This window comes from Canis aureus, chromosome 26 (genome assembly GCF_053574225.1).
Source record: "Canis aureus isolate CA01 chromosome 26, VMU_Caureus_v.1.0, whole genome shotgun sequence".
In the NCBI taxonomy this organism is placed as follows: Eukaryota; Metazoa; Chordata; class Mammalia; order Carnivora; family Canidae; genus Canis; species Canis aureus.
The window spans coordinates 2,179,420-2,251,312 of NC_135636.1; positions in this window are offsets into that span (position 1 = coordinate 2,179,420).

Genomic DNA, 71,893 nt, shown 5'->3' on the forward strand with positions numbered 1-71,893 from the left:
AGGAATGCAGCTAGTTGACAGCTGGCTTCAAGACATGCTTCCCTGTGAGAGCTGAGGACAGGGCAGAACCCTCACGCATGCTGCCTGACTGTAGGAGTAGCTGCTAACATCCTTATGTTAGTGGCTGGGAGAGGTTGCGGGAAAAGCATGTGTGAGCACTGGGCCTGAACTCCCGTGTACCTGAGTTGAATACAGCGATTTCCAACGGCTTTCCTCAACCAGAGTGTAGCTAGGTTCCAAATCCCATATACGAGCGGGTAGCAGACATCTGCGTCCCATGCATACACATTTCTGAGAGTTGAGCTTATGGCCTGTACCTCCACAGCCACCTGCTGGTACCCTTGGCTTCTAAAAAGCCTAGGCTCGCTGTTTGGCGGAAGTGCTGAGAGAGGTAATTGGAATCACCCGGCACACAAGACTAGTGCCTCCAAGCTCAGTTCAGCGATTTCCTAGTAATTCCTGTGGTAGACTGGTGCTACATACTAAGTTACATACGTGAGAGGGTAGCTGAACGCCTTGTCCAAAACCATCTTACTTCTGAGAGTTGAGCTCAGCCTCAGTCCCTCACAGTTCCACACTGCCTGCAGAGTGAGTTTCGCAGGTCTTCAGCAGAGACGTTTGCCAGAGGCTTCTGAGACGCAGGGTAACAATGCAGACCTGGAGGGTATCCGCAGGTGCAGTCGACTGGTAATCTTGGAACCTCCTGTCTCAGAATACTGCTACCTTCTCACTGCCATAGGAATGCAGCTAGTTGACAGCTGGCTTCAAGACATGCTTCCCTGTGAGAGCTGAGGACAGGGCAGAACCCTCCCGCATGCTGCCTGACTGTAGGAGAAGCTGCTAACATCCTTATGTTAGAGGCTGGGAGAGGTTGCGGGAAAAGCATGTGTGAGCACTGAGCCTGAACTCCCGTGTATCTGAGTTGAATACAGCGATTTCCAACGGCTTTCCTCAACCAGAGTGTAGCTAGGTTCCAAATCCCATGTACGAGCGGGTAGCAGACATCTGCCTCCCATGCATACACACTTCTGAGAGTTGAGCTTATGGCCTGTACCTCCACAGCCAGCCTGCTGGTACCCTTGGCTTCTAAAAGGCCTAGGCTCGCTGTTTGACGGAAGTGCTGGGAGAGGTAATTGGAATCTCCCGGCACACAAGACGAGTGCCTCCAAGCTCAATTCACGATTTCCCAGTAATTCTTGTGGTAGACAGGTGCTACATACTAAGTTCCATATGTGAGAAGGTAGCTGAACGCCTTGTCCAAAAGCATCTTACTTCTGAGAGTTGAGCACACCCTCTGTCCCTCACACTTCCACACTGCCTGCAGAGTGAGTTTCACCCGTCTTCAACAGGACGATTGCCAGAGGCTTCTGAGTACAAGTTAACAATGCAGACCTGGAGGGTATCTCCAGGGGCAGTAGAGTGGTAATCTTGGAACCTCCTGACTCAGAGTACTGCTACCTTCTCACTGCCATAGGAATGCAGCTAGTTGACAGCTGGCTTCAATACATGCTTCCCTGTGAGAGCTGAGGACAGGGCAGAACCCTCCCGCATGCTGCCTGACTGTAGGAGTAGCTGCTAACATCCTTATGTTAGTGGCTGGGAGAGGTTGCGGGAAAAGCATGTGTGAGCACTGGGCCTGAACTCCCGTGTATCTGAGTTGAATACAGCGATTTCCAATGGCCTTCTTCAATCACAGTGTAGCTAGGTTCCAAATCCCATGTACGAGCGGGTAGCAGACATCTGCCTCCCATGCATACACACTTCTGAGAGTTGAGGTTATGGCCTGTACCTCCACAGCCAGCCTGCTGGTACCCTTGGCTTCTAAAAGGCCTCGGCTCGCTGTTTGACGGAAGTGCTGGGAGAGGTAATTGGAATCACCCGGCACACAAGACTAGTGCCTCTAAGCTCAGTTCAGCGATTTCTTGTAATTCCGGTGGTAGACTGGTGCTACATACTAAGTTCCATACGTGAGAGGGTAGCTGAACGCCTTGTCCAAAACCATCTTACTTCTGAGAGTTGAGCTCAGCCTCAGTCCCTCACAGTTCCACACTGCCTGCAGAGTGAGTTTCGCGGGTCTTCAGCAGAGACGTTTGCCAGAGGCTTCTGAGACGCAGGGTAACAATGCAGACCTGGAGGGTATCCCCAGGTGCAGTCGACTGGTAATCTTGGAACCTCCTGACTCAGAATACTGCTACCTTCTCACTGCCATAGGAATGCAGCTAGTTGACAGCTGGCTTCAAGACATGCTTCCCTGTGAGAGCTGAGGACAGAGCAGAACCCTCCCGCATGCTGCCAGACTGTAGGAGTAGCTGCTAACATCCTTATGTTAGTGGCTGGGAGAGGTTGCGCGAAAAGCATGTGTGAGCACTGGGCCTGAACTCCCGTGTATCTGAGTTGAATACAGCGATTTCCAACGGCTTTCCTCAACCAGAGTGTAGCTAGGTTCCAAATCCCATGTACGAGCGGGTAGGAGACATTTGCCTCCCATGCATACACACTTCTGAGAGTTGAGCTTATGGCCTCTACCTCCACATCCAGCCTGCTGGTACCCTTGGCTTCTAAAAGGCCTAGGCTCGCTGTTTGACGGAAGTGCTGGGAGAGGTAATTGGAAAATCCCGGCACACAAGACTAGTGCCTCCAAGCTCAGTTCAGCGATTTCCTAGTAATTCCTGTGGTAGACTGGTGCTACATACTAAGTTCCATACGTGAGAGGGTAGCTGAACGCCTTGTCCAAAACCATCTTACTTCTGAGAGTTGAGCTCAGCCTCAGTCCCTCACAGTTCCACACTGCCTGCAGAGTGAGTTTCGCAGGTCTTCAGCAGAGACGTTTGCCAGAGGCTTCTGAGACGCAGGGTAACAATGCAGACATGGAGGGTATCCCCAGGTGCAGTCGACTGGTAATCTTGGAACCTCTTGACTCAGAATACTGCTACCTTCTCACTGCCATAGGAATGCAGCTAGTTGACAGCTGGCTTCAAGACATGCTTCCCTGTGAGAGCTGAGGACAGGGCAGAACACTCCCGCATGCTGCCTGACTGTAGGAGTAGCTGCTAACGTCCTTATGTTAGTGGCTGGGAGAGGTTGCGGAAAAAGCATGTGTGAGCACTGGGCCTGAACTCCCGTGTATCTGAGTTGAATACAGCGATTTCCAACGGCTTTCCTCAACCAGAGTGTAGCTAGGTTCCAAATCCCATGTACGAGCGGGTAGCAGACATCTGCCTCCCATGCATACACACTTCTGAGAGTTGAGCTTATGGCCTGTACCTCCACAGCCAGCCTGCTGGTACCCTTGGCTTCTAAAAGGCCTAGGCTCGCTGTTTGACGGAAGTGCTGGGAGAGGTAATTGGAATCTCTCGCCACACAAGACGAGTGCCTCCAAGCTCAATTCACGATTTCCCAGTAATTCTTGTGGTAGACAGGTGCTACATACTAAGTTCCATATGTGAGAAGGTAGGTGAACGCCTTGTCCAAAAGCATCTTACTTCTGAGAGTTGAGCACACCCTCAGTCCCTCACAGTTCCACACTGCCTGCAGAGTGAGTTTCACACGTCTTCACCAGAGACGATTGCCAGAGGCTTCTGAGTACAAGTTAACAATGCAGACCTGGAGGGTATCTCCAGGTGCAGTAGAGTGGTAATCTTGGAACATCCTGACTCAGAGTACTGCTAACTTCTCACTGCCATAGGAATGCAGCTAGTTGACAGCTGGCTTCAAAACATGCTTCCCTGTGAGAGCTGAGGACAGGGCAGAACCCTCCCGCATCCTGCCTGACTGTAGGAGTAGCTGCTAACATCCTTATGTTAGTGGATGGGAGAGGTTGCGGGAAAAGCATGTGTGAGCACTGGGCCTGAACTCCCGTGTATCTGAGTTGAATACAGCGATTTCCAATGGCCTTCTTCAATCACAGTGTAGCTAGGTTCCAACTCCCTTGTCCGAGTGCGTAGCAGACATCTGCCTCCCATGCATACACACTTCTGAGAGTTGAGCTTATGGCCTGTACCTCCACAGCCAGCCTGCTGGTACCCTTGGCTTCTAAAAGGCCTAGGCTTGCTGTTTGACGGAAGTGCTGGGAGAGGTAATTGGAATCACCCGGCACACAAGACTAGTGCCTCCAAGCTCAGTTCAGCGATTTCCTAGTAATTCCTGTGGTAGACTGGTGCTACATACTAAGTTCCATACGTGAGAGGGTAGCTGAACGCCTTGTCCAAAACCATCTTACTTCTGAGAGTTGAGCTCAGCCTCAGTCCCTCACAGTTCCACACTGCCTGCAGAGTGAGTTTCGCAGGTCTTCAGCAGAGACGTTTGCCAGAGGCTTCTGAGACGCAGGGTAACAATGCAGACCTGGAGGGTATCTCCAGGTGCAGTCGACTGGTAATCTTGGATCCTCCTGACTCAGAATACTGCTACCTTCTCACTGCCATAGGAATGCAGCTAGTTGACAGCTGGCTTGAAGACATGCTTCCCTGTGAGAGCTGAGGACAGGGCAGTACCCTCCCGCATGCTGCCTGACTGTAGGAGTAGCTGCTAACATCCTTATGTTAGTGGCTGGGAGAGGTTGCGCGAAAAGCATGTGTGAGCACTGGGCCTGAACTCCCGTGTATCTGAGTTGAATACAGCGATTTCCAACGGCTTTCCTCAACCAGAGTGTAGCTAGGTTCCAAATCCCATGTACGAGCGGGTAGCAGACATCTGCCTCCCATGCATACACACTTCTGAGAGTTGAGCTTATGGTCTGTACCTCCACAGCCAGCCTGCTGGTACCCTTGGCTTCTAAAAGGCCTAGGCTCGCTGTTTGACGGAAGTCCTGGGAGAGGTAATTGGAATCTCCCGGCACACAAGACGAGTGCCTCCAAGCTCAATTCACGATTTCCCAGTAATTCTTGTGGTAGACAGGTGCTACATACTAAGTCTCATATGTGAGAAGGTAGCTGAACGCCTTGTCCAAAAGCATCTTACTTCTGAGAGTTGAGCACACCCTCAGTCCCTCACACTTCCACACTGCCTGCAGAGTGAGTTTCACACGTCTTCACCAGAGACGATTGCCAGAGGCTTCTGAGTACAAGTTAACAATGCAGACCTGGAGATTATCTCCAGGTGCAGTAGAGTGGTTGTCTTGGAACCTCCTGACTAAGAATATTGCTACCTTCTCACTGCCATAGGAATGCAGCTAGTTGACAGCTAGCTGGCTTCAAGACATGCTTCCCTGTGAGAGCTGAGGACAGGGCAGAACCCTCCCGCATGCTGCCTGACTGTAGGAGTAGCTGCTAACATCCTTATGTTAGTGGCTGGGAGAGGTTGCGGGAAAAGCATGTGTGAGCACTGGGCCTGAACTCCCGTGTATCTGAGTTGAATACAGCGATTTCCAACGGCTTTCCTCAACCAGAGTGTAGCTAGGTTCCAAATCCCATGTACGAGCGGGTAGCAGACATCTGCCTCCCATGCATACACACTTCTGAGAGTTGAGCTTATGGCCTGTACCTCCACAGCCAGCCTGCTGGTACCCTTGGCTCTAAAAGGCCTAGGGTCGCTGTTTGACGGAAGTGCTGGGAGAGGTAATTGGAATCTCCCGGCACACAAGACGAGTGCCTCCAAGCTCAATTCACGATTTCCCAGTAATTCTTGTGGTAGACAGGTGCTACATACTAAGTTCCATATGTGAGATGGTAGCTGAACGCCTTGTCCAAAAGCATCTTACTTCTGAGAGTTGAGCCCTCCCTCAGTGCCTCACAGTTCCACACTGCCTGCAGATTGAGTTTCACACGTCTTCACCAAAGACGATTGCCAGAGGCTTCTGAGTACAAGTTAACAATGCAGACCTGGAGGGTATCTCCAGGTGCAGTAGAGTGGTAATCTTGGAACCTCCTGACTCAGAGTACTGCTACCTTCTCACTGCCATAGGAATGCAGCTAGTTGACAGCTGGCTTCAAGACATGCTTCCCTGTGAGAGCTGAGGACAGGGCAGAACCCTCCCGCATCCTGCCTGACTGTAGGAGTAGCTGCTAACATCCTTATGTTAGTGGCTGGGAGAGGTTGCGGGAAAAGCATGTGTGAGCACTGGGCCTGAACTCCCGTGTATCTGAGTTGAACACAGCGATTTCCAATGGCCTTCTTCAATCACAGTGTAGCTAGGTTCCAACTCCCATGTCCGAGTGGGTAGCAGACATCTGCCTCCCATGCATACACACTTCTGAGAGTTGAGCTTATGGCCTGTACCTCCACATCCAGCCTGCTGGTACCCTTGGCTTCTAAAAGGCCTAGGCTCGCTCTTTGACGGAAGTGCTGGGAGAGGTAATTGGAATCACCCGGCACACAAGACTAGTGCCTCCAAGCTCAGTTCAGCGATTTCCTAGTAATTCCTGTGGTAGACTGGTGCTACATACTAAGTTCCATACGTGAGAGGGTAGCTGAACGCCTTGTCCAAAACCATCTTACTTCTGAGAGTTGAGCTCAGCCTCAGTCCCTCACAGTTCCACACTGCCTGCAGAGTGAGTTTCGCAGGTCTTCAGCAGAGACGTTTGCCAGAGGCTTCTGAGACGCAGGGTAACAATGCAGACCTGGAGGGTATCCCCAGGTGCAGTCGACTGGTAATCTTGGAACCTCCTGACTCAGAATACTGCTACCTTCTCACTGCCATAGGAATGCAGCTAGTTGACAGCTGGCTTCAAGACATGCTTCCCTGTGAGAGCTGAGGACAGGGCAGAACCCTCCCGCATGCTGCCTGACTGTAGGAAGAGCTGCTAACATCCTTATGTTAGTGGCTGGGAGAGGTTGCGGGAAAAGCATGTGTGAGCACTGGGCCTGAACTCCCGTGTATCTGAGTTGAATACAGCGATTTCCAACGGCTTTCCTCAACCAGAGTGTAGCTAGGTTCCAAATCCCATGTACGAGCGGGTAGGAGACATTTGCCTCCCATGCATACACACTTCTGAGAGTTGAGCTTATGGCCTCTACCTCCACATCCAGCCTGCTGGTACCCTTGGCTCTAAAAGGCCTAGGCTCGCTGTTTGACGGAAGTGCTGGGAGAGGTAATTGGAAAATCCCGGCACACAAGACTAGTGCCTCCAAGCTCAGTTCAGCGATTTCCTAGTAATTCCTGTGGTAGACTGGTGCTACATACTAAGTTCCATACGTGAGAGGGTAGCTGAACGCCTTGTCCAAAACCATCTTACTTCTGAGAGTTGAGCTCAGCCTCAGTCCCTCACAGTTCCACACTGCCTGCAGAGTGAGTTTCGCAGGTCTTCAGCAGAGACGTTTGCCAGAGGCTTCTGAGACGCAGGGTAACAATGCAGACCTGGAGGGTATCCCCAGGTGCAGTCGACTGGTAATCTTGGAACCTCCTGACTCAGAATACTGCTACCTTCTCACTGCCATAGGAATGCAGCTAGTTGACAGCTGGCTTCAAGACATGCTTCCCTGTGAGAGCTGAGGACAGGGCAGAACACTCCCGCATGCTGCCTGACTGTAGGAGTAGCTGCTAACGTCCTTATGTTAGTGGCTGGGAGAGGTTGCGGAAAAAGCATGTGTGAGCACTGGGCCTGAACTCCCGTGTATCTGAGTTGAATACAGCGATTTCCAACGGCTTTCCTCAACCAGAGTGTAGCTAGGTTCCAAATCCCATGTACGAGCGGGTAGCAGACATCTGCCTCCCATGCATACACACTTCTGAGAGTTGAGCTTATGGCCTGTACCTCCACATCCAGCCTGCTGGTACCCTTGGCTTCTAAAAGGCCTAGGCTCGCTGTTTGACGGAAGTGCTGGGAGAGGTAATTGGAATCTCTCGGCACACAAGACGAGTGCCTCCAAGCTCAATTCACGATTTCCCAGTAATTCTTGTGGTAGACAGGTGCTACATACTAAGTTCCATATGTGAGAAGGTAGGTGAACGCCTTGTCCAAAAGCATCTTACTTCTGAGAGTTGAGCACACCCTCAGTCCCTCACAGTTCCACACTGCCTGCAGAGTGAGTTTCACACGTCTTCACCAGAGACGATTGCCAGAGGCTTCTGAGTACAAGTTAACAATGCAGACCTGGAGGGTATCTCCAGGTGCAGTAGAGTGGTAATCTTGGAACATCCTGACTCAGAGTACTGCTAACTTCTCACTGCCATAGGAATGCAGCTAGTTGACAGCTGGCTTCAAAACATGCTTCCCTGTGAGGGCTGAGGACAGGGCAGAAAGCTCCCGCATCCTGCCTGACTGTAGGAGTAGCTGCTAACATCCTTATGTTAGTGGCTGGGAGAGGTTGCGGGAAAAGCATGTGTGAGCACTGGGCCTGAACTCCCGTGTATCTGAGTTGAATACAGCGATTTCCAATGGCCTTCTTCAATCACAGTGTAGCTAGGTTCCAACTCCCTTGTCCGAGTGCGTAGCAGACATCTGCCTCCCATGCATACACACTTCTGAGAGTTGAGCTTATGGCCTGTACCTCCACAGCCAGCCTGCTGGTACCCTTGGCTTCTAAAAGGCCTAGGCTTGCTGTTTGACGGAAGTGCTGGGAGAGGTAATTGGAATCACCCGGCACACAAGACTAGTGCCTCCAAGCTCAGTTCAGCGATTTCCTAGTAATTCCTGTGGTAGACTGGTGCTACATACTAAGTTCCATACGTGAGAGGGTAGCTGAACGCCTTGTCCAAAACCATCTTACTTCTGAGAGTTGAGCTCAGCCTCAGTTCCTCACAGTTCCAAACTGCCTGCAGAGTGAGTTTCGCAGGTCTTCAGCAGAGACGTTTGCCAGAGGCTTCTGAGACGCAGGGTAACAATGCAGACCTGGAGGGTATCCCCAGGTGCAGTCGACTGGTAATCTTGGAACCTGCTGACTCAGAATACTGCTACCTTCTCACTACCATAGGAATGCAGCTAGTTGACAGCTGGCTTCAAGACATGCTTCCCTGTGAGAGCTGAGGACAGGGCAGAACCCTCCCGCATGCTGCCTGCCTGTAGGAGTAGCTGCTAACATCCTTATGTAAGTGGCTGGGAGAGGTTGCGGGAAAAGCATGTGTGAGCACTGGGCCTGAACTCCCGTGTACCTGAGTTGAATACAGCGATTTCCAACGGCTTTCCTCAACCAGAGTGTAGCTAGGTTCCAAATCCCTTGTACGAGCGGGTAGCAGACATCTGCCTCCCATGCATACACACTTCTGAGAGTTGAGCTTATGGCCTGTACCTCCACAGCCAGCCTGCTGGTACCCTTGGCTTCTAAAAGGCCTAGGCTCGCTGTTTGACGGAAGTGCTGGGAGAGGTAATTGGAATCTCCCGGCACACAAGACGAGTGCCTCCAAGCTCAATTCACGATTTGCCAGTAATTCTTGTGGTAGACAGGTGCTACATACTAAGACCCATATATGAGATGGTAGCTGAACGCCTTGTCCAAAAGCATCTTACTTCTGAGAGTTGAGCCCACCCTCAGTCCCTCACAGTTCCACACTGCCTGCAGAGTGAGTTTCACACGTCTTCACCAGAGACGATTGCCAGAGGCTTCTGAGTACAAGTTAACAATGCAGACCTGGAGGGTATCTCCAGGTGCAGTAGAGTGGTAATCTTGGAACCTCCTGACTCAGAGTACTGCTACCTTCTCACTGCCATAGGAATGCAGCTAGTTGACAGCTGGCTTCAAGACATGCTTCCCTGTGAGAGCTGAGGACAGGGCAGAACCTTCCCGTAATCTGCCTGACTGTAGGAGTAGCTGCTAACATCCTTATGTTAGTGGCTGGGAGAGGTTGCGGGAAAAGCATGTGTGAGCACTGGGCCTGAACTCCCGTGTATTTGAGTTGAATACAGCGATTTCCAATGGCCTTCTTCAATCACAGTGTAGCTAGGTTCCAACTCCCATGTCCGAGTGTTAGCAGACATCTGCCTCCCATGCATACACACTTCTGAGAGTTGAGCTTATGGCCTGTACCTCCACATCCAGCCTGGTGGTACCTTGGCTTCTAAAAGGCCTAGGCTCGCTGTTTGACGGAAGTGCTGGGAGAGGTAATTGGAATCACACGGCACACAAGACTAGTGCCTTCAAGCTCAGTTCAGCGATTTCCTAGTAATTCCTGTGGTAGACTGGTGCTACATACTAAGTTCCATACGTGAGAGGGTAGCTGAACGCCTTGTCCAAAACCATCTTACTTCTGAGAGTTGAGCTCAGCCTCAGTCCCTCACAGTTCCACACTGCCTGCAGAGTGAGTTTCGCAGGTCTTCAGCAGAGACGTTTGCCAGAGGCTTCTGAGACGCAGGGTAACAATGCAGACCTGGAGGGTATCCCCAGGTGCAGTCGACTGGTAATCTTGGAACCTCCTGACTCAGAATACTGCTACCTTCTCACTGCCATAGGAATGCAGCTAGTTGACAGCTGGCTTCAAGACATGCTTCCCTGTGAGAGCTGAGGACAGGGCAGAACCCTCCCACATGCTGCCTGACTGTAGGAGTAGCTGCTAACATCCTTATGTTAGTGGCTGGGAGAGGTTGCGGGAAAAGCATGTGTGAGCACTGGGCCTGAACTCCCGTGTATCTGAGTTGAATACAGCGAATTCCAACGGCTTTCCTCAACCAGAGTGTAGCTAGGTTCCAAATCCCATGTACGAGCGGGTAGCAGACATCTGCCTCCCATGCATACACACTTCTGAGAGTTGAGCTTATGGCCTGTACCTCCACATCCAGCCTGCTGGTACCCTTGGCTTCTAAAAGGCCTAGGCTCGCTGTTTGACGGAAGTGCTGGGAGAGGTAATTGGAATCTCCCGGCACACAAGACGAGTGCCTCCAAGCTCAATTCACGATTTCCCAGTAATTCTTGTGGTAGACAGGTGCTACATACTAAGTTCCATATGTGAGAAGGTAGCTGAACGCCTTGTCCAAAAGCATCTTACTTCTGAGAGTTGAGCACACCCTCAGTCCCTCACACTTCCACACTGCCTGCAGAGTGAGTTTCACACGTCTTCACCAGAGACGATCGCCAGAGGCTTCTGAGTACAAGTTAACAATGCAGACCTGGAGGGTATCTCCAGGTGCAGTAGAGTGGTAATCTTGGAACCTCCTGACTCAGAGTACTGCTACCTTCTCACTGCCATAGGAATGCAGCTAGTTGACAGCTGGCTTCAAGACATGCTTCCCTGTGAGAGCTGAGGACAGGGCAGAACCCTCCCGCATCCTGCCTGACTGTAGGAGTAGCTGCTAACATCCTAATGTTAGTGGCTGGGAGAGGTTGCGGGAAAAGCATGTGTGAGCACTGGGCCTGAACTCCCGTGTATCTGAGTTGAATACAGCGATTTCCAATGGCCTTCTTCAATCACAGTGTAGCTAGGTTCCAACTCCCATGTCCGAGGGGGTAGCAGACATCTGCCTCCCATGCATACACACTTCTGAGAGTTGAGCTTATGGCCTGTACCTCCATATCCAGCCTGCTGGTACCCTTGGCTTCTAAAAGGCCTAGGGTCGCTGTTTGACGGAAGTGCTGGGAGAGGTAATTGGAATCACCCGGCACACAAGACTAGTGCCTCCAAGCTCAGTTCAGCGATTTCCTAGTAATTCCTGTGGTAGACTGGTGCTACATACTAAGTTCCATACGTGAGAGGGTAGCTGAACGCCTTGTCCAAAACCATCTTTTTCTGAGAGTTGAGCTCAGCCTCAGTCCCTCACAGTTCCAAACTGCCTGCAGAGTGAGTTGCGCAGGTCTTCAGCAGAGACGTTTGCCAGAGGCTTCTGAGACGCAGGGTAACAATGCACACCTGCAGTGTATCCCCAGGTGCAGTCGACTGGTAATCTTGGAACGTCCTGACTCAGAATACTGCTACCTTCTCACTGCCATAGGAATGCAGCTAGTTGACAGCTGGCTTCAAGACATGCTTCCCTGTGAGTGCTGAGAACAGGGCAGAACCCTCCCACATGCTGCCTGACTGTAGGAGTAGCTGCTAACATCCTTATGTTAGTGGCTGGGAGAGGTTGCGGGAAAAGCATGTGTGAGCACTGGGCCTGAACTCCCGTGTATCTGAGTTGAATACAGCGATTTCCAACGGCTTTCCTCAACCAGAGTGTAGCTAGTTTCCAAATCCCATGTACGAGCGGGTAGCAGACATCTGCCTCCCATGCATACACACTTCTGAGAGTTGAGCTTATGGCCTGTACCTCCACATCCAGCCTGCTGGTACCCTTGGCTTCTAAAAGGCCTAGGCTCGCTGTTTGACGGAAGTGCTGGGAGAGGTAATTGGAATCTCCCGGCACACAAGACGAGTGCCTCCAAGCTCAATTCACGATTTCCCAGTAATTCTTGTGGTAGACAGGTGCTACATACTAAGTTCCATATGTGAGAAGGTAGCTGAACGCCTTGTCCAAAAGCATCTTACTTCTGAGAGTTGAGCACACCCTCAGTCCCTCACACTTCCACACTGCCTGCAGAGTGAGTTTCACACGTCTTCACCAGAGACGATTGCCAGAGGCTTCTGAGTACAAGTTAACAATGCAGACCTGGAGGGTATCTCCAGGTGCAGTAGAGTGGTAATCTTGGAACCTCCTGACTCAGAGTACTGCTACCTTCTCACTGCCATAGGAATGCAGCTAGTTGACAGCTGGCTTCAAGACATGCTTCCCTGTGAGAGCTGAGGACAGGGCAGAACCCTCCCGCATGCTGCCTGACTGTAGGATTAGCTGCTAACATCCTAATGTTAGTGGCTGGGAGAGGTTGCGGGAAAAACATGTGTGAGCACTGGGCCTGAACTCCCGTGTATCTGAGTTGAATACAGCGTTTTCCAATGGCCTTTATCAATCACAGTGTAGCTAGGTTCCAACTCCCATGTCCGAGTGGGTAGCAGACATCTGCCTCCCATGCATACACACTTCTGAGAGTTGAGCTTATGGCCTGTACCTCCACATACAGCCTGCTGGTACCCTTGGCTTCTAAAAGGCCTAGGCTCGCTGTTTGACGGAAGTGCTGGGAGAGGTAATTGGAATCACCCGGCACACAAGACTAGTGCCTCCAAGCTCAGTTCAGCGATTTCCTAGTAATTCCTGTGGTAGACTGGTGCTACATACTAAGTTCCATACGTGAGAGGGTAGCTGAACGCCTTGTCCAAAAGCATCTTACTTCTGAGAGTTGAGCTCAGCCTCAGTCCCTCACAGGTCCTTACTGCCTGCAGAGTGAGTTTCGCAGATCTTCAGCAGAGACGTTTGCCAGAGGCTTCTGAGACGCAGGGTAACAATGCAGACCTGGAGGGTATCCCCAGGTGCAGTCGACTGGTAATCTTGGAACCTCCTGACTCAGAATACTGCTACCTTCTCACTGCCATAGGAATGCAGCTAGTTGACAGCTAGCTGGCTTCAAGACATGCTTCCCTGAGAGAGCTGAGGACAGGGCAGACCCCTCCCGCATGCTGCCTGACTGTAGGAGTAGCTGCTAACATCCTAATGTTAGTGGCTGGGAGAGGTTGCGGGAAAAGCATGTGTGAGCACTGGGCCTGAACTCCCGTGTATCTGAGTTGAATACAGCGATTTCCAACGGCTTTCCTCAACCAGAGTGTAGCTACGATCCAAATCCCATGTACGAGCGGGTAGCAGACATCTGCCTCCCATGCATACACACTTCTGAGAGTTGAGCTTATGGCCTGTACCTCCACATCCAGCCTGCTGGTACCCTTGGCTTCTAAAAGGCCTAGGCTCGCTGTTTGACGGAAGTGCTGGGAGAGGTAATTGGAATCTCCCGGCACACAAGACGAGTGCTTCCAAGCTCAATTCACGATTTCCCAGTAATTCTTGTGGTAGACAGGTGCTACATACTAAGTTCCATATGTGAGAAGGTAGCTGAACGCCTTGTCCAAAAGCATCTTACTTCTGAGAGTTGAGCACACCCTCAGTCCCTCACACTTCCACACTGCCTGCAGAGTGAGTTTCACACGTCTTCACCAGAGACGATTGCCAGAGGCTTCTGAGTACAAGTTAACAATGCAGACCTGGAGGGTATCTCCAGGTGCAGTAGAGTGGTAATCTTGGAACCTCCTGACTCAGAGTACTGCTACCTTCTCACTGCCATAGGAATGCAGCTAGTTGACAGCTGGCTTCAAGACATGCTTCCCTGTGAGAGCTGAGGACAGGGCAGAACCGTCCCGCATCCTGCCTGACTGTAGGAGTAGCTGCTAACATCCTAATGTTAGTGGCTGGGAGAGGTTGCGGGAAAAGCATGTGTGAGCACTGGGCCTGAACTCCCGTGTATCTGAGTTGAATACAGCGATTTCCAATGGCCTTCTTCAATCACAGTGTAGCTAGGTTCCTACTCCCATGTCCGAGTGGGTAGCAGACATCTGCCTCCCATGCATACACACTTCTGAGAGTTGAGCTTATGGCCTGTACCCCCACAGCCATCCTGCTGGTACCCTTGGCTTCTAAAAGGCCTAGGCTCGCTGTTTGACGGAAGTGCTGGGAGAGGTAATTGGAATCACCCGGCACACAAGACTAGTGCCTCCAAGCTCAGTTCAGCGATTTCCTAGTAATTCCTGTGGTAGACTGGTGCTACATACTAAGTTCCATACGTGAGAGGGTAGCTGAACGCCTTGTCCAAAACCATCTTACTTCTGAGAGTTGAGCTCAGCCTCAGTCCCTCACAGTTCCACACTGCCTGCAGAGTGAGTTTCGCAGGTCTTCAGCAGAGACGTTTGCCAGAGGCTTCTTAGACGCAGGGTAACAATGCAGACCTGGAGGGTATCCCAAGGTGCAGTAGCCTGGTAATCTTGGAACCTCCTGACTCAGAATACTGCTACCTTCTCACTGCCATAAGAATGCAGCTAGTTGACAACAGGCTTCAAGACATGCTTCCCTGTGAGAGCTCAAGACAGGGCAGAACCCTCCCGCATCCTGCCTGACTGTAGGAGTAGCTGCTAACATCCTAATGTTAGTGGCAGGGAGAGGTTGCGGGAAAAGCATGTGTGAGCACTGGGTCTGAACTCCCGTGTGTCTGAGTTGAATACAGCGATTTCCAACGGCTTTCCTCAACCAGAGTGTAGCTAGGTTCCAAATCCCATGTACGAGCGGGTAGCAGACATCTGCCTGCCATGAATACACACTTCTGAGAGTTGAGCTTATGGCCTGTACCTCCACATCCAGCCTGCTGGTACCCTTGGCTTCTAAAAGGCCTAGGCTCGCTGTTTGACGGAAGTGCTGGGAGAGGTAATTGGAATCTCCAGGCACACAAGACGAGTGCCTCTAAGCTCAATTCACGATTTCCCAGTAATTCTTGTGGTAGACAGGTGCTACATACTAAGTTCCATATGTGAGAAGGTAGCTGAACGCCTTGTCCAAAAGCATCTTCCTTCTGAGAGTTGAGCTCAGCCTCAGTCCCTCACAGTTCCACACTGCCTGCAGAGTGAGATTCACACGTCTTCACCAGAGACGATTGCCAGAGTCTTCTGAGTACAAGTTAACAATGCAGACCTGGAGGGTATCTCCAGGTGCAGTAGAGTGGTAATCTTGGAACCTCCTGACTCAGAGTACTGCTACCTTCTCACTGCCATAGGAATGCAGCTAGTTGACAGCTGGCTTCAAGACATGCTTCCCTGTGAGAGCTGAGGACAGGGCAGAACCCTCCCGCATCCTGCCTGAGTGTAGGAGTAGCTGCTAATATCCTTATGTTAGTGGCTGAGAGAGGTTGCGGGAAAAGCATGTGTGAGCACTGGGCCTGAACTCCCATGTATCTGAGTTGAATACAGCGATTTCCAACGGCTTTCCTCAACCAGAATGTAGCTAGGTACCAAATCCCATGTACAAGCGGGTAGCAGACATCTGCCTCCCATGCATACACACTTCTGAGGGTTGAGCTTATGGCCTGTACCTCCACATCCAGCCTGCTGGTACACTTGGCTTCTAAAAGGCGGAGGCTCGCTGTTTGACGGAAGTGCTGGGAGAGGTAATTGGAATCTCCCGGCACACAAGACGAGTGCCTCCAAGCTCAATTCACGATTTCCCAGTAATTCTTGTGGTAGACAGGTGCTACATACTAAGTTCCATATGTCAGATGGTAGCTGAACGCCTTGTCCAAAAGCATCTTACTTCTGAGAGTTGAGCCCACCCTCAGTCCCTCACAGTTCCACACTGCCTGCAGAGTGAGTTTCACACGTCTTCACCAGAGACGATTGCCAGAGGCTTCTGAGTACAAGTTAACAATGCAGACCTGGAGGGTATCTCCAGGTGCAGTAGAGTGGTAATCTTGGAACCTCCTGACTCAGAGTACTGCTACCTTCTCACTGCCATAGGAATGCAGCTAGTTGACAGCTGGCTTCAAGTCATGCTTCCCTGTGAGAGCTGAGGACAGGGCAGAACCCTCCCGCATCCTTCCTGACTGTAGGAGTAGCTGCTAACATCCTTATGTTAGTGGCTGGGAGAGGTTGCGGGAAAAGCATGTGTGAGCACTGGGCCTGAACTCCCGTGTATCTGAGTTGAATACAGCGATTTCCAATGGCCTTCTTCAATCACAGTGTAGCTAGGTTCCAACTCCCATGTCCGAGTGGGTAGCAGACATCTGCCTCCCATGCATACACACTTCTGAGAGTTGAGCTTATGGCCTGTACCTCCACATCCAGCCTGCTGGTACCCTTGGCTTCTAAAAGGCCTAGGCTCGCTGTTTGACGGAAGTGCTGGGAGAGGTAATTGGAATCACCCGGCACACAAGACTAGTGCCTCCAAGCTCAGTTCAGCGATTTCCTAGTAATTCCTGTGGTAGACTGGGGCTACATACTAAGTTCCATACGTGAGAGGGTAGCTGAACGACTTGTCCAAAACCATCTTACTTCTGAGAGTTGAGCTCACCCTCAGTCCCTCACAGTTCCACACTGCCTGCAGAGTGAGTTTCGCAGGTCTTCAGCAGAGACGTTTGCCAGAGGCTTCTGAGACGCAGGGTAACAATGCAGACCTGGAGGGTATCCCCAGGTGCAGTAGACTGGTAATCTTGGAACCTCCTGTCTCAGAAAACTGCTTCCTTCTCACTGCTATAGGAATGCAGCTAGTTGACAGCTAGCTGGCTTCAAGACATGCTTCCTTGAGAGAGCTGAGGACAGGGCAGAACCCTCCCGCATGCTGCCTGACTGTAGGAGTAGCTGCTAACATCCTAATGTTAGTGGCTGGGAGACGTTGCGCGAAAAGCATGTGTGAGCACTGGGCCTGAACTCCCGTGTATCTGAGTTGAATACAGCGATTTCCAACGGATTTCCTCAACCAGAGTGTAGCTAGGTTACCAATCCCATGTACGAGCGGGTAGCAGACATCTGCCTCCCATGCATACACACTTCTGAGAGTTGAGCTTATGGCCTGTACCTCCACATCCAGTCTGCTGGTACCCTTGGCTTCTAAAAGGCCTAGGCTGGCTGTTTGACGGAAGTGCTGGGAGAGGTAATTGGAATCTCCCGGCACACAAGACGAGTGCCTCCAAGCTCAATTCACGATTTCCCAGTAATTCTTGTGGTAGACAGATGCTACATACTAAGTTCCATATGTGAGATGGTAGCTGAACGCCTTGTCCAAAAGCATCTTACTTCTGAGAGTTGAGCCCACCCTCAGTCCCTCACAGTTCCACACTGCGTGCAGAGTGAGTTTCACACGTCTTCACCAGAGACGATTGCCAGAGGCTTCTGAGTACAAGTTAACAATGCAGACCTGGAGGGTATCTCCAGGTGCAGTAGAGTGGTAATCTTGGAACCTCTTGAATCAGAGTACTGCTACCTTCTCACTGCCATAGGAATGCAGCTAGTTGACAGCTGGCTTCAAGACATGCTTCCCTGTGAGAGCTGAGGACAGGGCAGAACCCTCCCGCATCCTGCCTGACTGTAGGAGTAGCTGCTAACATCCTTATGTTAGTGGCTGGGAGAGGTTGCGGGAAAAGCATGTGTGAGCACTGGGCCTGAACTCCCGTGTATCTGAGTTGAATACAGTTATTTCCAATGGCCTTCTTCAATCACAGTGTAGCTAGGATCCAACTCCCATGTCCGAGTGGGTAGCAGACATCTGCCTCCCATGCATGCACACTTCTGAGAGTTGAGCTTATGGCCTTTACCTCCACATCCAGCCTACTGGTTCCCTTGGCTTCTAAAAGGCCTAGGCTCGCTGTTTGACGGAAGGGCTGGGAGAGGTAATTGGAATCACCCAACACGCAAGACTAGTGCCTCCAAGCTCAGTTCAGCAATTTCCTAGTAATTCCTGTGGTAGACTGGTGGTACATACTAAGTTCCATACGTGAGAGGGTAGCTGAACGCCTTGTCCAAAACCATCTTACTTCTGAGAGTTGAGCTCAGCCTCAGTCCCTCACAGCTCCACACTGCCTGCAGAGTGAGTTTCGCAGGTCTTCAGCAGAGACGTTTGCCAGAGGCTTCTGAGACGCAGGGTAACAATGCAGACCTGGAGGGTATCCCCAGGTGCAGTAGACTGGTAATCTTGGAACCTCCTGACTCAGAATACTGCTACCTTCTCACTGCCATAGGAATGCAGCTAGTTGACAGCTGGCTTCAAGACATGCTTCCCTGTGAGAGCTGAGGACAGGGCAGAACCCTCCCGCATGCTGCCTGACTGTAGGAGTAGCTGCTAACATCCTAATGTTAGTGGCTGGGAGAGGTTGCGGGAAAAGCATGTGTGAGCACTGGGCCTGAACTCCCGTGTATCTGAGTTGAATACAGCGATTTCCAACGACTTTCTTCAACCAGAGTGTAGCTAAGTTCCAAATCCCATGTACGAGCGGGTAGCAGACATCTGCCTCCCATGCATACACACTTCTGAGAGTTGAGCTTATGGCCTGTACCTCCACATCCAGCCTGCTGGTACCCTTGGCTTCTAAAAGGCCTAGGCTCGCTGTTTGACGGCGTTGCTGGGAGAGGTAATTGGAATCTCACGGCACACAAGACGAGTGCCTCCAAGCTCAATTCACGATTTCACAGTAATTCTTGTGGTAGACATGTGCTAAATACTAAGTTACATATGTGAGAAGGTAGCTGAACGCCTTGTCCAAAAGCATCTTACTTCTGAGAGTTGAGCAGACCCTCAGTCCCTCACACTTCCACACTGCCTGCAGAGTGAGTTTCACACGTCTTCACCAGAGACGATTGCCAGAGTCTTCTGAGTACAAGTTAACAATGCAGACCTGGAGGGTATCTCCAGGTGCAGTAGAGTGGTAATCTTGGAACCTCCTGACTCAGAGTACTGCTACCTTCTCACTGCCATAGGAATGCAGCTAGTTGACAGCTGGCTTCAAGACATGCTTCCCTGTGAGAGCTGAGGACAGGGCAGAATCCTCCCGCATCCTGCCTGACTGTAGGAGTAGCTGAAAACATCCTTATGTTAGTGGCTGGGAGAGGTTGCGGGAAAAGCATGTGTGAGCACTGGGCCTCAACTCCCGTGTATCTGAGTTGAATACAGCGATTTCCAATGGCCTTCTTCAATCACAGTGTAGCTAGGTTCCAACTCCCATGTCCGAGTGGGTAGCAGACATCTGCCTCCCATGCATACACACTTCTGAGAGTTGAGCTTATGGCCTTTACCTCCACATCCAGCCTGCTGGTACCCTTGGCTTCTAAAAGCCCTAGGCTCGCTGTTTGACGGAAGTGCTGGGAGAGGTAATTGGAATCACCCGGCACACAAGACTAGTGCCTCCAAGCTCAGTTCAGCGATTTCCTAGTAATTCCTGTGGTAGACTGGTGCTACATACTAAGTTCCATACGTGAGAGGGTAGCTGAACGCCTTGTCGAAAACCATCTTACTTCTGAGAGTTGAGCTCAGCCTCAGTCCCTCACAGTTCCACACTGCCTGCAGAGTGAGTTTCGCAGGTCTTCAGCAGAGACGTTTGCCAGAGGCTTCTGAGTACAAGTTAACAATGCAGACCCGGAGGGTATCCCCAGGTGCAGTAGACTGGTAATCTTGGAACCTCCTGACTCAGATTACTGCTACCTACTCACTGCCAAAGGAATGCAGCTAGTTGACAGCTGGCTTCAAGACATGTTTCCCTGTGAGAGCTGAGGACAGGGCAGAACCCTCCCGCATCCTTCCTGACTGTAGGACTAGCTGCTAACATCCTAATGTTCGTGTCTGGGAGAGTTTGCGGGAAAAGCGTGTGTGAGCACTGGGCCTGAACTCCCGTGTATCTGAGTTGAATACAGCGATTTCCAACGGCTTTCCTCAACCGGAGTGTAGCTAGGTTCCAAATCCCATGTACGAGCGGGTAGCAGACACATGACTCCCATGCATACACACTTCTGAGAGTTGACCTTATGGCCTGTACCTCCACATCTATCCTGCTGGTACACTTGGCTTCTAAAAGGCCTAGGCTCGCTGTTTGACGGAAGTGCTGGGAGTGGTAATTGGAATCTCCCGGCACACAAGACGAGTGCCTCCAAGCTCAATTCACGATTTCCCAGTAATTCTTGTGGTAGACAGGTGCTACATACTAAGTTCCATATGTGAGAATGTAGCTGAACGCCTTGTCCAAAAGCATCTTACTTCTGAGAGTTGAGCTCACCCTCAGTCCCTCACAGTTCCACACTGCCTGCAGAGTGAGTTTCACACGTCTTCACCAGAGACGATTGCCAGAGGCTTCTGAGTACAAGTTAACAATGCAGACCTGGAGGGAATCTCCAGGTGTAGTAGAGTGGTAATCTTGGAACCTCCTGACTCAGAGTACTGCTACCTTCTCACTGCCATAGGAATGCAGCTAGTTGACAGCTGGCTTCAAGACATGCTTCCCTGTGAGAGCTGAGGACAGGGCAGAACCCTCCCGCATCCTGCCATACTGTAGGAGTAGCTGCTAACATCCTTATGTTAGTGGCTGGGAGAGGTTGCGGGAAAAGCATGTGTGAGCACTGGGCCTGAACTCCCGTGTATCTGAGTTGAATACAGCGATTTCCAATGGCCTTCTTCAATCACAGTGTAGCTAGGTACCAACTCCCATGTCCGAGTGGGTAGCAGACATCTGCCTCCCATGCATACACACTTCTGAGAGTTGAGCTTATGGCCTGTACCTCCACATCCAGCCTGCTGGTACCCTTGGCTTCTAAAAGGCCTAGGCTCGCTGTTTGACGGAAGTGCTGGGAGAGGTAATTGGAATCACCCGGCACACAAGACTAGTGCCTCCAAGCTCAGTTCAGCGATTTCCTAGTAATTCCTGTGGTAAACTGGTGCTACATACTAAGTTCCATACGTGAGAGGGTAGCTGAACGACTTGTCCAAAACCATCTTACTTCTGAGAGTTGAGCTCAGCCTCAGTCCCTCACAGTTCCACACTGCCTGCAGAGTGAGTTTCGCAGGACTTCAGCAGAGACGTTTGCCAGAGGCTTCTGAGACGCAGGGTAACAATGCAGACCTGGAGGGTATCCCCAGGTGCAGTAGACTGGTAATCTTGGAACCTCCTGACTCAGAATACTGCTACTTTCTCACTGCCATAGGAATGCAGCTAGTTGACAGCTGGCTTCAAGACATGCTTCCCTGTGAGAGCTGAGGACAGGGCAGAACCCTCCCGCATGCTGCCTGACTGTAGGAGTAGCTGCTAACATCCTAATGTTAGTGGCTGAGAGAGGTTGCGGGAAAAGCATGTGTGAGCACTGGGCCTGAACTCCCGTGTATCTGAGTTGAATACAGCGATTTCCAACGGCTTTCCTCAACCAGAGTGTAGCTAGATTCCAAATCCCATGTACGAGCGGGTAGCAGACATCTGCCTCCCATGCATACACACTTCTGAGAGTTGAGCTTATGGCCTGTACCTCCACATCCAGCCTGCTGGTACCCTTGGCTTCTAAAAGGCCTAGGCTGGCTGTTTGACGGAAGTGCTGGGAGAGGTAATTGGAATCTCCCGGCACACAAGACGAGTGCCTCCAAGCTCAATTCACGATTTCCCAGTAATTCTTGTGGTAGACAGATGCTACATACTAAGTTCCATATGTGAGATGGTAGCTGAAAGCCTTGTCCAAAAGCATCTTACTTCTGAGAGTTGAGCCCACCCTCAGTCCCTCACAGTTCCACACTGCGTGCAGAGTGAGTTTCACACGTCTTCACCAGAGACGATTGCCAGAGGCTTCTGAGTACAAGTTAACAATGCAGACCTGGAGGGTATCTCCAGGTGCAGTAGAGTGGTAATCTTGGAACCTCTTGAATCAGAGTACTGCTACCTTCTCACTGCCATAGGAATGCAGCTAGTTGACAGCTGGCTTCAAGACATGCTTCCCTGTGAGAGCTGAGGACAGGACAGAACCCTCCCGCATCCTGCCTGACTGTAGGAGTAGCTGCTAACATCCTTATGTTAGTGGCTGGGAGAGGTTGCGGGAAAAGCATGTGTGAGCACTTGGCCTGAACTCCCGTGTATCTGAGTTGAATACAGTGATTTCCAATGGCCTTCTTCAATCACAGTGTAGCTAGGTTCCAACTCCCATGTCCGAGTGGGTAGCAGACATCTGCCTCCAATGCATACACACTTCTGAGAGTTGAGCTTATGGCCTTTACCTCCACATCCAGCCTACTGGTACCCTTGGCTTCTAAAAGGCCTAGGCTCGCTGTTGGACGGAAGTGCTGGGAGAGGTAATTGGAATCACCCTGCACACAAGACTAGTGCCTCCAAGCTCAGTTCAGCGATTTCCTAGTAATTCCTGTGGTAGACTGGTGCTACATACTAAGTTCCATACGTGAGAGGGTAGCTGAACGCCTTGTCCAAAACCATCTACTTCTGAGAGTTGAGCTCATCCTCAGTCCCTCACAGCTCCACACTGCCTGCAGAGTGAGTTTCGCAGGTCTTCAGCAGAGACGTTTGACAGAGGCTTCTGAGTACAAGTTAACAATGCAGACCCGGAGGGTATCCCCAGGTGCAGTAGACTGGTAATCTTGGAACCTCCTGACTCAGATTACTGCTACCTACTCACTGCCAAAGGAATGCAGCTAGTTGACAGCTGGCTTCAAGACATGTTTCCCTGTGAGAGCTGAGGACAGGGCAGAACCCTCCCGCATCCTTCCTGACTGTAGGACTAGCTGCTAACATCCTAATGTTCGTGTCTGGGAGAGGTTGCGGGAAAAGCGTGTGTGAGCACTGGGCCTGAACTCCCGTGTATCTGAGTTGAATACAGCGATTTCCAACGGCTTTCCTCAACCAGAGTGTAGCTAGGTTCCAAATCCCATGTACGAGCGGGTAGCAGACACATGACTCCCATGCATACACACTTCTGAGAGTTGACCTTATGGCCTGTACCTCCACATCCAGCCTGCTGGTACCCTTGGCTTCTAAAAGGCCTAGGCTCGCTGTTTGACGGCGTTGCTGGGAGAGGTAATTGGAATCTCACGGCACACAAGACGAGTGCCTCCAAGCTCAATTCACGATTTCCCAGTAATTCTTGTGGTAGACATGTGCTAAATACTAAGTTACATATGTGAGAAGGTAGCTGAACGCCTTGTCCAAAAGCATCTTACTTCTGAGAGTTGAGCAGACCCTCAGTCCCTCACACTTCCACACTGCCTGCAGAGTGAGTTTCACACGTCTTCACCAGAGACGATTGCCAGAGGCTTCTGAGTACAAGTTAACAATGCAGACCTGGAGGGTATCTCCAGGTGCAGTAGAGTGGTAATCTTGGAACCTCCTTTACTCAGAGTACTGCTACCTTCTCACTGCCATAGGAATGCAGCTAGTTGACAGCTGGCTTCAAGACATGCTTCCCTGTGAGAGCTGAGGACAGGGCAGAATCCTCCCGCATCCTGCCTGACTGTAGGAGTAGCTGAAAACATCCTTATGTTAGTGGCTGGGAGAGGTTGCGGGAAAAGCATGTGTGAGCACTGGGCCTGAACTCCCGTGTATCTGAGTTGAATAGAGCGATTTCCAATGGCCTTCTTCAATCACAGTGTAGCTAGGTTCAACTCCCATGTCCGAGTGGGTAGCAGACATCTGCATCCCATGCATACACACTTTTGAGAGATGAGCTTATGGCCGGTACCTCCACAGCCAGCCTGCTGGTACCCTTGGCTTCTAAAAGGCCTAGGCTCGCTGTTTGACGGAAGTGTTGGGAGACGTAAGTGGAATCACCCGGCACACAAGACTAGTGCCTCCAAGCTCACTCCAGCGATTTCCTAGTAATTCCTGTGGTAGACTGGTGCTACATACTAAGTTCCATACGTGAGAGGGTAGCTGAACGCCTTGTCAAAGAGCATCTTACTTCTGAGAGTTGAGCTCAGCCTCAGTCCCTCACAGTTCCACACTGCCTTCAGAGTGAGTTTCGCAGGTCTTCAGCAGAGACGTTTGCCAGAGGCTTCTGAGATGCAGGGTAACAATGCAGACCTGGAGGGTATCCCCAGATGCAGTAGACTGGTAATCTTGGAACCTCCTGACTCAGAATACTGCTACCTTCTCACTGCCATAGGAATGCAGCTAGTTGACAGCTGGCTTCAAGACATGCTTCCCTGAGAGAGCTGAGGACAGGGCAGAACCCTCCCGCATGCTGCCTGAATGTAGGAGTAGCTGCTAACATCCTAATGTTAGTGGCTGGGAGACGTTGGGCGAAAAGCATGTGTGAGCACTGGGCCTGAACTCCCGTGTATCTGAGTTGAATACAGCGATTTCCAACGGATTTCCTCAACCAGAGTGTAGCTAGGTTACCAAATCCCATGTACGAGCGGGTAGCAGACATCTGCCTCCCATGCATACACACTTCTGAGAGTTGAGCTTATGGCCTCTACATCCACATCCAGCCTGCTGGTACCCTTGGCTTCTAAAAGGCCTAGGCTGGCTGTTTGACGGAAGTGCTGGGAGAGGTAATTGGAATCTCCCGGCACACAAGACGAGTGCCTCCAAGCTCAATTCACGATTTCCCAGTAATTCTTGTGGTAGAGATGCTACATACTAAGTTCCATATGTGAGATGGTAGCTGAACGCCTTGTCCAAAAGCATCTTACTTCTGAGAGTTGAGCCCACCCTCAGTCCCTCACAGTTCCACACTGCGTGCAGAGTGAGTTTCACACGTCTTCACCAGAGACGATTGCCAGAGGCTTCTGAGTACAAGTTAACAATGCAGACCTGGAGGGTATCTCCAGGTGCAGTAGAGTGGTAATCTTGGAACCTCTTGAATCAGAGTACTGCTACCTTCTCACTGCCATAGGAATGCAGCTAGTTGACAGCTGGCTTCAAGACATGCTTCCCTGTGAGAGCTGAGGACAGGACAGAACCCTCCCGCATCCTGCCTGACTGTAGGAGTAGCTGCTAACATCCTTATGTTAGTGGCTGGGAGAGGTTGCGGGAAAAGCATGTGTGAGCACTGGGCCTGAACTCCCGTGTATCTGAGTTGAATACAGCGATTTCCAACGACTTTCCTCAAGCAGAGTGTAGCTAAGTTCCAAATCCCATGTACGAGCGGGTAGCAGACATCTGCCTCCCATGCATACACACTTCTGAGAGTTGAGCTTATGGACTGTACCTCCACATCTAGCCTGCTGGTACCCTTGGCTTCTAAAAGGCCTAGGCTCGCTGTTTGACGGCGTTGCTGGGAGAGGTAATTTGAATCTCACGGCACACAAGACGAGTGCCTCCAAGCTCAATTCACGATTTCACAGTAATTCTTGTGGTAGACATGTGCTAAATACTAAGTTACATATGTGAGAAGGTAGCTGAACGCCTTGTCCAAAAGCATCTTACTTCTGAGAGTTGAGCAGACCCTCAGTCCCTCACACTTCCACACTGCCTGCAGAGTGAGTTTCACACGTCTTCACCAGAGACGATTGCCAGAGGCTTCTGAGTACAAGTTAACAATGCAGACCTGGAGGGTATCTCCAGGTGCAGTAGAGTGGTAATCTTGGAACCTCCTGACTCACAGTACTGCTACCTTCTCACTGCCATAGGAATGCAGCTAGTTGACAGCTGGCTTCAAGACATGCTTCCCTGTGAGAGCTGAGGACAGGGCAGAATCCTCCCGCATCCTGCCTGACTGTAGGAGTAGCTGAAAACATCCTTATGTTAGTGGCTGGGAGAGGTTGCGGGAAAAGCATGTGTGAGCACTGGGCCTGAACTCCCGTGTATCTGAGTTGAATACAGCGATTTCCAATGGCCTTCTTCAATCACAGTGTAGCTAGGTTCCAACTCCCATGTCCGAGTGGGTAGCAGACATCTGCCTCCCGTGCATACACACTTCTGAGAGTTGAGCTTATGGCCTTTACCTCCACATCCAGCCTGCTGGTACCCTTGGCTTCTAAAAGGCCTAGGCTCGCTGTTTGACGGAAGTGCTGGGAGAGGTAATTGGAATCACCCGGCACACAAGACTAGTGCCTCCAAGCTCAGTTCAGCGATTTCCTAGTAATTCCTGTGGTAGACTGGTGCTACATACTAAGTTCCATACGTGAGAGGGTAGCTGAACGCCTTGTCCAAAACCATCTTACTTCTGAGAGTTGAGCTCAGCCTCAGTCCCTCACAGTTCTACACTGCCTGCAGAGTGAGTTTCGCAGGTCTTCAGCAGAGACGTTTGCCAGAGGCTTCTGAGTACAAGTTAACAATGCAGACCCGGAGGGTATCCCCAGGTGCAGTAGACTGGTAATCTTGGAACCTCCTGACTCAGATTACTGCTACCTACTCACTGCCAAAGGAATGCAGCTAGTTGACAGCTGGCTTCAAGACATGTTTCCCTGTGAGAGCTGAGGACAGGGCAGAACCCTCCCGCATCCTTCCTGACTGTAGGACTAGCTGCTAACATCCTAATGTTAGTGGCTGGGAGAGGTTGCGGGAAAAGCGTGTGTGAGCACTGGGCCTGAACTCCCGTGTATCTGAGTTGAATACAGCGATTTCCAACGGCTTTCCTCAACCAGAGTGTAGCTAGGTTCCAAATCCCATGTACGAGCGGGTAGCAGACACATAACTCCCATGCATACACACTTCTGAGAGTTGACCTTATGGCCTGTACCTCCACATCCAGCCTGCTGGTACCCTTGGCTTCTAAAAGGCCTAGGCTCGCTGTTTGACGGAAGTGCTGGGAGAGGTAATTGGAATCTCCCGGCACACAAGACGTTGCCTCCAAGCTCAATTCACGATTTCCCAGTAATTCTTGTGGTAGACAGGTGCTACATACTAAGTTCCATATGTGAGAAGGTAGCTGAACGCCTTGTCCAAAAGCATCTTACTTCTGAGAGTTGAGCTCACCCTCAGTCCCTCACAGTTCCACACTGCCTGCAGAGTGAGTTTCACACGTCTTCACCAGAGACGATTGCCAGAGGCTTCTGAGTACAAGTTAACAATGCAGACCTGGAGGGAATCTCCAGGTGCAGTAGAGTGGTAATCTTGGAACCTTCTGACTCAGAGTACTGCTACCTTCTCACTGCCATAGGAATGCAGCTAGTTGACAGCTGGCTTCAAGACATGCTTCCCTGTGAGAGCTGAGGACAGGGCAGAACCCTCCCGCATCCTGCCATACTGTAGGAGTAGCTGCTAACATCCTTATGTTAGTGGCTGGGAGAGGTTGCGGGAAAAGCATGTGTGAGCACTGGGCCTGAACTCCCGTGTATCTGAGTTGAATACAGCGATTTCCAATGGCCTTCTTCAATCACAGTGTAGCTAGGTTCAACTCCCATGTCCGAGTGGGTAGCAGACATCTGCATCCCATGCATACACACTTTTGAGAGATGAGCTTATGGCCGGTACCTCCACAGCCAGCCTGCTGGTACCCTTGGCTTCTAAAAGGCCTAGGCTCGCTGTTTGACGGAAGTGTTGGGAGACGTAAGTGGAATCACCCGGCACACAAGACTAGTGCCTCCAAGCTCACTCCAGCGATTTCCTAGTAATTCCTGTGGTAGACTGGTGCTACATACTAAGTTCCATACGTGAGAGGGTAGCTGAACGCCTTGTCAAAGAGCATCTTACTTCTGAGAGTTGAGCTCAGCCTCAGTCCCTCACAGTTCCACACTGCCTTCAGAGTGAGTTTCGCAGGTCTTCAGCAGAGACGTTTGCCAGAGGCTTCTGAGACGCAGGGTAACAATGCAGACCTGGAGGGTATCCCCAGGTGCAGTAGACTGGTAATCTTGGAACCTCCTGACTCAGAATACTGCTACCTTCTCACTGCCATAGGAATGCAGCTAGTTGACAGCTGGCTTCAAGACATGCTTCCTTCTGAGAGCTGAGGACAGGGCAGAACCCTCCCGCACCCTACCTGACTGTAGGAGTAGCTGCTGACATCCTAATGTTAGTGGCTGGGAGAGGTTGCGGGAAAAGCGTGTGTGAGCACTGGGCCTGAACTCCCGTGTATCTGAGTTGAATACAGCGATTTCCAACGGCTTTCCTCAACCAGAGTGTAGCTAGGTTCCAAATCCCATGTACGAGCGGGTAGCAGACATCTGCCTCCCACGCATACACACTTCTGAGAGTTGAGCTTATCGCCCGTACCTCCACATCCATCCTGCCGGTACCCTTGGCTTCTAAAAGGGCTAGGCTCGCTGTTTGATGAAAGTGTTGGGAGAGGTAATTGGAATCTCCCGGCACACAAGACGAGTGCCTCCAAGCTCAATTCACGATTTCCCAGTAATTCTTGTGGTAGACAGGTGCTACATACTAAGTTCCATATGTGAGAAGGTAGCTGAACGCCTTGTCCAAAAGCATCTTACTTCTGAGAGTTGAGCCCACCCTCAGTCCCTCACAGTTCCACACTGCGTGCAGAGTGAGTTTCACACGTCTTCACCAGAGACGATTGCCAGAGGCTTCTGAGTACTAGTTAACAATGCAGACCTGGAGGGTATCTCCAGGTGCAGTAGAGTGGTAATCTTGGAACCTCCTGACTCAGAGTACTGCTACCTTCTCACTGCCATAGGAATGCAGCTAGTTGACAGCTGGCTTCAAGACATGCTTCCCTGTGAGAGCTGAGGACAGGGCAGAACCCTCCCGCATCCTGCCTGACTGTAGGAGTAGCTGCTAACATCCTTATGTTAGTGGCTGGGAGAGGTTGCGGGAAAAGCATGTGTGAGCACTGGGCCTGAACTCCCGTGTATCTGAGTTGAATACAGCGATTTCCAATGGCCTTCTTCAATCACAGTGTAGCTAGGTTCCAACTCCCATGTCCGAGTGGGTAGCAGACATCTGCCTCCCATGCATACACACTTCTGAGAGTTGAGCTTATGGCCTTTACCTCCACATCCCGCCTGCTGGTACCCTTGGCTTCTAAAAGGCCTAGGCTCGCTGTTTGACGGAAGTGCTGGGAGAGGTAATTGGAATCACCCGGCACACAAGACTAGTGCCTCCAAGCTCAGTTCAGCGATTTCCTAGTAATTCCTGTGGTAGACTGGTGGTACATACTAAGTTCCATACGTGAGAGGGTAGCTGAACGCCTTGTCCAAAACCATCTTACTTCTGAGAGTTGAGCTCAGCCTCAGTCCCTCACAGTTCCACACTGCCTGCAGAGTGAGTTTCGCAGGTCTTCAGCAGAGACGTTTGCCAGAGGCTTCTGAGACGCAGGGTAACAATGCAGACCTGGAGGGTATCCCCAGGTGCAGTAGACTGGTAATCTTGGAACCTCCTGACCCAGAATACTGCTACCTTCTCACTGCCATAGGAATGCAGCTAGTTGACAGCTGGCTTCAAGACATGCTTCCCTATGAGAGCTGAGGACAGGGCAGAACCCTCCCGCATGCTGCCCTACTGTAGGAGTAGCTGCTAACATCCTAATGTTAGTGGCTGGGAGAGGTTGCGGGAAAAGCATGTGTGAGCACTGGGCCTGAACTCCCGTGTATCTGAGTTGAATACAGCGATTTCTAATGGCCTTCTTCAATCCCAGTGTAGCTAGGTTCCAACTCCCATGTCCGAGTGGGTAGCAGACATCTGCCTCCCATGCATACACACTTCTGAGAGTTGCGCTTATGTCCTTTACCTCCACATCCAGCCTGCTGGTACCCTTGGCTTCTAAAAGGCCTAGGCTCGCTGTTTGACGGAAGTGCTGGGAGAGGTAATTGGAATCACCCGGCACACAAGACTAGTGCCTCCAAGCTCAGTTCAGCGATTTCCTAGTAATTCCTGTGGTAGACTGGTGGTACATACTAAGTTCCATACGTGAGAGGGTAGCTGAACGCCTTGTCCAAAACCATCTTACTTCTGAGAGTTGAGCTCAGCCTCAGTCCCTCACAGTTCCACACTGCCTGCAGAGTGAGTTTCGCAGGTCTTCAGCAGAGACGTTTGCCAGAGGCTTCTGAGAGGCAGGGTAACAATGCAGACCTGGAGGGTATCCCCAGGTGCAGTAGACTGGTAATCTTGGAACCTCCTGACTCAGAATACTGCTACCTTCTCACTGCCATAGGAATGCAGCTAGTTGACAGCTGGCTTCAAGACATGCTTCCCTGTGAGAGCTGAGGACAGGGCAGAACCCTCCCGCATGCTGCCTGATTGTAGGAGTAGCTGCTAAATCCTAATGTTAGTGGCTGGAGAGGTTGCGAGAAAGCATGTGTGAGCACTGGGCCTGAACTCCCGTGTATCTGAGTTGAATACAGCGATTTCCAATGGCCTTCTTCAATCACAGTGTAGCTAGGTTCCAACTCCCATGTCCGAGTGGGTATCAGACAACTGCCTCCCATGCATACACACTTCTGAGAGTTGAGCTTATGACCGGTACCTCCACAGCTAGCCTGCTGGTACCCTTGGCTTCTAAAAGACCTAGGCTCGCTGTTTGACGGAAGTGTTGGGAGACGTAATTGGAATCACCCGGCACACAAGATAGTGCCTCCAAGCTCAGTCCAGCGATTTCCTAGTAATTCCTGTGGTAGACTGGTGCTACATACTAAGTTCCATACGTGAGAGGGTAGCTGAACGCCTTGTCCAAAAGCATATTACTTCTGAGAGTTGAGCTCAGCCTCAGTCCCTCACAGTTCCACACTGCCTGCAGAGTGAGTTTCGCAGGTCTTCAGCAGAGACGTTTGCCAGAGGCTTCTGAGACGCAGGGTAACAATGCAGACCTGGAGGGTATCCCCAGGTGCAGTAGACTGGTAATCTTGGAACCTCCTGACTCAGAATACTGCTACCTTCTCACTGCCATAGGAATGCAGCTAGTTGACAGCTGGCTTCAAGACATGCTTCAATCTGAGAGCTGAGGACAGGGCAGAACCCTCCCGCATCCTACCTGACTGTAGTAGTAGCTGCTGACATCCTAATGTTAGTGGCTAGGAGAGGTTGCGGGAAAAGCGTGTGTGAGCACTGGGCCTGAACTCCCGTGTATCTGAGTTGAATACAGCGATTTCCAACGGTTTTCCTCAACCAGAGTGTAGCTAGGTTCCAAATCCAATGTACGAGCGGGTAGCAGACATCTGCCTCCCATGCATACACACTTCTGAGAGTTGAGCTTATGGCCTGTACCTCCACATCCAGCCTGCTGGTACCCTTGGTTTCTAAAAGGCCTAGGCTCGCTGTTTGACGGAAGTGCTGGGAGAGGTAATTGGAATCTCCCGGCACACAAGACGAGTGCCTCCAAGCTCAATTCACGATTTCCCAGTAATTCTTGTGTTAGACAGGTGCTACATACTAAGTTCCATATGTGAGAAGGTAGCTGAACGCCTTGTCCTAAAGCATCTTACTTCTGAGAGTTGAGCCCACCCTCAGTCCCTCACAGTTCCACACTGCGTGCAGAGTGAGTTTCACACGTCTTCACCAGAGACGATTGCCAGAGGCTTCTGAGTACAAGTTAACAATGCAGACCTGGAGGGTATCTCCAGGTGCAGTAGAGTGGTAATCTTGGAACCTCCTGACTCAGAGTACTGCTACCTTCTCACTGCCATAGGAATGCAGCTAGTTGACAGCTGGCTTCAAGACATGCTTCAATGTGAGAGCTGAGGACAGGGCAGAACCCTCCCGCATCCTGCCTGACTGTAGGAGTAGCTGCTAACATCCTTATGTTAGTGGCTGGGAGAGGTTGCGGGAAAAGCATGTGTGAGCACTGGGCCTGAAATCCCGTGTATCTGAGTTGAATACAGCGATTTCCAATGGCCTTCTTCAATCACAGTGTAGCTAGGTTCCAACTCCCATGTCCGAGTGGGTAGCAGACCTCTGCCTCCCATGCATATACACTTCTGAGAGTTGAGCTTATGGCCTTTACCTCCACATCCCGCCTGCTGGTACCCTTGGCTTCTAAAAGGCCTAGGCTCGCTGTTTGACGGAAGTGCTGGGAGAGGTAATTGGAATTACCCGGCACAAAAGACTAGTGCCTCCAAGCTCAGTTCAGCGATTTCCTAGTAATTCCTCTGGTAGACTGGTGGTACATACTAAGTTCCATACGTGAGAGGGTAGCTGAACGCCTTGTCCAAAACCATCTTACTTCTGAGAGTTGAGCTCAGCCTCAGTCCCTCACAGTTCCACACTGCCTGCAGAGTGAGTTTCGCAGGTCTTCAGCAGAGACGTTTGCCAGAGGCCTCTGAGACGCAGGGTAACAATGCAGACCTGGAGGGTATCCCCAGGTGCAGTAGACTGGTAATCTTGGAACCTCCTGTCTCAGAATACTGCTACCTTCTCACTGCCATAGGAATGCAGCTAGTTGACAGCTGGCTTCAAGACATGCTTCCCTATGAGAGCTGAGGACAGGGCAGAACCCTCGCGCATGCTGCCCTACTGTAGGAGTAGCTGCTAACATCCTAATGTTAGTGGCTGGGAGAGGTTGCGGGAAAAGCATGTGTGAGCACTGGGCCTGAACTCCCGTGTATCTGAGTTGAATACAGCGATTTCCAACGACTTTCCTCAACCAGAGTGTAGCTAGGTTCCAAATCCCAGGTACGAGCGGGTAGCAGACATCTGCCTCCCATGCATACACACTTCTGAGAGTTGAGCTTATGGCCTGTACCTCCACATCCAGCCTGCTGGTACCCTTGGCTTCTAAAAGGCCTAGGCTCGCTGTTTGACGGAAGTGCTGGGAGAGGTAATTGGAATCTCCCGGCACACAAGACGAGTGCCTCCAAGCTCAATTCACGATTTCCCAGTAATTCTTGTGGTAGACAGATGCTACATACTAAGTTCCATATGTGAGATGGTAGCTGAACGCCTTGTCCAAAAGCATCTTACTTCTGAGAGTTGAGCCCACACTCAGTCCCTCACAGTTCCACACTGCCTGCAGATTGAGTTTCACACGTCTTCACCAGAGACGATTGCCAGAGGCTTCTGAGTACAAGTTAACAATGCAGACCTGGAGGGTATGTCCAGGTGCAGTAGAGTGGTAATCTTGGAACCTCCTGACTCAGAGTACTGCTACATTCTCACTGCCATAGGAATGCAGCTAGTTGACAGCTGGCTTCAAGACATGCTTCCCTGTGAGAGCTGAGGACAGGGCAGAACCCTCCCGCATCCTGCCTGACTGTAGGAGTAGCTGCTAACATCCTTGTGTTAGTGGCTGGAAGAGGTTGCGGGAAAAGCATGTGTGAGCACTGGGCCTGAACTCCCGTGTATCTGAGTTGAATACAGCGATTTCCAATGGCCGTCTTCAATCACAGTGTAGCTAGGTTCCAACTCCCATGTCCGAGTGGGTAGCCGACATCTGCCTCCCATGCATAAACACTTCTGAGAGTTGAGCTTATGGCCTGTACCTCCACATCCAGCCTGCTGGTACCCTTGGCTTCTAAAAGGCCTAGGCTCGCTGTTTCTCGGTAGTGCTGGGAGAGGTAATTGGAATCACCCGGCACACAAGACTAGTGCCTCCAAGCTCAGTTCAGCGATTTCCTAGTAATTCCTGTGGTAGACTGTTGCTACATAGTAAGTTCCATACGTGAGAGGGTAGCTGAACGCCTTGTCCAAAACCATCTTACTTCTGAGAGTTGAGCTCACCCTCAGTCCCTCACAGTTCCACACTGCCTGCAGAGTGAGTTTCGCAGGTCTTCAGCAGAGACTTTTGCCAGAGGCTTCTGAGACGCAGGGTAACAATGCAGACCTGGAGGGTATCCCCAGGTGCAGTAGACTGGTAATCTTGGAACCTCCTGACTCAGAATACTGCTACCTTCTCACTGCCATAGGAATGCAGCTAGTTGACAGCTGGCTTCATGACATGCTTCCCTGTGAGAGCTGAGGTCAGGGCAGAACCCTCCCGCATGCTGCCTGACTGTAGGATTAGCTGCTAACATCCTAATGTTAGTGGCTGGGAGAGGTTGCGGGAAAAGCATGTGTGAGCACTGGGCCTGAACTCCCGTGTATCTGAGTTGAATACAGCGATTTCCAATGACTTTCCTCAAACAGAGTGTAGCTAGGTTCCAAATCCCATGTACGAGCGGGTAGCAGACATCTGCCTCCCATGCATACACACTTCTGAGAGTTGATCTTATGGCCTGTACCTCCACATCCGGCCTGCTGGTACCCTTGGCTTCTAAAAGGCCTAGGCTCGCTGTTTGACGGAAGTGCTGGGAGAGGTAATTGGAATCTCCCGGCACACAAGACGAGTGCCTCCAAGCTCAATTCACGATTTCCCAGTAATTCTTGTGGTAGACAGGTGCTACATACTAAGTTCCATATGTGAGAAGGTAGCTGAACGCCTTGTCCAAAAGCATCTTATCTGAGAGTTGAGCCCACCCTCAGTACCTCACACTTCCACACTGCTTGCAGAGTGAGTTTCACACGTCTTCACCAGAGACGATTGCCAGAGGCTTCTGAGTACAAGTTAACAATGCAGACCTGGAGGGTATCTCCAGGTGCAGTAGAGTGGTAATCTTGGAACCTCCTGACTCAGAGTACTGCTACCTTCTCACTGCCATAGGAATGCAGCTAGTTGACAGCTGGCTTCAAGACATGCTTCCCTGTGAGAGCTGAGGACAGGACAGAACCCTCCCGCATCCTGCCTGACTGTAGGAGTAGCTGCTAACATCCTTATGTTAGTGGCTGGGAGAGGTTGCGGGAAAAGCATGTGTGAGCACTTGGCCTGAACTCCCGTGTATCTGAGTTGAATACAGTGATTTCCAATGGCCTTCTTCAATCACAGTGTAGCTAGGTTCCAACTCCCATGTCCGAGTGGGTAGCAGACATCTGCCTCCAATGCATACACACTTCTGAGAGTTGAGCTTATGGCCTTTACCTCCACATCCAGCCTACTGGTACCCTTGGCTTCTAAAAGGCCTAGGCTCGCTGTTGGACGGAAGTGCTGGGAGAGGTAATTGGAATCACCCTGCACACAAGACTAGTGCCTCCAAGCTCAGTTCAGCGATTTCCTAGTAATTCCTGTGGTAGACTGGTGCTACATACTAAGTTCCATACGTGAGAGGGTAGCTGAACGCCTTGTCCAAAACCATCTTACTTCTGAGAGTTGAGCTCAGCCTCAGTCCCTCACAGCTCCACACTGCCTGCAGAGTGAGTTTCGCAGGTCTTCAGCAGAGACGTTTGCCAGAGGCTTCTGAGACGCAGGGTAACAATGCAGACCTGGAGGGTATCCCCAGGTGCAGTAGACTGGTAATCTTGGAACCTCCTGACTCAGAATACTGCTACCTTCTCACTGCCATAGGAATGCAGCTAGTTGACAGCTGGCTTCAAGACATGCTTCCCTGTGAGAGCTGAGGACAGGGCAGAACCCTCCCGCATGCTGCCTGACTGTAGGAGTAGCTGCTAACATCCTAATGTTAGTGGCTGGGAGAGGTTGCGGGAAAAGCATGTGTGAGCACTGGGCCTGAACTCCCGTGTATCTGAGTTGAATACAGCGATTTCCAACGACTTTCCTCAACCAGAGTGTAGCTAAGTTCCAAATCCCATGTACGAGCGGGTAGCAAACATCTGCCTCCCATGCATACACACTTCTGAGAGTTGAGCTTATGGCTTGTACCTCCACATCCAGCCTGCTGGTACCCTTGGCTTCTAAAAGGCCTAGGCTCGCTGTTTGACGGCGTTGCTGGGAGAGGTAATTGGAATCTCACGGCACACAAGACGAGTGCCTCCAAGCTCAATTCACGATTTCACAGTAATTCTTGTGGTAGACATGTGCTAAATACTAAGTTACATATGTGAGAAGGTAGCTGAACGCCTTGTCCAAAAGCATCTTACTTCTGAGAGTTGAGCAGACCCTCAGTCCCTCACACTTCCACACTGCCTGCAGAGTGAGTTTCACACGTCTTCACCAGAGACGATTGCCAGAGGCTTCTGAGTACAAGTTAACAATGCAGACCTGGAGGGTATCTCCAGGTGCAGTAGAGTGGTAATCTTGGAACCTCCTGACTCAGAGTACTGCTACCTTCTCACTGCCATAGGAATGCAGCTAGTTGACAGCTGGCTTCAAGACATGCTTCCCTGTGAGAGCTGAGGACAGGGCAGAATCCTCCCGCATCCTGCCTGACTGTAGGAGTAGCTGAAAACATCCTTATGTTAGTGGCTGGGAGAGGTTGCGGGAAAAGCATGTGTGAGCACTGGGCCTGAACTCCCGTGTATCTGAGTTGAATACAGCGATTTCCAATGGCCTTCTTCAATCACAGTGTAGCTAGGTTCAACTCCCATGTCCGAGTGGGTAGCAGACATCTGCATCCCATGCATACACACTTTTGAGAGATGAGCTTATGGCCGGTACCTCCACAGCCAGCCTGCTGGTACCCTTGGCTTCTAAAAGGCCTAGGCTCGCTGTTTGACGGAAGTGTTGGGAGACGTAAGTGGAATCACCCGGCACACAAGACTAGTGCCTCCAAGCTCACTCCAGCGATTTCCTAGTAATTCCTGTGGTAGACTGGTGCTACATACTAAGTTCCATACGTGAGAGGGTAGCTGAACGCCTTGTCAAAGAGCATCTTACTTCTGAGAGTTGAGCTCAGCCTCAGTCCCTCACAGTTCCACACTGCCTTCAGAGTGAGTTTCGCAGGTCTTCAGCAGAGACGTTTGCCAGAGGCTTCTGAGATGCAGGGTAACAATGCAGACCTGGAGGGTATCCCCAGGTGCAGTAGACTGGTAATCTTGGAACCTCCTGACTCAGAATACTGCTACCTTCTCACTGCCATAGGAATGCAGCTAGTTGACAGCTGGCTTCAAGACATGCTTCCCTGAGAGAGCTGAGGACAGGGCAGAACCCTCCCGCATGCTGCCTGAATGTAGGAGTAGCTGCTAACATCCTAATGTTAGTGGCTGGGAGACGTTGGGCGAAAAGCATGTGTGAGCACTGGGCCTGAACTCCCGTGTATCTGAGTTGAATACAGCGATTTCCAACGGATTTCCTCAACCAGAGTGTAGCTAGGTTACCAAATCCCATGTACGAGCGGGTAGCAGACATCTGCCTCCCATGCATACACACTTCTGAGAGTTGAGCTTATGGCCTCTACATCCACATCCAGCCTGCTGGTACCCTTGGCTTCTAAAAGGCCTAGGCTGGCTGTTTGACGGAAGTGCTGGGAGAGGTAATTGGAATCTCCCGGCACACAAGACGAGTGCCTCCAAGCTCAATTCATGATTTCCCAGTAATTCTTGTGGTAGAGATGCTACATACTAAGTTCCATATGTGAGATGGTAGCTGAACGCCTTGTCCAAAAGCATCTTACTTCTGAGAGTTGAGCCCACCCTCAGTCCCTCACAGTTCCACACTGCCTGCAGAGTGAGTTTCACACGTCTTCACCAGAGACGATTGCCAGAGGCTTCTGAGTACAAGTTAACAATGCAGACCTGGAGGGTATCTCCAGGTGCAGTAGAGTGGTAATCTTGGAACCTCTTGAATCAGAGTACTGCTACCTTCTCACTGCCATAGGAATGCAGCTAGTTGACAGCTGGCTTCAAGACATGCTTCCCTGTGAGAGCTGAGGACAGGACAGAACCCTCCCGCATCCTGCCTGACTGTAGGAGTAGCTGCTAACATCCTAATGTTAGTGGCTGGGAGAGGTTGCGGGAAAAGCATGTGTGAGCACTGGGCCTGAACTCCCGTGTATCTGAGTTGAATACAGCGATTTCCAACGACTTTCCTCAACCAGAGTGTAGCTAAGTTCCAAATCCCATGTACGAGCGGGTAGCAGACATCTGCCTCCCATGCATACACACTTCTGAGAGTTGAGCTTATGGACTGTACCTCCACATCTAGCCTGCTGGTACCCTTGGCTTCTAAAAGGCCTAGGCTCGCTGTTTGACGGCGTTGCTGGGAGAGGTAATTGGAATCTCACGGCACACAAGACGAGTGCCTCCAAGCTCAATTCACGATTTCACAGTAATTCTTGTGGTAGACATGTGCTAAATACTAAGTTACATATGTGAGAAGGTAGCTGAACGCCTTGTCCAAAAGCATCTTACTTCTGAGAGTTGAGCAGACCCTCAGTCCCTCACACTTCCACACTGCCTGCAGAGTGAGTTTCACACGTCTTCACCAGAGACGATTGCCAGAGGCTTCTGAGTACAAGTTAACAATGCAGACCTGGAGGGTATCTCCAGGTGCAGTAGAGTGGTAATCTTGGAACCTCCTGACTCACAGTACTGCTACCTTCTCACTGCCATAGGAATGCAGCTAGTTGACAGCTGGCTTCAAGACATGCTTCCCTGTGAGAGCTGAGGACAGGGCAGAATCCTCCCGCATCCTGCCTGACTGTAGGAGTAGCTGAAAACATCCTTATGTTAGTGGCTGGGAGAGGTTGCGGGAAAAGCATGTGTGAGCACTGGGCCTGAACTCCCGTGTATCTGAGTTGAATACAGCGATTTCCAATGGCCTTCTTCAATCACAGTGTAGCTAGGTTCCAACTCCCATGTCCGAGTGGGTAGTAGACATCGGCCTCCCATGCATACACACTTCTGAGAGTTGAGCTTATGGCCTTTACCTCCACATCCAGCGTGCTGGTACCCTTGGCTTCTAAAAGGCCTAGGCTCGCTGTTTGACGGAAGTGCTGGGAGAGGTAATTGGAATCACCCGGCACACAAGACTAGTGCCTCCAAGCTCAGTTCAGCGATTTCCTAGTAATTCCTGTGGTAGACTGGTGCTACATACTAAGTTCCATACGTGAGAGGGTAGCTGAACGCCTTGTCCAAAACCATCTTACTTCTGAGAGTTGAGCTCAGCCTCAGTCCCTCACAGTTCTACACTGCCTGCAGAGTGAGTTTCGCAGGTCTTCAGCAGAGACGTTTGCCAGAGGCTTCTGAGTACAAGTTAACAATGCAGACCCGGAGGGTATCCCCAGGTGCAGTAGACTGGTAATCTTGGAACCTCCTGACTCAGATTACTGCTACCTACTCACTGCCAAAGGAATGCAGCTAGTTGACAGCTGGCTTCAAGACATGTTTCCCTGTGAGAGCTGAGGACAGGGCAGAACCCTCCCGCATCCTTCCTGACTGTAGGACTAGCTGCTAACATCCTAATGTTAGTGGCTCGGAGAGGTTGCGGGAAAAGCGTGTGTGAGCACTGGGCCTGAACTCCCGTGTATCTGAGTTGAATACAGCGATTTCCAACGGCTTTCCTCAACCAGAGTGTAGCTAGGTTCCAAATCCCATGTACGAGCGGGTAGCAGACACATAACTCCCATGCATACACACTTCTGAGTGTTGACCTTATGGCCTGTACCTCCACATCCAGCCTGCTGGTACCCTTGGCTTCTAAAAGGCCTAGGCTCGCTGTTTGACGGAAGTGCTGGGAGAGGTAATTGGAATCTCCCGGCACACAAGACGTTGCCTCCAAGCTCAATTCACGATTTCCCAGTAATTCTTGTGGTAGACAGGTGCTACATACTAAGTTCCATATGTGAGAAGGTAGCTGAACGCCTTGTCCAAAAGCATCTTACTTCTGAGAGTTGAGCTCACCCTCAGTCCCTCACACTTCCACACTGCCTGCAGAGTGAGTTTCACACGTCTTCACCAGAGACGATTGCCAGAGGCTTCTGAGTACAAGTTAACAATGCAGACCTGGAGGGAATCTCCAGGTGCAGTAGAGTGGTAATCTTGGAACCTCCTGACTCAGAGTACTGCTACCTTCTCACTGCCATAGGAATGCAGCTAGTTGACAGCTGGCTTCAAGACATGCTTCCCTGTGAGAGCTGAGGACAGGGCAGAACCCTCCCGCATCCTGCCATACTGTAGGAGTAGCTGCTAACATCCTTATGTTAGTGGCTGGGAGAGGTTGCGGGAAAAGCATGTGTGAGCACTGGGCCTGAACTCCCGTGTATCTGAGTTGAATACAGCGATTTCCAATGGCCTTCCTCAATCACAGTGTAGCTAGGTTCAACTCCCATGTCCGAGTGGGTAGCAGACATCTGCATCCCATGCATACACACTTTTGAGAGATGAGCTTATGGCCGGTACCTCCACAGCCAGCCTGCTGGTACCCTTGGCTTCTAAAAGGCCTAGGCTCGCTGTTTGACGGAAGTGTTGGGAGACGTAAGTGGAATCACCCGGCACACAAGACTAGTGCCTCCAAGCTCACTCCAGCGATTTCCTAGTAATTCCTGTGGTAGACTGGTGCTACATACTAAGTTCCATACGTGAGAGGGTAGCTGAACGCCTTGTCAAAGAGCATCTTACTTATGAGAGTTGAGCTCAGCCTCAGTCCCTCACAGTTCCACACTGCCTTCAGAGTGAGTTTCGCAGGTCTTCAGCAGAGACGTTTGCCAGAGGCTTCTGAGACGCAGGGTAACAATGCAGACCTGGAGGGTATCCCCAGGTGCAGTAGACTGGTAATCTTGGAACCTCCTGACTCAGAATACTGCTACCTTCTCACTGCCATAGGAATGCAGCTAGTTGACAGCTGGCTTCAAGACATGCTTCCCTGTGAGAGCTGAGGACAGGGCAGAACCCTCCCGCATGCTGCCTGATTGTAGGAGTAGCTGCTAAATCCTAATGTTAGTGGCTGGAGAGGTTGCGAGAAAGCATGTGTGAGCACTGGGCCTGAACTCCCGTGTATCTGAGTTGAATACAGCGATTTCCAATGGCCTTCTTCAATCACAGTGTAGCTAGGTTCCAACTCCCATGTCCGAGTGGGTATCAGACAACTGCCTCCCATGCATACACACTTCTGAGAGTTGAGCTTCTGACCGGTACCTCCACAGCTAGCCTGCTGGTACCCTTGGCTTCTAAAAGACCTAGGCTCGCTGTTTGACGGAAGTGTTGGGAGACGTAATTGGAATCACCCGGCACACAAGATAGTGCCTCCAAGCTCAGTCCAGCGATTTCCTAGTAATTCTTGTGTTAGACAGGTGCTACATACTAAGTTCCATATGTGAGAAGGTAGCTGAACGCCTTGTCCTAAAGCATCTTACTTCTGAGAGTTGAGCCCACCCTCAGTCCCTCACAGTTCCACACTGCGTGCAGAGTGAGTTTCACACGTCTTCACCAGAGACGATTGCCAGAGGCTTCTGAGTACAAGTTAACAATGCAGACCTGGAGGGTATCTCCAGGTGCAGTAGAGTGGTAATCTTGGAACCTCCTGACTCAGAGTACTGCTACCTTCTCACTGCCATAGGAATGCAGCTAGTTGACAGCTGGCTTCAAGACATGCTTCAATGTGAGAGCTGAGGACAGGGCAGAACCCTCCCGCATCCTGCCTGACTGTAGGAGTAGCTGCTAACATCCTAATGTTAGTGGCTGGGAGAGGTTGCGGGAAAAGCATGTGTGAGCACTGGGCCTGAACTCCCGTGTATCTGAGTTGAATACAGCGATTTCCAATGGCCTTCTTCAATCACAGTGTAGCTAGGTTCCAACTCCCATGTCCGAGTGGGTAGCAGACCTCTGCCTCCCATGCATATACACTTCTGAGAGTTGAGCTTATGGCCTTTACCTCCACATCCCGCCTGCTGGTACCCTTGGCTTCTAAAAGGCCTAGGCTCGCTGTTTGACGGAAGTGCTGGGAGAGGTAATTGGAATTACCCGGCACAAAAGACTAGTGCCTCCAAGCTCAGTTCAGCGATTTCCTAGTAATTCCTCTGGTAGACTGGTGGTACATACTAAGTTCCATACGTGAGAGGGTAGCTGAACGCCTTGTCCAAAACCATCTTACTTCTGAGAGTTGAGCTCAGCCTCAGTCCCTCACAGTTCCACACTGCCTGCAGAGTTAGTTTCACAGGTCTTCAGCAGAGACGTTTGCCAGAGGCTTCTGAGACGCAGGGTAACAATGCAGACCTGGAGGGTATCCCCAGGTGCAGTAGACTGGTAATCTTGGAACCTCCTGACTCAGAATACTGCTACCTTCTCACTGCCATAGGAATGCAGCTAGTTGACAGCTGGCTTCAAGACATGCTTCCCTATGAGAGCAGAGGACAGGGCAGAACCCTCGCGCATGCTGCCCTACTGTAGGAGTAGCTGCTAACATCCTAATGTTAGTGGCTGGGAGAGGTTGCGGGAAAAGCATGTGTGAGCACTGGGCCTGAACTCCCGTGTATCTGAGTTGAATACAGCGATTTCCAACGACTTTCCTCAACCAGAGTGTAGCTAGGTTCCAAATCCCAGGTACGAGCGGGTAGCAGACATCTGCCTCCCATGCATACACACTTCTGAGAGTTGAGCTTATGGCCTGTACCTCCACATCCAGCCTGCTGGTACCCTTGGCTTCTAAAAGGCCTAGGCTCGCTGTTTGACGGAAGTGCTGGGAGAGGTAATTGGAATCTCCCGGCACACAAGACGAGTGCCTCCAAGCTCAATTCACGATTTCCCAGTAATTCTTGTGGTAGACAGGTGCTACATACTAAGTTCCATATGTGAGAAGGTAGCTGAACGCCTTGTCCAAAAGCATCTTACTTCTAAGAGTTGTGCACACCCTCAGTCCCTCACACTTCCACACTGCCTGCAGAGTGAGTTTCACACGTCTTCACCAGAGACGATTGCCAGAGGCTTCTGAGTACAAGTTAACAATGCAGACCTGGAGGGTATCTCCAGGTGCAGTAGAGTGGTAATCTTGGAACCTCCTGACTCAGAGTACTGCTACCTTCTCACTGCCATAGGAATGCAGCTAGTTGACAGCTGGGTTCAAGACATGCTTCCCTGTGAGAGATGAGGACAGGGCAGAACCCTCTCGCATCCTACCTGACTGTAGGAGTAGCTGCTAACATCCTAATGTTAGTGGCTGGGAGAGGTTGCGGGAAAAGCATGTGTGAGCACTGGGCCTGAACTCCCCTGTATCTGAGTTGAATACGGCGATTTCCAATGGCCTTCTTCAATCACAGTGTAGCTAAGTTCCAACTCCCATGTCCGAGTGGGAAGCAGACATCTGCCTCACATGCATATACACTTCTGAGAGTTGAGCTTATGGCCTGTACCTCCACATCCAGCCTGCTGGTACCCTTGGCTTCTAAAAGGCCTAGGCTCGCTGTTTGACGGAAGTGCTGGGAGAGGTAATTGGAATCACGCGGCACACAAGACTAGTGCCTCCAAGCTCAGTTCAGCGATTTCCTAGTAATTCCTGTGGTAGACTGGTGCTACATACCAAGTTCCATACGTGAGAGGTTAGCTGAACGCCTTGTCCAAAACCATCTTACTTCTGAGAGATGAGCTCACCCTCAGTCCCTCACAGTTCCACACTGCCTGCAGAGTGAGTTTCGCTGGTCTTCAGCAGAGACGTTTGCCAGAGGCTTCTGAGACGCAGGGTAACAATGCAGACCTGGAGGGTATCCCCAGGTGCAGTAGACTGGTAATCTTGGAACCTCCTGACTCAGAATACTGCTACATTCTCCTGCCATAGTAATGCAGCTAGTTGACAACTAGCTGGCTTCAAGACATGCTTCCCTGAGAGAGCTGAGGACAGGGCAGAACCCTCCCGCATGCTGCCTGACTGTAGGAGTAGCTGCTAACATCCTAATGTTAGTGGCTGGGAGAGGTTGCGGGAAAAGCATGTGTGAGCACTGGGCCTGAACTCCCGTGTATCTGAGTTGAATACATCGATTTCCAATGGCCTTCTTCAATCACAGTGTAGCTAGGTTCCAACTCCCATGTCCGAGTGGGTAGCAGACATCTGCCTCCCATGCATATACACTTCTGAGAGTTGAGCTTATGGCCTGTACCTCCACATCCAGCCTGCTGGTACCCTTGGCTTCTAAAAGGCCTAGGCTCGCTGTTTGACGGAAGTGCTTGGAGAGGTTATTGGAATCACCCGGCACACAAGACTAGTGCCTCCAACTCAGTTCAGCGATTTCCTAGTAATTCCTGTGGTAGACTGGTGCTACATACTAAGTTCCATACGTGAGAGGGTACCTGAACGCATTGTACAAAAGCATCTTACTTCTGAGAGTTGAGCCCACCCTCAGTCCCTCACAGTTCCACACTGCCTGCAGAGTGAGTTTCGCAGGTCTTCAGCAGAGACGTTTGCCAGAGGCTTCTGAGACGCAGGGTAACAATGCAGACCTGGAGGGTATCCCCATGTGCAGTCTACTGGTAATCTTGGAACCTCCTGACTCAGAATACTGCTACCTTCTCACTGCCATAGGAATGCAGCTAGTTGACAGCTAGCTGGCTTCAAGACATGCTTCCCTGAGAGAGCTGAGGACAGAGCAGAACCCTCCCACATGCTGCCTGAGTGTAGGAGTAGCTGCTAACATCCTAATGTTAGTGGCTGGGAGAGGTTGTGGGAAAAGCATGTGTGAGCACTGGGCCTGAACTCCCGTGTATCTGAGTTGAATACAGCGATTTCCAACGGCTTTCCTCAACCAGAGTGTAGCTAGGTTCCAAATCCCATGTACGAGGGGGTAGCAGACATCTGCCTCCCATGCATACACACTTCTGAGAGTTGAGCTTATGGCCTGTACCTCCACATCCAGCCTGCTGGTACCCTTGCCTTCTAAAAGGCCTAGGCTCGCTGTTTGACGGAAGTGCTGGGAGAGGTAATTGGAATCTCCCGGCACACAAGACCAGTGCCTCCAAGCTCAATTCACGATTTCCCAGTAATTCTTGTGGAAGACAGGTGCTACATACTAAGTTCCATATGTGAGATGGTAGCTGAACGACTTGTCAAAAAGCATCTTACTTCTGAGAGTTGAGCCCACCCACAGTCCCTCACAGTTCCACACTGCCTGCAGAGTGAGTTTCACACGTCTTCACCAGAGATGATTGCCAGAGGCTTCTGAGTACAAGTTAACAATGCAGACCTGGAGGGTAGCTCCAGGTGCAGTAGAGTGCTAATCTTGGAACCTCCTGACTCAGAGTACTGCTACCTTCTCACTGCCATAGGAATGCAGCTAGTTGACAGCTGGCCTCAAGACATGCTTCCCTGTGAGAGCTGAGGACAGGGCAGACCCCTCCCGCATCCTGCCTGACAGTAGGAGTAGCTGCTAACATCCTTATGTTAGTGGCTGGGACAGGTGGAGGGAAAAGCGTGTGTGAGCACTGGGCCTGAACTCCCGTGTATCTGAGTTGAATACAGCGATTTCCAATGGCCTTCTTCAATCACACTGTAGCTAGGTTCCAACTCCCATGTCCGAGTGGGTAGCAGACATCTGCCTCCCATGCATACACACTTCTGAGAGTTGAGCTTATGGCCTGTACCTCCACATCCAGCCTGCTGCTACCCTTGGCTTATAAAAGGGCTAGGCTCGCTGTTTGACGGAAGTGCTGGGAGAGGTAATTGGAATCACCCGGCACACAAGACTAGTGCCTCCAAGCTCAGTTCAGCGATTTCCTAGTAATTCCTGTGGTAGACTGCTGCTACATACTAAGTTCCATACGTGAGAGGGTAGCTGAACGCCTTGTCCAAAACCATCTTACTTCTGAGAGTTGAGCTCACCCTCAGTCCCTCACAGTTCCACACTGCCTGCCGAGTGAGTTTCGCAGGTCTTCAGCAGAGACGTTTGCCAGAGGCTTCTGAGACGCAGGGTAACAATGCAGACCTGGAGGGTATCCCCAGGTGGAGTAGACTGGTAATCTTGGAACCTCGTGACTCAGAATACTGCTACCTTCTCACTGCCATAGGAATGCAGCTAGTTGACAGCTGGCTTCAAGACATGCTTCCCTGTGAGAGCTGACGACAGGGCAGAACCCGCCCGCATGCTGCCTGACTGTAGGTTTAGCTGATAACATCCTAATGTTAGTGGCTGGGAGAGGTTGCGCGAAAAGCATGTGTGAGCACTGGGCCTGAACTCCCGTGTATCTGAGTTGAATACAGCCATTTCAAACGGCTTTCCTCAACCAGAGTGTAGCTAGGTTCCAAATCCCATGTACGAGCGGGTAGCAGACATCTGCCTCCCATGCATACACACTTCTGAGAGTTGAGCTTATGGCCTGTACCTCCACATCCAGCCTGCTGGTACCCTTGGCTTCTAAAAGGCGTAGGCTCGCTGTTTGACGGAAGTGCTGGGAGAGGTAATTGGAATCACCCGGCACACAAGACTAGTGCCTCCAAGCTCAGTTCAGCGATTTCCTAGTAATTCCTGTGGTAGACTGGTGCTACATACTAAGTTCCATACGTGAGAGGGTAGCTGAACGCCTTGTCCAAACCCATCTTACTTCTGAGAGTTGAGCTCAGCCACAGTCCCTCACAGTTCCACACTGCCTGCAGAGTGAGGGTCGCAGGTCTTCAGCAGAGACGTTTGCCAGAGGCTTCTGAGACGCAGGGTAACAATGCAGACCTGGAGGGTATCCCCAGGTGTAGTCGACTGGTAATCTTGGAACCTCCTGACTCAGAATACTGCTACCTTCTCACTGCCATAGGAATGCAGCTAGTTGACAGCTAGCTGGCTTCAAGACATGCTTCCCTGAGAGAGCTGAGGACAGGGCAGATCCCTCCCGCATGCTGCCTGACTGTAGGAGTAGCTGCTAACATCCTAATGTTAGTGGCTGGGAGAGGTTGCGGGAAAAGCATGTGTGAGCACTGGGCCTGAACTCCCGTGTATCTGAGTTGAATACAGCGATTTCCAACGGCTTTCCTCAACCAGAGTGTAGCTAGTTTCCAAATCGCATGTACGAGCGGGTAGCAGACATCTGCCTCCCATGCATACACACTTCTGAGAGTTGAGCTTATGGCCTGTACCTCCACATCCAGCCTGCTGGTACCCTTGGCTTCTAAAAGGCCTAGGCTCGCTGTTTGACGGAAGTGCTGGGAGAGGTAATTGGAATCTCCCGGCACACAAGACGAGTGCCTCCAAGCTCAATTCACGATTTCCCAGTAATTCTTGTGGTAGACAGGTGCTACATACTAAGTTCCATATGTGAGAAGGTAGCTGAACGCCTTGTCCAAAAGCATCTTACTTCTGAGAGTTGAGCACACCCTCAGTCCCTCACACTTCTACACTGCCTGCAGAGTGAGTTTCACACGTCTTCATTAGAGACGATTGCCAGAGGCCTCTGTGTACAAGTTAACAATGCAGACCTGGAGGGTATCCCCAGGTGCAGTCGACTGGTAATCTTGGACTCTCCTGACTCAGAATACTGCTACCTTCTCACTGCCATAGGAATGCAGCTAGTTGACAGCTGGCTTCAAGACCTGCTTCCCTGTGAGAGCTGAGGACAGGGCAGAACCCTCCCGCATGCTGCCTGACTGTAGGAGTAGCTGCTAACATCCTAATGTTAGTGGCTGGGAGAGGTTGCGGGAAAAGCATGTGTGAGCACTGGGCCTGAACTCCCGTGTATCTGAGTTGAATACAGCGATTTCCAACGACTTTCCTCAACCAGAGTGTAGCTAGGTTCCAAATCCCATGTACGAGCGGGTAGCAGACATCTGCCTCCCATGCATACACACTTATGAGAGTTGTGCTTATGGCCTGTACCTCCACATCCAGCCTGCTGGTACCCTTGGCTTACAGAAGGCCTAGGCTCGCTGTTTGACGGAAGTGCTGGGAAAGGTAATTGGAATCTCCCGGCACACAAGACGAGTGCCTCCAAGCTCAATTCACGATTTCCCAATAATTCTTGTGGTAGACAGGTGCTACATACTAATTTCCATATGTGAGAAGGTAGCTGAACGCCTTGTCCAAAAGCATTTTACTTCTGAGAGTTGAGCACACCCTCAGTCCCTCACACTTCCACACTGCCTGCAGAGTGAGTTTCACACGTCTTCACCAGAGACGATTGCCAGAGGCTTCTGAGTACAAGTTAACAATGCAGACCTGGAGGGTATCTCCAGGTGCAGTAGAGTGGTAATCTTGGAACCTCCTGACTCAGAATACTGCTACCTTCTCACTGCCATAGGAATGCAGCTAGTTGACAGCTGGCTTCAAGACATGCTTCCTTGTGAGAGCTGAGGACAGGGCAGAACCCTCCCGCATGCTGCCTGACTGTACGAGTAGCTGCTAACATCCTAATGTTAGTGGCTGGGAGAGGTTGCAGGAAAAGCATGTGTGAGCACTGGGCCTGAACTCCCGTGTATCTGAGTTGAATACAGCGATTTCCAACGACTTTCCTCAATCAGAGTGTAGCTAGGTTCCAAATCCCATATACGAGCGGGTAGCAGACATCTGCCTCCCATGCATACACACTTCTGAGAGTTGAGCTTATGGCCTGTACCTCCACATCCAGCGTGCTGGTACCCTTGGCTTCTTTTCTTTTTTTTTTTTTATTTTTTTTTATTTATTATTTATGATAGTCACAGAGAGAGAGAGGCAGAGACATAGGCAGAGGGAGAAGCAGGCTCCATGCAACGGGAGCCCGATGTGGGATTCGATCCCGGGTCTCCAGGATCGCGCCCCGGGCCAAAGGCAGGCGCCAAACCGCTGCGCCACCCAGGGATCCCTGGTACCCTTGGCTTCTAAAAGGCCTAGGCTCGCTGTTTTTCGGAAGTGCTGGGAGAGGTAATTGGAATCTCCCGGCACACAAGACGAGTGCCTCCAAGCTCAATTCACGATTTACCAGTAATTCTTGTGGTAGACAGGTGCTACATACTAAGTTCCATATGTGAGAAGGTAGCTGAACGCCTTGTCCAAAACCATCTTACTTCTGAGAGTTGAGCACACCCTCCGTCCCTCACACTTCCACACTGCCTGCAGAGTGAGTTTCACACGTCTTCACCAGAGACGATTGCCAGAGGCTTCTGAGTACAAGTTAACAATGCAGACCTGGAGGGTATCTCCAGGTGCAGTAGAGTGGTAATCTTGGAACCTCCTGACTCAGAGTACTGCTACCTTCTCACTGCCATAGGAATGCAGCTAGTTGACAGCTGGCTTCAAGACATGCTTCCCTGTGAGAGCTGAGGACAGGGCAGAACCCTCCCGCATGCTGCCTGACTGTAGGAGTAGCTGCTAACATCCTAATGTTAGTGGCTGGGAGAGGTTGCGGGAAAAGCATGTGTGAGCACTGGGCCTGAACTCCCGTGTATCTGCGTTGAATACAGCGATTTCCAACGACTTTCCTCAATCAGAGTGTAGCTAGGTTCCAAATCCCATGTACGAGCGGGTGGCAGACATCTGCCTGCCATGCATACACACTTCTGAGAGTTGAGCTTATGGCCTGTACCTCCACATCCAGCCTGCTGGTACCCTTGGCTTCTAAAAGGCCTAGGCTCGCTGTTTGACGGAAGTGCTGGGAGAGGTAATTGGAATCTCCCGGCACACAAGACGAGTGCCTCCAAGCTCAATTCACGAATTCCCAGTAATTCTTGTGGTAGACAGGTGCTACATACTAAGTTCCATATGTGAGATGGTAGGTGAACGCCTTGTCCAAAAGCATCTTACTTCTGAGAGTTGAGCCCACTCTCAGTCCCTCACAGTTCCACACTGCCTGCAGAGTGAGTTTCACACGTCTTCACCAGAGACGATTGCCAGAGGCTTCTGAGTACAAGTTAACAATGCAGACCTGGAGGGTATCTCCAGGTGCAGTAGAGTGGTAATCTTGGAACCTCCTGACTCAGAGTACTGCTACCTTCTCACTGCCATAGGAATGCAGCTAGTTGACAGCTGGCTTCAAGACATGCTTCCCTGTGAGAGCTGAGGACAGGGCAGAACCCTCCCGCATCCTGCCTGACTGTAGGAGTAGCTGCTAACATCCTTGTGTTAATGGCTGGAAGAGGTTGCGGGAAAAGCATGTGTGAGCACTGGTCCTGAACTCCCGTGTATCTGAGTTGAATACAGCGATTTCCAATGGCCTTCTTCAATCACAGTGTAGCTAGGTTCCAACTCCCATGTCCGAGTGGGTAGCAGACATCTGCCTCCCATGCATATACACTTCTGAGAGTTGAGCTTATGGCCTGTAGCTCCACATCCAGCCTCCTGGTACCCTTGGCTTCTAAAAGGCCTAGGCTCGCTGTTTGACGGAAGTGCTGGGAGAGGTAATTGGAATCACCCGGCACACAAGACTAGTGCCTCCAAGCTCAGTTCAGCGATTTCCTAGTAATTCCTGTGGTAGACTGGTGCTACATACTAAGTTCCATACGTGAGAGGGTAGCTGAACGCCTTGTCCAAAACCATCTTACTTCTGAGAGTTGAGCTCAGCCTCAGTCCCTCACAGTTCCACACTGCCTGCTGAGTGAGTTTCGCAGGTCTTCAGCAGAGACGTTTGCCAGAGGCTTCTGAGACGCAGGGTAACAATGCAGACCTGGAGGGTATCCCCAGGTGCAGTCGACTGGTAATCTTGGAACCTCCTGACTCAGAATACTGCTACCTTCTCACTGCCATAGGAATGCAGCTAGTTGACAGCTAGCTGGCTTCAAGACATGCTTCCCTGAGAGAGCTGAGGACAGGACAGAACCCTCTCGCATGCTGCCTGACTGTAGGAGTAGCTGCTAACATCCTAATGTTAGTGGCTGGGAGAGGTTGCGGGAAAAGCATGTGTGAGCACTGGGCCTGAACTCCCGTGTATCTGAGTTGAATACAGCGATTTCCAACGACTTTCCTCAACCAGAGTGTAGCTAGGTTCCAAATCCCATGTACGAGCGGGTAGCAGACATCTGCCTCCCATGCATACACACTTCTGAGAGTTGAGCTTATGGCCTGTACCTCCACATCCAGCCTGCTGGTACCCTTTGCTTCTAAAAGGCCTAGGCTCGCTGTTTGACGGAAGTACTGGGAGAGGTAATTGGAATCTCCCGGCACACAAGACGAGTGCCTCCAAGCTCAATTCACGATTTCCCAGTAATTCTTGTGGTAGACAGGTGGTACATACTAAGTTCCATATGTGAGAAGGTAGCTGAACGCCTTGTCCAAAAGCATCTTACTTCTGAGAGTTGAGCACACCCTCAGTCCCTCACACTTCCACACTGCCTGCAGAGTGAGTTTCACACGTCTTCACCAGAGACGATAGCCAGAGGCTTCTGAGTACAAGTTAACAATGCAGACCTGGAGGGTATCCCCAAGTGCAGTCGACTGGTAATCTTGGAACCTCCTGACTCAGAATACTGCTACCTTCTCACTGCCATAGCAATGCAGCTAGTTGACAGCTAGCTGGCTTCAAGACATGCTTCCCTGAGAGAGCTGAGGACAGGGCAGAACCCTCCCGCATGCTGCCTGACTGTAGGAGTAGCTGCTAACATCCTAATGTTAGTGGCTGGGAGAGGTTGCGGGAAAAGCATGTGTGAGCACTGGGCCTGAACTCCCGTGTATCTGAGTTGAATACAGCGATTTCCAACGACTTTCCTCAACCAGAGTGTATCTAGGTTCCAAATCTCATGTACGAGCGGGTAGCAGACATCTGCCTCCCATGCATACACACTTCTGAGAGTTGAGCTTATGGCCTGTACCTCCACAGCCAGCCTGCTGGTACCCTTGGCTTCTAAAAGGCCTAGGCTCGCTGTTTGACGGAAGTGCTGGGATAGGTTATTGGAATCACCCAGCACACAGGACTAGTGCCTCCAAGCTCAGTTCAGCGATTTCCTAGTAATTCCTGTGGTAGACTGGTGGTACATACTAAGTTCCATACGTGAGAGGGTAGCTGAACGCCTTGTCCAAAACCATCTTACTTCTGAGAGTTGAGCTCAGCCTCAGTCCCTCACAGTTCCACACTGCCTGCAGAGTGAATTTCGCAGGTCTTCAGCAGAGACGTTTGCCAGAGGCTTCTGAGACGCAGGGTAACAATGCAGACTTGGAGCGTATCCCCAGGTGCAGTCGACTGGTAATCTTGGAACCTCCTGACTCAGAATACTGCTACCTTCTCACTGCCATAGGAATGCAGCTAGTTGACAGCTGGCTTCAAGACATGCTTCCCTGTGAGAGCTGAGGACAGGGCAGAACCCTCCCGCATCCTGCCTGACTGTAGGAGTAGCTGCTAACATCCTTATGTTAGTGGCTGGGAGAGGTTGCGAGAAAAGCATGTGTGAGCACTGGGCCTGAACTCCCGTGTATCTGAGTTGAATACAGCGATTTCCAATGGCCTTCTTCAATCACAGTGTAGCTAGGTTCCAACTCCCATGTCCGAGTGGGTAGCAGACATCTGCCTCCCATGCATATACACTTCTGAGATTTGAGCTTATGGCCTGTAGCTCCACATCCAGCCTGCTGGTACCTTGGCTTCTAAAAGGCCTAGGCTCGCTGTTTGACGGAAGTGCTGGGAGAGGTAATTGGAATCACCCGGCACACAAGACTAGTGCCTCCAAGATCACTCCAGCGATTTCCTAGTAATTCCTGTGGTAGACTGGTGCTACATACTAAGTTCCATACGTGAGAGGGTAGCTGAACGCCTTGTCCAAAACCATCTTACTTCTGAGAGTTGAGCTCACCCTCAGTCCCTCACAGTTCCACACTGCCTGCAGAGTGAGTTTCGTTGGTCTTCAGCAGAGACGTTTGCCAGAGGCCTTTGAGACGCAGGGTAACAATGCAGACCTGGAGGGTATCCCCAGGTGCAGTCGACTGGTAATCTTGGAACCTCCTGACTCAGAATACTGCTACCTTCTCACTGCCATAGGAATGCAGCTAGTTGACAGCTAGCTGGCTTCAAGACATGCTTCCCTGTGAGAGCTGAGGACAGGGCAGAACCCTCCCGCATGCTGCCTGACTGTAGGAGTAGGTGCTAAAATCCTAAAGTTAGTGGATGGGAGAGGTTGCGGGAAAAGCATGTGTGAGCACTGGGCCTGAACTCCCGTGTATCTGAGTTGAATACAGCGATTTCCAACGGCTTTCCTCAACCAGAGTGTAGCTAGGTTCCAAATCCCATGTACGAGCGGGTAGCAGACATCTGCCTCCCATGCATACACACTTCTGAGAGTTGAGCTTATGGCCTGTACCTCCATATCCAGCCTGCTGGTACCCTTGGCTTCTAAAAGGCCTAGGCTCGCTGTTTGACGGAAGTGCTGGGAGAGGTAATTGGAATCTCCCGGCACACAAGACGAGTGCCTCCAAGCTCAATTTACGATTTACCAGTAATTCTTGTGGTAGACAGGTGCTACATACTAAGTTCCATATGTGAGAAGGTAGCTGAACGCCTTGTCCAAAACCATCTTACTTCTGAGAGTTGAGCACACCCTCCGTCCCTCACACTTCCACACTGCCTGCAGAGTGAGTTTCACACGTCTTCACCAGAGACGATTGCCAGAGGCTTCTGAGTACAAGTTAACAATGCAGACCTGGAGGGTATCTCCAGGTGCAGTAGAGTGGTAATCTTGGAACCTCCTGACTCAGAGTACTGCTACCTTCTCACTGCCATAGGAATGCAGCTAGTTGACAGCTGGCTTCAAGACATGCTTCCCTGTGAGAGCTGAGGACAGGGCAGAACCCTCCCGCATCCTGCCTGACTGTAGGAGTAGCTGCTAACATCCTTGTGTTAATGGCTGGAAGAGGTTGCGGGAAAAGCATGTGTGAGCACTGGTCCTGAACTCCCGTGTATCTGAGTTGAATACAGCGATTTCCAATGGCCTTCTTCAATCACAGTGTAGCTAGGTTCCAACTCCCATGTCCGAGTGGGTAGCAGACATCTGCCTCCCATGCATATACACTTCTGAGAGTTGAGCTTATGGCCTGTACCTCCACATCCAGCCTGCTGGTACCCTTGGCTTCTAAAAGGCCTAGGCTCGCTGTTTGACGGAAGTGCTGGGAGAGGTAATTGGAATCACCCGGCACACAAGACTAGTGCCTCCAAGCTCAGTTCAGCGATTTCCTAGTAATTCCTGTGGTAGACTGGTGGTACATACTAAGTTCCATACGTGAGAGGGTAGCTGAACGCCTTGTCCAAAACCATCTTACTTCTGAGAGTTGAGCTCAGCCTCAGTCCCTCACAGTTCCACACTGCCTGCAGAGTGAATTTCGCAGGTCTTCAGCAGAGACGTTTGCCAGAGGCTTCTGAGACGCAGGGTAACAATGCAGACTTGGAGCGTATCCCCAGGTGCAGTCGACTGGTAATCTTGGAACCTCCTGACTCAGAATACTGCTACCTTCTCACTGCCATAGGAATGCAGCTAGTTGACAGCTGGCTTCAAGACATGCTTCCCTGTGAGAGCTGAGGACAGGGCAGAACCCTCCCGCATGCTGCCTGACTGTAGGAGTAGCTGCTAACATCCTAATGTTAGTGGCTGGGAGAGGTTGCGGGAAAAGCATGTGTGAGCACTGGGCCTGAACTCCCGTGTATCTGAGTTGAATACAGCGATTTCCAACGACTTTCCTCAATCAGAGTGTAGCTAGGTTCCAAATCCCATGTACGAGCGGGTAGCAGACATCTGCCTCCCATGCATACACACTTCTGAGAGTTGAGCTTATGGCCTGTACCTCCACATCCAGCCTGCTGGTACCCTTGGCTTCCAGAAGGCCTAGGCTCGCTGTTTGACGGAAGTGCTGGGAGAGGTAATTGGAATCTCCCGGCACACAAGACGAGTGCCTCCAAGCTCAATTCACGAATTCCCAGTAATTCTTGTGGTAGACAGGTGCTACATACTAAGTTCCATATATGAGATGGTAGCTGAACGCCTTGTCCAAAAGCATCTTACTTCTGAGAGTTGAGCCCACTCTCAGTCCCTCACAGTTCCACACTGCCTGCAGAGTGAGTTTCACACGTCTTCACCGGAGACGATTGCCAGAGGCTTCTGAGTACAAGTTAACAATGCAGACCTGGAGGGTATCTCCAGGTGCAGTAGAGTGGTAATCTTGGAACCTCCTGACTCAGAGTACTGCTACCTTCTCACTGCCATAGGAATGCAGCTAGTTGACAGCTGGCTTCAAGACATGCTTCCCTGTGAGAGCTGAGGACAGGGCAGAACCCTCCCGCATCCGGCCTGACTGTAGGAGTAGCTGCTAACATCCTTGTGTTAATGGCTGGAAGAGGTTGCGGGAAAAGCATGTGTGAGCACTGGGCCTGAACTCCCGTGTATCTGAGTTGAATACAGCGATTTCCAATGGCCTTCTTCAATCACAGTGTAGCTAGGTTCCAACTCCCATGTCCGAGTGGGTAGCAGACATCTGCCTCCCATGCATATACACTTCTGAGAGTTGAGCTTATGGCCTGTACCTCCACATCCAGCCTGCTGGTACACTTGGCTTCTAAAAGGCCTAGGCTCGCTGTTTGACGGAAGTGCTGGGAGAGGTAATTGGAATCACCCGGCACAGAAGACTAGTGCCTCCAAGCTCAGTTCAGCGATTTCCTAGTAATTCCTGTGGTAGACTGGTGGTACATACTAAGTTCCATACGTGAGAGGGTAGCTGAACGCCTTGTCCAAAACCATCTTACTTCTGAGAGTTGAGCTCAGCCTCAGTCCCTCACAGTTCCACACTGCCTGCAGAGTGAGTTTCGCAGGTCTTCAGCAGAGACGTTTGCCAGAGGCTTCTGAGACGCAGGGTAACAATGCAGACCTGGAGGGTATCCCCAGGTGCAGTCAACTGGTAATCTTGGAACCTCCTGACTCAGAATACTGCTACCTTCTCACTGCCATAGGAATGCAGCTAGTTGACAGCTAGCTGGCTTCAAGACATGCTTCCATGAGAGAGCTGAGGACAGGGCAGAACCCTCCCGCATGCTGCCTGACTGTAGGAGTAGCGGCTAACATCCTAATGTTAGTGGCTGTGAGAGGTTGCGGGAAAAGCATGTGTGAGCACTGGGCCTGAACTCCCGTGTATCTGAGTTGAATACAGCGATTTCCAACGACTTTCCTCAACCAGAGTGTAGCTAGTTTCCAAATCCCAGGTACGAGCGGGTAGCAGACATCTGCCTCCCATGCATACACACTTCTGAGAGTTGAGCTTATGGCCTGTACCTCCACATCCAGCCTGCTGCTACCCTTGGCTTCTAAAAGGCCTAGGCTCGCTGTTTGACGGAAGTGCTGGGAGAGGTAATTGGAATCTCCCGGCACACAAGACGAGTGCCTCCAAGCTCAATTCACGATTTCCCAGTAATTCTTGTGGTAGACAGGTGCTACATACTAAGTTCCATATGTGAGAAGGTAGCTGAACGCCTTGTCCAAAAGCATCTTACTTCTGAGAGTTGAGCACACCCTCAGTCCCTCACACTTCCACACTGCCTGCAGAGTGAGTTTCACACGTCTTCACCAGAGACGATAGCCAGAGGCTTCTGAGTAGAAGTTAACAATGTAGACCTGGAGAGTATCCCCAAGTGCAGTCGACTGGTAATCTTGGAACCTCCTGACTCAGAATACTGCTACCTTCTCACTGCCATAGGAATGCAGCTAGTTGACAGCTAGCTGGCTTCAAGACATGCTTCCCTGAGAGAGCTGAGGACAGGGCAGAACCCTCCCGCATGCTGCCTGACTGTAGGAGTAGCTGCTAACATCGTAATGTTAGCGGCTGGGAGAGGTTGCGGGAAAAGCATGTGTGAGCACTGGGCCTGAACTCCCGTGTATCTGAGTTGAATACAGCGATTTCCAACGGCTTTCCTCAACCAGAGTGTAGCTAGGTTCCAAATCCCATGTACGAGCGGGTAGCAGACATCTGCCTCCCATGCATACACACTTCTGAGAGTTGAGCCTGCTAGTACCCTTGGCTTCTAAAAGGCCTAGGCTCGCTGTTTGACGGAAGTGCTCGGAGAGGTAATTGGAATCTCCCGGCACACAAGACGAGTGCCTCCAAGCTCAAAACACGATTTCCCAGTAATTCTTGTGGTAGACAGGTGCTACATACTAAGTTCCATATGTGAGATGGTAGCTGAACGCCCTGTCCAAAAGCATCTTACTTCTGAGAGTTGAGCACACCCTCAGTCCCTCACACTTCCACACTGCCTGCAGAGTGAGTTTCACACGTCTTCACCACAGACGATTGCCAGAGGCTTCTGAGTACAAGTTAACAATGCAGACCTGGAGGGTATCTCCAGGTGCAGTAGAGTGGTAATCTTGGAACCTCCTGACTCAGAGTACTGCTACCTTCTCACTACCATAGGAATGCAGCTAGTTGACCGCTGGCTTCAAGACATGCTTCCCTGTGAGAGATGAGGACAGGGCAGAACCCTCTCGCATCCTACCTGACTGTAGGAGTAGCTGCTAACATCCGAATGTTAGTGGCTGGGAGAGTTTGCGGGAAAAGCATGTGTGAGCACTGGGCCTGAACTCCCGTGTATCTGAGTTGAATACGGCGATTTCCAATGGCCTTCTTCAATCACAGTGTAGCTAAGTTCCAACTCCCATGTCCGAGTGGGAAGCAGACATCTGCCTCCCATGCATACACACTTCTGAGAGTTGAGCTTATGGCCTGTACCTCCACATCCAGCCTGCTGGTACCCTTGGCTTCTAAAAGGCCTAGGCTCGCTGTTTGACGGAAGTGCTGGGAGAGGTAATTTGAATCTCCCGGCAAACAAGACGAGTGCCTCCAAGCTCAATTCACGATTTCCCAGTAATTCTTGTGGTAGACAGGTGCTACATACTAAGTTCCATATGTGAGAAGGTAGCTGAACGCCTTGTCCAAAAGCATCTTACTTCTGAGAGTTGAGCACACCCTCAGTCCCTCACACTTCCACACTGCCTGCAGAGTGAGTTTCACACATCTTCACCAGAGACGATTGCCAAGGGTTCTGAGTACAAGTGAACAATGCAGACCTGGAGGGTATCTCCAGGTGCAGTAGAGTGGTAATCTTGGAACCTCCTGACTCAGAGTACTGCTACCTTCTCACTGCCATAGAAATGCAGCTAGTTGACAGCTGGATTCAAGACATGCTTCCCTGTGAGAGCTGAGGACAGGGCAGAACCCTCTCGCATCCTGCCTGACTGTAGGAGTAGCTGCTAACATCCTTATGTTAGTGGCAGGGAGAGGTTGCGGGAAAAGCATGTGTGAGCACTGGGCCTGAACTCCCGTGTATCTGAGTTTTATACAGCGATTTCCAATGGCCTTCTTCAATCACAGTGTAGCTAGGTTCCAACTCCCATGTCCGAGTGGGTAGCAGACCTCTGCCTCCCATGCATATACACTTCTGAGAGTTGAGCTTATGGCCTGTACCTCCACATCCAGCCTGCTGGTACCCTTGGCTTCTAAAAGGCCTAGGCTCGCTGTTTGATGGAAGTGCTGGGAGAGGTAATTGGAATCACCCGGCACACAAGACTAGTGCCTCCAAGCTCAGTTCAGCGATTTCCTAGTAATTCCTGTGGTAGACTGGTGCTACATACTAAGTTCCATACGTGAGAGGGTAGCTGAACGCCTTGTCCAAAACCATCTTACTTCTGAGAGTTGAGCCCACCCACAGTCCCTCACAGTTCCACACTGCCTGCAGAGTGAGTTTCACACGTCTTCACCAGAGACGATTGCCAGATGCTTCTGAGAACAAGTTAACAATGCAGACCTGGAGGGTATCTCCAGGTGCAGTAGAGTGGTAATCTTGGAACCTCCTGACTCAGAGTACTGCTACCTTCTCACTGCCATAGGAATGCAGCTAGTTGACAGCTGGCTTCAAGACATGCTTCCCTGTGAGAGCTGAGGACAGGGCAGAACCCTCCCGCATCCTGCCTGACTGTAGGAGTAGCTGCTAACATCCTTATGTTAGTGGCTGGGAGAGGTTGCGGGAAAAGCGTGTGTGAGCACTGGGCATGAACTCCCATGTATCTGAGTTGAATACAGCGATTTCCAATGGCCTTCTTCAATCACAGTGTAGCTAGGTTCCAACTCCCATGTCCGAGTGGGTAGCAGACATCTGCCTCCCATGCATACACACTTCTGAGAGTTGAGCTTATGGCCTGTACCTCCACATCCAGCCTGCTGGTACCCTTGGCTTCTAAAAGGGCTAGGCTCGCTGTTTGATGGAAGTGCTGGGAGAGGTAATTGGAATCACCCGGCACACATGACTAGTGCCTCCAAGCTCAGTTCAGCGATTTCCTAATAATTCCTGTGGTAGACTGGTGCTACATACTAAGTTCCATACGTGAGAGGGTAGCTGAACGCCTTGTCCAAAACCATCTTACTTCTGAGAGTTGAGCTCACCCTCAGTCCCTCACAGTTCCACACTGCCTGCCGAGTGAGTTTCGCAGGTCTTCAGCAGAGACGTTTGCCAGAGGCTTCTGAGACGCAGGGTAACAATGCAGACCTGGAGGGTATCCCCAGGTGCAGTAGACTGGTAATCTTGGAAACTCCTGACTCAGAATACTGCTACCTTCTCACTGCCATAGGAATGCAGCTAGTTGACAGCTGGCTTCACGACATGCTTCCCTGTGAGAGCTGAGGACAGGGCAGAACCCTCCCGCATGCTGCCTGACTGTAGGATTAGCTGCTAACATCCTAATGTTAGTGGCTGGGAGAGGTTGCGGGAAAAGCATGTGTGAGCACTGGGCCTGAACTCACGTGTATCTGAGTTGAATACAGCGATTTCCAACGGCTTTCCTCAACCAGAGTGTAGCTAGGTTCCAAAGCCCATGTACCAGCGGGTAGCAGACATCTGCCTCCCATGCATACACACTTCTGAGAGTTGAGCTTATGGCCTGTACCTCCACATCCAGCCTGCTGGTACCCTTGGCTTCTAAAAGGCCTAGGCTCGCTGTTTGACGGAAGTGCTGGGAGAGGTTATTGGAATCACCCGGCACACAAGACTAGTGCCTCCAAGCTCAGTTCAAAGATTTCCTAGTAATTCCTGTGGTAGACTGGTGCTACATACTAAGTTCCATACGTGAGAGGGTAGCTGAACGCCTTGTCCAAAAGCATCTTCTGAGAGTTGAGCTCAGCCTCAGTCCCTCACAGTTCCACACTGCCGGCAGAGTGAGTTTCGCAGGTCTTCAGCAGAGACGTTTGCCAGAGGCTTCTGAGACGCAGGGTAACAATGCAGACATGGAGGGTATCCCCAGGTGCAGTAGCCTGGTATCCTGGAACCTCCTGACTCAGAATACTGCTACCTTCTCACTGCCATAGGAATGCAGCTAGTTGACAGCTAGCTGGCTTCAAGACATGCTTCCCTGAGAGAGCTGAGGACAGGGCAGAACCCTCCCGCATGCTGCCTTAGTGTAGGACTAGCTGCTAACATCCTAATGTTAGTGGCTGGGAGAGGTTGCGGGAAAAGCATGTGTGAGCACTGGGCCTGAACTCCCGTGTATCTGAGTTGAATACAGCGATTTCCAACGGCTTTCCTCAACCAGAGTGTAGCTAGGTTCCAAATCCCATGTACGAGCGGGTAGCAGACATCTGCCTCCCATGCATACACACTTCTGAGAGTTGAGCTTATGGCCTGTACCTCCACATCCAGCCTGCTGGTACCCTTGGCTTCTAAAAGGCCTAGGCTCGCTGTTTGACGGAAGTGCTGGGAGAGGTAATTGGAATCGCCCGGCACACAAGACCAGTGCCTCCAAGCTCAATTCATGATTTCCCAGTAATTCTTGTGGTAGACAGGTGCTACATACTAAGTTCCATATGTGAGATGGTAGCTGAACGCCTTGTCCAAAACCATCTTACTTCTGAGAATTGAGCCCACTCACAGTCCCTCACAGTTCCACACTGCCTGCAGAGTGAGTTTCACACGTCTTCACCAGAGACGATTGCCAGAGGCTTCTGAGTACAAGTTAACAATGCAGACCTGGAGGGTATCTCCAGGTGCAGTAGAGTGGTAATCTTGGAACCTCCTGACTCAGAGTACTGCTACCTTCTCACTGCCATAGGAATGCAGCTAGTTGACAGCTGGCCTCAAGACATGCTTCCCTGTGAGAGCTGAGGACAGGGCAGAACCCTCCCGCATCCTGCCTGACTGTAGGAGTAGCTGCTAACATCCTTATTTTAGTGGCTGGGAGAGGTTGCGGGAAAAGCGTGTGTGAGCACTGGGCCTGAACTCCCGTGTATCTGAGTTGAATACAGCGATTTCCAATGGCCTTCTTCAATCACACTGTATCTAGGTTCCAACTCCCATGTCCGAGTGGGTAGCAGACATCTGCCTCCCATGCATACAAACTTCTGAGAGTTGAGCTTATGGCCTGTACCTCCACATCCAGCCTGCTGGTACCCTTGGCTTCTAAAAGGGCTAGGCCCGCTGTTTGACGGAAGTGCTGGGAGAGGTAATTGGAATCACCCGGCACACAAGACTAGTGCCTCCAAGCTCAGTTCAGGGATTTCCTAATAATTCCTGTGGTAGACTGGTGCTACATACTAAGTTCCATACGTGAGAGGGTAGCTGAACGCCTTGTCCAAACACATCTTACTTCTGAGAGTTGAGCTCAGCCTCAGTCCCTCACAGTTCCACACTGCCTGCAGAGTGAGGTTCGCAGGTCTTCAGCAGAGACGTTTGCCAGAGGCTTCTGAAACGCAGGGTAACAATGCAGACCTGCAGGGTATCCCCAGGTGTAGTCGACTGGTAATCTTGGAACCTCCTGACTCAGAATACTGCTACCGTCTCACTGCCATAGGAATGCAGCTAGTTGAAGCTAGCTGGCTTCAAGACATGCTTCCCTGAGAGAGCTGAGGACAGGGCAGAACCCTCCCGCATGCTGCCTGACTGTAGGTGTAGCTGCTAACATCCTAATGTTAGTGGCTGGGAGAGGTTGCGGGAAAAGCATGTGTGAGCACTGGGCCTGAACTCCCGTGTGTCTGAGTTGAATACAGCGATTTCCAACGGCATTCCTCAACCAGAGTGTAGCTAGGTTCCAAATCGCATGTACGAGCGGGTAGCAGACATCTGCCTCCCATGCATACACACTTCTGAGAGTTGAGCTTATGGCCTGTACCTCCACATCCAGCCTGCTGCTACCCTTGGCTTCTAAAAGGCCTAGGCTCGCTGTTTGACGGAAGTGCTGGGAGAGATAATTGGAATCTCCCGGCACAAAAGACGAGTGCCTCCAAGTTCAATTCAGGATTTCCCAGTAATTCTTGTGGTAGACAGGTGCTACATACTAAGTTCCATATGTGAGATGGTAGCTGAACGCCTTGTCCAAAAGCATCTTACTTCTGAGAGTTGAGCCCACCCTCAGTCCCTCACAGTTCCACACTGCCTGCAGAGTGAGTTTCACACGTCTTCACCAGAGACGATTGCCAGAGGCCTCTGAGTACAAGTTAACAATGCAGACCTGGAGGGTATCTCCAGGTGCAGTAGAGTGGTAATCTTGGAACCTCCTGACTCAGAGTACTGCTACCTTCTCACTGCCATAGGAATGCAGCTAGTTGACAGCTGGCCTCAAGACATGCTTCCCTGTGAGAGCTGAGGACAGGGCAGAACCCTCCCGCATCCTGCCTGAGTGTAGGAGTAGCTGCTAACATCCTTATGTTAGTGGCTGGGAGAGGTTACGGGAAAAGCGTGTGTGAGCACTGGGCCTGATCTCCCGTGTATCTGAGTTGAATACAGCGATTTCCAATGGCCTTCTTCAATCACACTGTAGCTAGGTTCCAAACTCCCATGTCCGAGTGGGTAGCAGACATCTGCCTCCCATGCATACACACTTCTGAGAGTTGAGCTTATGGCCTGTACCTTCACATCCAGCCTGCTGGTACCCTTGGCTTCTAAAAGGGCTAGGCTCGCTGTTTGACGGAAGTGCTGGGAGAGGTAATTGGAATCACCCGGCACACAAGACTAGTGCCTCCAAGCTCAGTTCAGCGATTTCCTAGTAATTCCTGTGGTAGACTGGTGCTACATACTAAGTTCCATACGTGAGAGGGTAGCTGAACGCCTTGTCCAAAAGCATCTTACTTCTGAGAGTTGAGCTCACCCTCAGTCCCTCACAGTTCCACACTGCCAGCCGAGTGAGTTTCGCAGGTCTTCAGCAGAGACGTTTGCCAGAGGCTTCTGAGACGCAGGGTAACAATGCAGACCTGGAGGGTATCCCCAGGTGCAGTCGACTGGTAATCTTGGAAACTCCTGACTCAGAATACTGCTACCTTCTCACTGCCATAGGAATGCAGCTAGTTGACAGCTGGCTTCAAGACATGCTTCCCTGTGAGAGCTGAGGACAGGGCAGAACCCTCCCGCATGCTGCCTGACTGTAGGAGTAGCTGCTAACATCCTAATATTAGTGGCTGGGAGAGGTTGCGGGAAAAGCATGTGTGAGAACTGGGTCTGAACCCCCGTGTGTCTGAGTTGAATACAGCGATTTCCAACGGCTTTCCTCAACCAGAGTGTAGCTACGTTCCAAATCCCATGTACGAGCGGGTAGCAGACATGTGCCTCCCATGCATACACACTTCTGAGAGTTGAGCTTATGGCCTGTACCTCCACATGCAGCCTGCTGGTACCCTTGGCTTCTAAAAGGCCTAACTCGCTGTTTGACGGAAGTGCTGGGAGAGGTAATTGGAATCTCCCGGCACACAAGACGAGTGCCTCCAAGCTCAATTCACGATTTCCCAGTAATTCTTGTGGTAGACAGGTGCTACATACTAAGTTCCATATGTGAGAAGGTAGCTGAACGCCTTGTCCAAAACCGTCTTACTTCTGAGAGTTGAGCTCACCCTCAGTCCCTCACAGTTCCACACTGCCTGCAGAGTGAGTTTCACACGTCTTCACCAGAGACGATTGCCAGAGGCTTCTGAGTACAAGTTAACAATGCAGACCTGGAGGGTATCTACAGGTGCAGTAGAGTGGTAATCTTGGAACCTCCTGACTCAGAGTACTGCTACATTCTCACTGCCATAGGAATGCAGCTAGTTGACAGCTGGCTTCAAGACATGCTTCCCTGTGAGAGCTGAGGACAGGGCAGAACCCTCCCGCATCCTGCCTGAGTGTAGGAGTAGCGGCTAACATCCTTATGTTAGTGGCTGGGAGAGGTTGCGGGAAAAGCATGTGTGAGCACTGGGCCTGAACTCCCGTGTATCTGAGTTGAATACAGCGATTTCCAACGGCTTTCCTCAACCAGAGTGTAGCTAGGTTCCAAATCCCATGTACGAGCGGGTAGCAGACATCTGCCTCCCATGCATACACACTTCTGAGAGTTGAGCTTATGGCCTGTACCTCCACATCCAGCCTGCTGGTACCCTTGGCTTCTAAAAGGCCTAGGCTCGCTGTTTGACGGAAGTGCTGGGAGAGGTAATTGGAATCTCCCGGCACACAAGACGAGTGCCTCCAAGCTCAATTCACGATTTCCCAGTAATTCTTGTGGTAGACAGGTGCTACATACTAAGTTCCATATGTGAGAAGGTAGCTGAACGCCTTGTCCAAAAGCATTTTACTTCTGAGAGTTGAGCACACCCTCAGTCCCTCACACTTCCACACTGCCTGCAGAGTGAGTTTCACATGTCTTCACCAGAGACGATTGCCAGAGGCTTCTGAGTACAAGTTAACAATGCAGACCTGGAGGGTATCTCCAGGTGCAGTAGAGTGGTAATCTTGGAACCTCCTGACTCAGAGTACTGCTACCTTCTCACTGCCATAGGAATGCAGCTAGTTGACAGCTGGCTTCAAGACATGCTTCCCTGTGAGAGCTGAGAACCGGACAGAACCCTCCCGCATCCTGCCTGACTGTAGGAGTAGCTGCTAACATCCTTATGTTAGTGGCTGGGAGAGGTTGCGAGAAAAGCATGTGTGAGCACTGGGCCTAAACTCCCGTGTATCTCAGTTGAATACAGCGATTTCCAATGGCCTTCTTCAATCACAGTGTAGCTAGGTTCCAACTCCCATGTCCGAGTGGGTAGCAGACATCTGCCTCCCATGCATACACACTTCTGAGAGTTGAGCTTATGACCTGTACCTCCACATCCAGCCTGCTGGTACCCTTGGCTTATAAAAGGCCTAGGCTCGCTGTTTGACGGAAGTGCTGGGAGAGGTAATTGGAATCACGCGGCACACAAGACTAGTGCCTCCAAGGTCAGTTCAGCGATTTCCTAGTAATTCCTGTGGTAGACTGGTGCTACATACTAAGTTCCATACGTGAGAGGGTAGCTGAACGCCTTGTCCAAAACCATCTTACTTCTGAGAGTTGAGCTCAGCCTCAGTCCCTCACAGTTCCACACTGCCTGCAGAGTGAGTTTCGCAGGTCTTCAGCAGAGACGTTTGCCAGAGGATTCTGAGACGCAGGGTAACAATGCAGACCTGGAGGGTATCCCCAGGTGCAGTAAGCTGGTAATCTTGGAACCTCCTGACTCAGAATACTGCTACATTCTCACTGCCATAGGAATGCAGCTAGTTGACAGCTAGCTGGCTTCAAGACATGCTTCCCTGAGAGAGCTGAGGACAGGGCAGAACCCTCCCGCATGCTGCCTGACTGTAGGAGTAGCTGCTAACATCCTAATGTTAGTGGCAGGGAGAGGTTGCGGGAAAAGCATGTGTGAGCACTGGGCCTGAACTCCCGTGTATCTGAGTTGAATACAGCGATTTCCAACGGATTTCCTCAACCAGAGTGTAGCTAGGTTCCAAATCTCATGTACGAGCGGGTAGCAGACATCTGCCTCCCATGCATACACACTTCTGAGAGTTGAGCTTATGGCCTGTACCTCCACATCCAGCCTGCTGGTACCCTTGGCTTCTAAAAGGCCTAGGCTCGCAGTTTGACGGAAGTGCTGGGAGAGGTAATTGGAATCTCCCGGCACACAAGACGAGTGCCTCCAAGCTCAATTCACGATTTCCCAGTAATTCTTGTGGTAGACAGGTGCTACATACTAAGTTCCATATGTGAGATGGTAGCTGAACGCCTTGTCCAAAACCATCTTACTTCTGAGAGTTGAGGACACCCTCAGTCCCTCACACTTCCACAGTGCCTGCAGAGTGAGTTTCACACGTCTTCACCAGAGACGATTGCCAGAGGCTTCTGAGTACAAGTTAACAATGCAGACCTGGAGGGTATCTCCAGGTGCAGTAGAGTGGTAATCTTGGAACCTCCTGACTCAGAGTACTGCTACCTTCTCACTGCCATAGGAATGCAGCTAGTTGACACCTGGTTTCAAGACATGCTTCCCTGTGAGAGATGAGGACAGGGCAGAACCCTCTCGCATCCTACCTGACTGTAGGAGTAGCTGCTAACATCCTAATGTTAGTGGCTGGGAGAGGTTGCGGGAAAAGCATGTGTGAGCACTGGGCCTGAACTCCCGTGTATCTGAGTTGAATACGGCGATTTCCAATGGCCTTCTTCAATCACAGTGTAGCTAAGTTCCAACTCCCATGTCCGAGTGGGAAGCAGACATCTGCCTCCCATGCATATACACTTCTGAGAGTTGAGCTTATGGCCTGTACCTCCACATCCAGCCTGCTGGTACCCTTGGCTTCTAAAAGGCCTAGACTCGCTGTTTGACGGAAGTGCTGGGAGAGGTAATTGGAATCACGCGGCACACAAGACTAGTGCCTCCAAGCTCAGTTCAGAGATTTCCTAGTAATTCCTGTGGTAGACTGGTGCTACATACTAAGTTCCATACGTGAGAGGGTAGCTGAACGCCTTCTCCAAAACCATCTTACTTTTGAGAGTTGAGCTCACCCTCAGTCCCTCACAGTTCCACACTGCCTGCAGAGTGAGTTTCGCTGGTCTTCAGCAGAGACGTTTGCTAGAGGCTTCTGAGACGCAGGGTAACAATGCAGACCTGGAGGGTATCCCCAGGTGCAGTAGACTGGTAATCTTGGAACCTCCTGACTCAGAATACTGCTACATTCTCACTCCATAGTAATGCAGCAGGTGACAGCTAGCTGGCTTCAAGACATGCTTTCCTGAGAGAGCTGAGGACAGGGCAGGACCCTCCCGCATGCTGCCTGACTGTAGGAGTAGCTGCTAACATCCTAATGTTAGTGGCAGGGAGAGGTTGCGGGAAAAGCATGTGTGAGCACTGGGCCTGAACTCCCGTGTATCTGAGTTGAATACAGCGATTTCCAACGGATTTCCTCAACCAGAGTGTAGCTAGGTTCCAAATCTCATGTACGAGCGGGTAGCAGACATCTGCCTCCCATGCATACACACTTCTGAGAGTTGAGCTTATGGCCTGTACCTCCACATCCAGCCTGCTGGTACCCTTGGCTTCTAAAAGGCCTAGGCTCGCTGTTTGACGGAAGTGCTGGGAGAGGTAATTGGTATCTCCCGGCACACAAGACGAGTGCCTCCAAGCTCAATTCACGATTTCCCAGTAATTCTTGTGGTAGACAGGTGCTACATACTAAGTTCCATATGTGAGATGGTAGCTGAACGCCTTGTCCAAAAGCATCTTACTTCTGAGAGTTGAGCCCACCCTCAGTCCCTCACAGTTCCACACTGCCTGCAGAGTGAATTTCACACGTCTTCACCAGAGACGATTGCCAGAGGCTTCTGAGTACAAGTTAACAATGCAGACCTGGAGGGTATCTCCAGGTGCAGTAGAGTGGTAATCTTGGAACCTCCTGACTCAGAGTACTGCTACCTTCTCACTGCCATAGGAATGCAGCTAGTTGACAGCTGGCTTCAAGACATGCTTCCCTGTGAGAGCTGAGGACCGGGCAGAACCCTCCCGCATCCTGCCTGACTGTAGGAGTAGCTGCTAACATCCTTATGTTAGTGGCTGGGAGAGGTTGCGAGAAAAGCATGTGTGAGCACTGGGCCTGAACTCCCGTGTATCTGAGTTGAATACAGCGATTTCCAATGGCCTTCTTCAATCACAGTGTAGCTAGGTTCCAACTCCCATGTCCGAGTGGGTAGCAGACATCTGCCTCCCATGCATACACACTTCTGAGAGTTGAGCTTATGACCTGTACCTCCACATCCAGCCTGCTGGTACGCTTGGCTTCTAAAAGGCCTAGGCTCGCTGTTTGACGGAAGTGCTGGGAGAGGTAATTGGAATCACGCGGCGCACAAGACTAGTGCCTCCAAGGTCAGTTCAGCGATTTCCTATTAATTCCTGTGGTAGACTGGTGCTACATACTAAGTTCCATACGTGAGAGGGTAGCTGAACGCCTTGTCCAAAACCATCTTACTTCTGAGAGTTGAGCTCAGCCTCAGTCCCTCAGATTTCCACACTGCCTGCAGAGTGAGTTTCGCAGGTCTTCAGCAGAGACGTTTGCAGAGGCTTCTGAGATGCAGGGTAACAATGCAGACCTGGAGGGTATCCCCAGGTGCAGTCGACTGGTAATCTTTGAACCTCCTGACTCAGAATACTGCTACCTTCTCACTGCCATAGGAATGCAGCTAGTTGACAGCTAGCTGGCTTCAAGACATGCTTCCCTGAGAGAGCTGAGGACAGGGCAGAACCCTCCCGCATGCTGCCTGACTGTAGGAGTAGCTGCTAACATCCTAATGTTAGTGGCTGGGAGAGGTTGCGGGAAAAGCATGTGTGAGCACTGGGCCTGAACTCCCGTGTATCTGAGTTGAATACAGCGATTTCCAACGGCTTTCCTCAACCAGAGTGTAGCTAGGTTCCAAATCCCATGTACGAGCGGGTAGCAGACATCTGCCTCCCATGCATACACACTTCTGAGAGTTGAGCTTATGGCCTGTACCTCCACATCCAGCCTACTGGTACCCTTGGCTTCTAAAAGGCCTAGGCTCGCTGTTTGACGGAAGTGCTGGGAGAGGTAATTGGAATCTTCCGGCACACAAGACGAGTGCCTCCAAGCTCAATTCACGATTTCCCAGTAATTCTTGTGGTAGACAGGTGCTACATACTAAGTTCCATATGTGAGAATGTAGCTGAACGCCTTGTCCAAAAGCATTTTACTTCTGAGAGTTGAGCACACCCTCAGTCCCTCACACTTCCACACTGCCTGCAGAGTGAGTTTCACACGTCTTCACCAGAGACGATTGCCAGAGGCTTCTGAGTACAAGTTAACAATGCAGACCTGGAGGGTATCTCCAGGTGCAGTAGCCTGGTAATCTTGGAACCTCCTGACTCAGAGTACTGCTACCTTCTCACTGCCATAGGAATGCAGCTAGTTGACAGCTGGCTTCAAGACATGCTTCCCTGTGAGAGCTGAGGACAGGGCAGAACACTCCCGCATCCTGCCTGACTGTAGGAGTAGCTGCTAACATCCTTATGTTAGTGGCTGGGAGAGGTTGCGGGAAAAGCATGTGTGAGCACTGGGCCTGAACTCCCGTGTATCTGAGTTGAATACAGCGATTTCCAAAGGCTTTCATCAATCAGAGTGTAGCCAGGTTCCATATCCCATGTCCGAGTGGGTAGCAGACATCTGCCTCCCATGCATACACACTTCTGAGAGTTGAGCTTATGGCCTGTACCTCCACATCCAGTCTTCTGGTACCCTTGGCTTCTAAAAGGCCTAGGCTCGCTGTTTGACGGAAGTGCTGGGAGAGGTATTTTGAATCACCAGGCACACAAGACTAGTGCCTCCAAGCTCAGTTCAGCGATTTCCTAGTAATTCCTGTGGTACACTGGTGCTACATACTAAGTTCCATACGTGAGAGGGTAGCTGAACGCCTTGTCCAAAAGCATCTTACTTCTGAGAGTTGAGCTCAGCCTCAGTCCCTCACAGTTCCACACTGCCTGCAGAGTGAGTTTCGCAGGTCTTCAGCAGAGACCTTTGCCAGAGGCTTCTGAGACGCAGGGTAACAATGCAGACCTGGAGGGTATCCCCAGGTGCAGTAGACTGGTAATCTTGGAACCTCCTGACTCAGAATACTGCTATCTTCTCACAGCCATAGGAATGCAGCTACTTGACAGCTGGCTTCAAGACATGCTTCCCTGTGAGAGCTGAGGACAGGGCAGAAACCTCCCGCATCCTGCCTGACTGTAGGAGTAGCTGCTAACATCCTAATGTTAGTGACTGGGAGAGGTTGCGAGAAAACCATGTGTGAGCACTGGGCCTGAACTCCCGTGTATCTGAGTTGAATACAGCGATTTCCAACGGCTTTCCTCAACCAGAGTGTAGCTAGGTTCCAAATCCCATGTACGAGCGGGTAGCAGACATCTGCCTCCCATGCATACACACTTCTGAGAGTTGAGCTTATGGCCTGTACCTCCACATCCAGCCTGCTGGTACCCTTGGCTTCTAAAAGGCCTAGGCTCGCTGTTTGACGGAAGTGCTGGGAGAGGTAATTGGAATCTCCCGGCACACAAGACGAGTGCCTCCAAGCTCAATTCACGATTTCCCAGTAATTCTTGTGGTAGACAGGTGCTACATACTAAGTTCCATATGTGAGAAGGTAGCTGAACGCCTTGTCCAAAAGCATCTTACTTCTGAGAGTTGAGCTCACCCTCAGTCCCTCACAGTTCCACACTGCCTGCAGAGTGAGTTTCACACGTCTTCACCAGAGACGATTGCCAGAGGCTTCTGAGTACAAGTTAACAATGCAGACCTGGAGGGTATCCCCAGGTGCAGTAGACTGGTAATCTTGGAACCTCCTGACCCAGAACACTGCTACCTTCTCACTGGCATAGGAATGCAGCTAGTTGACTGCTGGCTTCAAGACATGCTTCCCTGTGAGAGCTGAGGACAGGGCAAAACCCTCCCGCATCCTGCCTGAATGTAGGAGTAGCTGCTAACATCCTTATGTTAGTGGCTGGGAGAGGTTGCGGGAAAAGCATGTGTGAGCACTGGGCCTGAACTCCCGTGTATCTGAGTTGAATACAGCGATTTCCAACGGCCTACAATCAGAGTGTAGCTAGGTTCCAACTCCGATACCCGAGTGGGTAGCAGACATCTGCCTCCCATGCAAACACACTTCTGAGAGTTGAGCTTATGGCTTGTACCACCACCTCCAGCATGCAGGTTCACTTCGCTTCTAAAAGGCCTAGGCTCGCTGCTTGATGGAAGTGTTGGGAGAGGTAATTGGAATTTCCCGGCACACAAGACTACTGCCTCCAAGTTCAATTCAGCGATTTCCTTGTAATTCCTGTGGTAGACTTGTGCTACATACAAGTTCCATACATCAACAGTTTGAGCTCAGGCACAGGTGGCAAGCAGGGTCAGCAGGTCCAAGTCAGGCCAAAGTGGCGTTCATATTCACTAGGGCACGGTGAGACCCAGAGGGTGACCAGAGTCACCTGTTCCAGGTGAGGTCCATTTGTGGAACACAGTCACCGGGCCCCCATTTTGCCCAGTTGAGGACCATGGTCAACAGGGCCAGGTGAGGCCCAGATGGGGACCGGAGTCCCCAAATCCAGGTGAAGACCAGGTGGGGACCACAGTCCGCAGATCCAGGGTAGTCTCAGGTGCAGACCAGAATCTCCAAGTCCAGGTGAGGTGCAGGTGGCAACCCCACTCACCAGGTCAAGGTGAGGCCAACCAGCAGGCCAGAGTCACCAGATCCAGGTGAGGCCCTAGTGGGGACCAGTGTCACCAGGTAAATGTGAGTCTACAAGAACACGACAGTCACCAGGTCCAGGTGTGGTTCATGTGGGAACGAGAATCACCAGGTACAGGTGAGACCCATGTGGGCACCACAGTCACCAGGTCCAGACTGAGTCCTAGGTGGGGGGAACAAAGTCATCAGGACCAGTTGAGGCCAAAGTGTGGAGCAAAGTTATCATGTCCAGGTGAGGCCCAGGTGGGGAACAGAGTAACCATGTCCCATTGAAGCCAGGTGGGAAAAGAGTCACAAGGTCCAGACGAGGCCTAAGTGAGGAGTAGATTCACCAGGTCCTGTTGAGGCCCAGTTGAGGACCAGTGCCCCATCTCCGGGTGAGTCCCAGAGGGGGGCCACAGTCAACAGCTTCTGGTGATATCCAGGTTGGAACCAGAGTCACCACGTCAGGGTCAGGCCCAGAGGGGGACCAGAATCACGAGGTCCACTTGAGGCCCCGATGTGGAACTGAGAAACCAGGTCACATGATGCCCATATGAGGACCTGAGTCACGAGGTCCAGGTGAGGTCCCTGGGTACCAGTCACCTCGTCCCGGTGAGGCCCAGGTGGGACCACAGTCACCAGGTCCAGGTGAGGCCCACGTATATAAGAGAGTATCCAGTTGCCAATGATCTCCAGGTTAGGACCAGAGTCAACAGGTCCAGGAGAGGCACAAATATGCATCAGAGACATTGTGTTCCAGGTGAGGCCTAATGGATACCACAGGAATCAGGTGCAGGAGAGCCCCATATGTGAACCAGAGCAACC